Source organism: Ascidiella aspersa, chromosome 3 (genome assembly GCF_963924565.1).
Source record: "Ascidiella aspersa chromosome 3, kaAscAspe10.2, whole genome shotgun sequence".
Taxonomy (NCBI): domain Eukaryota; kingdom Metazoa; phylum Chordata; class Ascidiacea; order Phlebobranchia; family Ascidiidae; genus Ascidiella; species Ascidiella aspersa.
This window is the reverse complement of record NC_139449.1, coordinates 26,025,943-26,092,846: the sequence shown is the minus strand read 5'-3', so window position 1 is coordinate 26,092,846 and position 66,904 is coordinate 26,025,943. Positions and strand designations below refer to the sequence as shown.

Sequence of the window (66,904 nt, the reverse complement as noted above, 5' to 3'; positions counted from 1 at the left end):
TTTCCATGCATAATAATAAAATATTGATTCATTATTTTTAGTTGTGCAACATCATTTTTTTATCTGGTTGTTCGCTTTAGTTTGAAGAGTGGTAAATGTTATTGCGTCTCCGTAACTAAAACAAAGGCCAAAAAACCTAAACGCAAGCTTTATAACAAAAGTGCAAACTAAACAAATGCGGTACACACCCTCGTATTTTGGGAAGTAAAACTCCGCTGGCTCGCTGGCGGTTTCACTGCAATTTCCAGTTGAAGTTGCTCTGTCGTTTCCACGTGAACCGACATCAGCATAGGAAATTGGAGGAGTCGAATACACTGGTCCGAATTGCGACTGATTGTTTGGCCAGTCTGTATGATTTGCTGTCGTCTGTTGGGTTGGCGCAGACTGAAAGTAAGGCTCTTGATGCTTTATGATGTCATAATAGTTTCTGGATTGCGTCTGTTGTGATTGAAAATGGAAGTTAATATCTTGAGGTTTAATTGGTGCAAGGCGAGAGGGGTTGGCCTGGTAAGAACTGCAGCTACTTGCAAATGGCAAGGACGGCGCAAATTCTTCTGGGTTTGCCGGCAGTGTGGATGGGAATTCAGTTTGTCCTTGTTGGCAGAGCGTACTTGCGTTAAATGCTGATCGACCTGTAGCTGAAAGGCACGTCGCACTCGTAATTTGCTGATTACTGCTAGCGGGAAAGCAAAAATCAGTTGATCCAGGTTTGAAATAAGTGATGGTACGCTGGGAATCGCCTTGATATTCCATAGGTCGCCCAATATCGACGATGTTCGTAATATTAGTAACTGGATTTTCGGACAGACTGCTGGAAAGATCTGCGTCAGCGTCAAGGGTACTTTCGTTGGCGTCGTCTGAAACAGACAAGGTCAGTTGTTTTTTATACTAACCAGTTTATTCACAAACTGCATGATTGTATAAACGTTAGATTTGGTATTGGAACAAACATGACTGACAGCATCAAGGTAAAGAAGCTTGTCCTAAAATGAGATTTCTAATTTTGGGAATAATTACTAATTTATTTCTACCTGTAATGGAACAATCGTCTATTGGCTGTGTTTGTTGACTTGATGAATCGCTCGGCTTGTGCTTCGGCACCCAGGTCATTTTGTTTTCTTTCTTCAATCTTCTTCGGGCGTTGGCAAACCAAGTCGATACCTGGCCGTATATAAACTGTTAAATTTCGAAAAACTATCAGTATAAAAATATGACCCAAATGTGAGTCGTAAATCTTGCAGTTGTTGAATTTGGCAATAATATGTTTTTAAACTCACCTGCGTAAGAGTCATTTTAGAGACGACGGCTAGCATCACTTTTTCTCCTTTGGTCGGGTAGGGGTTTTTGCTGTGCTCGTGAAGCCATGTCTTCAGGGTGCTGGTTGATTCTCGGGTGGCGTTTTTGCGGTGGATCGCTGCGTTATGAGCGCTGGTCGAAATGTATCTGTATAGGAAAACAAATCACGCTTATTGTCAATCGGCTTTATGGCTTTTATCCTGTAAAAATGTAATGAGACTTGTGTACAGCTCTATGATCGAAATACCTGTTCCGTGTAATTAAGAGATTTTTTATAATAAAAATTGTGTTTTAGTGAGAAACAATAATTTAAGATAAAGAGTCCTAAACTAATACAAACAATGTGAAACATAGTAGAAAGAGTAGAAAATTCTACCAAAACACGAAATGTTAATATTTAACTCACATGGTATCCTTGTTTTTGTGCTTTCCCAATTGTTAATAAATTTTGTTCAGGTTTATTGCAGAATTTTAATAGATAGATGCATGCGCGCGAAAAACAAATTTTGCCATTGGTTGCTCAGATGCGCCAATAGAGATAACACTGATTATATATCAAAGAATCAGGTAACCATCAAGATCAAGACAATTTAAACAAGCGCTTGTTCGGTGTCCACTCAGACGTCGCGTCACTTCGCTTTTACACACAACGCCTGAAGGGAATCGCCCCACCCACACTCGCATCGATTCAAATTCCTTCACAGACGGGTATCTGGCCGTCGGGAACTCTACTTTTTAATCTGTCGTCCTCCTTACCGCTTGACAAGAGCAAATGGTTCGCGGCGAAGCACGACCATTGGTCAAGGCAACAAACACCAAACTGTGTGACAGTAGCCGCAGTGGCCTGGTGTAAGCCAGAGTGACCGCCGTGCAGACAAACAAATCGGGCATCGCGATTTAAATCAGAGGCATGCCTGAGCCCAAGCCCTGTGCCAACACACCGGCTAAGGTCTGAACCACTTGATGAACTCTTGATAAATATATTGATGTTGCCGGTAGCGCAAACCTGCGTATGTTTATGCTTGATGCTATGCATTTATGCCGAGGACTCGAGAGGGCCAGGAGGTTACGTCATCACTTGGTTAAATGGCCCTGTCCATTCGAGATTTGGGAGCGGTTTCATTTTTTAAGCGGATGACGTCTCAGATTTGCACGAGGCATCTTTGTTTGTTTTGATTTCCTCGATATTCAGGAGCGCCGTACCACAAGGATTAACTCGCAATTGGGATAGTATCCTACGTAAAAGGATAGATTCGCAGACGTCCATTTTGGAGTATATTATAAAAGGGATTGGTTTGATCTTGTCTGAGCAATAGCTCGGCAAAATGGCGATGATTTAATTTGTAAATTACTCGTAAAGCTGTTTAAATAAGTATGATGTGACCACACACCTAATGGTGAATAAGAAAAGCGGTGTGCTGTTTAGGGGAGTAAAATGCACTATTTAATCGTTACAAATAACTCAAAAAGTTTCCAAGATTCGGACTGTTTTTCTTAATTATTGCGGACGTGGTTTCCTTAAATTGACTTTGTTTACTTTTTAAATATTATTTTAACAATTTAAAATCTTTGTTTATAAGTGAGATATTGCTGGGCCGGGTAGAAAAAATGTTACGTGCTTAAATTAACAACACGGATATTCCGTCCAGTTTAAATCTTCAACTATGTCCAATTGTAAAAATAAATGTTAGGAGGTTTTTTAGCATTGTCGATGTGGATTTCAAGATGATACTAATTGTATTTTTTAGCATATTGTTATTGTTTTGGTTATACTTTTGTTATTAGATTCGATGCGATTCGTTTAGATATACAGTGATATTACGAAACTCCAGAAGTGTGTCTTTCCAGTCTTTGCCGTCGACCAAAAAATTTTTGCTTCCCAGCAAGGTTATGTTAAAATATTTTTTAAATAGTGCAAAGTCAAAATCGAGCGATATTTTAGGATAATACTCAGGTTAATTTCTCTTTTAGCGATTTTATCACCCCAGTATTTTAATCGAGATAACAATGTTTTTGTTTTGTTGTAAAGTCGCAAAATTAAAAAAACGCTTGTTTTCGAAAATAACACTTGGACGTGGAAAGAAAATCCCATATTACATTTTCGTAATGTGTTATCTTTTTTTCCAAATTATTAGTATATTTGCCATTATTTCCTTAAGATTATGTTCTATTAAGATATACTGAAAACCACTGGTCATACACACTTCGTGCAATTCTATAGCTCTTTGCAAAAAACGACAGACAAACATGGTTCATCCCTCAATGTTTTAACGTTAAAACCATACGTCGAGTCGTTTACCTGGTGTGGGCTGGGTGAAGCCATTTAAATAAAATTTAAAGTTCGCTGATAAAAGGGTTATATGACACAAGTTTTTGCAGTAAAAAATCCTCACGCCGCGTTTAGGCCTATAATAATGTAATCTAGTTGTACCTGGTGTGCGCCGATGTAAAGCCGTTGTAGGGTTGCTGTTGGCGGGCGGCGGACGAAAAAGTGTTGTCGTACCACATACCGCCCACCTGAAACGTTGGATCCGGAAAAGGACGAGTCTACAATCGTAAAAAAGTGGTAATTTGTGCTGCAATGCAGTTATGCCAACTTTGAATAAACTGTATTCAGTGTGTGTTAATTTCTCCGCGCACGTTACTGTGGACGTTTCAAAAGCGCTTTGTGGACCCCACAGGATCAAGTTACGCCGCGGCCTGTGGCTTCGCGTCGAAAAGTGTGGATAAAACAGGGGCGTTTTAATTTGCCCAGTCAGCTTTCGGCCGCCCGCGATTTCAATTAGTTTCGCTTTTTACCGTAGCACGGGTGTTTATCGTTAAGCGCGCTCGGCGGCGAGATGAAGTCGAGCCTCTTTCGGGACAGGCAAGCAATCTTGTGTGGCGCGGTTTTGCATGCCATCGGTTTGTGTATTGTTTTTGGGGGACATACAGCCCGTCTGCAACGCGGCAGGTCTTTTTGCGCGCCTGTCGGTTAGAAAGACGGATCGCAAGGCAGCTTGGTTGGATTAACTTGCTATCACAACAGGCCACGGCTATAATTATCAGGGATCTAGCGGAGCTCGAGAGGCGTGCGCGGCGCCCTGGCACCTCTAAATAAGTGGCCCGATGGCGGCCCGGGGACTTTTCGCCGTGTTTTGACATGCTAATTGATGGCGCTGCGAGGCAGACTTTATTGCGTAGGTAACGATGACTTAACACCCGTCTAAAAATCGTTTTAAATTGTGGCAATCGAATCGTAGGAGCAAATCATGGTAATGTTGTAAAGTATAATGATTATGGTAAATGCGGCCGGGTGAGTCTCTCAAATTTGGTATATAAATCTTTCACTCAAGAACAAATAAGCAATGTGATAAAAGTTGGCTGTTAAAACCCCCAAAACGTCATTTATACATTAGAATCTGTATGTTCAAATAAGTAAAATTGTCTGAAAAATCATGTCGCTAATTTTGACTACGCTTTTTCAAAACAGGGGTTTTGCCGAATTGAATAACACCAAAATACAAAACACCATAAATAAACTGTTTTGCCCAGTTTTAATCGTAAGCTTTTATGCTTATTTTATTATTCGCAACAAGCAACTCCACTTACCGTGGGCATGTAGGGGGCGACGGCGGAGGCGCTGGGGTTTTGAAAGCCGCGTTGGTATCGATGCGGGATCGCGCACGACGCCACTTGCGGTTGCTGGCCGGACGGCGAGAGAGGGATTCCGCAGGCTGTTGGCTGTGGCGTGAAAGCCCCAGCAAACTGTGGCGACGCTTGCCCGGCTGTCGACCTTCTGCGCTCCACGTAGGCCTCTACGCTCGTCTGCGGCGCGAAGCAGGTGCTCTGTTCGACAATCATTTCCGCTGCTGATGCTGTTTTAACACTGCCTTTCAGTTTTTGCACGGATTCGAATTACAAGGATACCTGAAGAAGACAACAACAACAAAATGTAATTTCGACCACACCCGCAGCTGAATAGGCTATGAGGCTGCGCTAAGCCGATTTATCCTTATATTATATGCTAATCCCGATACCAAAGCGTCGCTTCTGTTCTGCGTCAGACCTGCTTTGCAATAAACTGCCCTGGCCGTTTGCGACGCGACACGAGCGAGTCGCTCTTTTTGGTGACGGAAAAAGCTTGGTTTTCCGCTTTTCCCTTTTTTGCCGAATTCTCTCGCACCGACGGCGAGCTGCCGCGGCACACGTGGCTGCCATTAGCCGGCGCCAGCTTTATGATTTCAGGTAGAGCTTAGCGAGTTAGACGACAACCGTTAACTTATATGCCGCTCTCCTAATTAACTCGAAAGTATTAGACCCACCATCCGCCACACCCGGTTACTGTATCGCGATTCGTGACATTTTTACATTGCTTGTTCCAAGAAACCCTGACCCGGCTGCGTAGAAATTTGCATTAGCGAAAGGGCATTTTTTGTCTGAAAAATACCATCTAACTTGGACCCTATCGTCACCCGACACCAATCAATTACTGGTTGAAAAAAATCGTGAGAATAAAGAGAAAAATAACGCTTTTCAGCGATATCAATTTTTTACGCTGCTTTGCCATTTTTCTTTTATTTGTTGTATGATAGTCTAACCTTATTTTTGACTGTTATGAGTTGCGTATTGGGTCCCGCCATCCATACACCCTAGTTTCAGATATCCTACATTTAAAAAAAAAAGCGAATTCAAACGAGGCTCTGTCGCGATGCAGTGGTTTGACGGTCTGAAAGTCTACGATTAAAGTTCAACCCTGTTAACTAAAAGTGCATACGATTTAACTTCTGTTTTGCGCTTTGCGGAAATGTGTAATATAACACGTAAGTTTGTTTTCCAACAAATATCTGTAGTAGTAAGAAATGTTCCTTTTTCGTTCGCGCTGAGGGAATAAAACCCGAAAAAGAAGCAGGTGTATAGTTATTTTGTGGGGTTTGTTGTTTCTTTTTGCTCTTTTAAACCCGATTTTTGGCATACCCAATCGCAAACAATAAAATGTAAATTGGAAAACGATTATGTATTCGGAAAATGTCGAAAAAAGTCCCGCCCCGTCCAGCTATATGCATCTATTAATGTGTTTTCGAAGGCGCAGATACAAGTGAATTGCGGTTAACGTGAAATGAGTGGGCTCGAGGTGTTCCACGTCCGCTTGCGTGCGCTAATGCCCCAAACCCTTCCTAAATAAAATTAAATTCACCACGTTTCGTCAACAAAAACACACGTCGCCTTTAAGAGGAGCCTAAACTTATTCCCCGGCATGAGTCACCGCTGTGCATTTGCAACGGCGCTTCGTGACAGCCCTTGGCTGCGCAACGCGCATGCCGGTGTGTTGGCATGGTTCCCTGTGTTGACGTAACTCAATGGGCGACAGCGTTCATGGCAAAAAGTCCCCTGTAGTCCTTCTTCCGCCTCCTCTTCGGCTCTGCTCAGGACGATTAGCATCTTTCCTAAAGGATTTGACAGTGGGCTAAATAGAGATAGAGCCCGGTCCGCGGCACGTTCCCGCTTGAATCGAGCCGCTTCGGCTGCGGGTCCTGACCTTTCAGAGAAATCGCGCTTCTCCCAGTCGCGATGCGCCCAAGAGTCGCGACATCGGCGCAAAGGCAACTGCTCCTGGCCTTTTCCCGGTTTTTGAGTCTTGTTGTTGTTGTTTTTGCCCGACAGTGTCACCTTGCGCTCGGCTCCCAACGGTTTTAACTTCATACCAATCAACGCCAACGTGTTGTTTTTTATTGTTAAAAGCTGGACTTTTGCCGTTGGGGAGATTGTGGCGCATTTAGTTGGTCACGAGGAACTTCTAAATTAAATATATTAATTTACCCGACGCAAAGTCCTCTTTTTTCTTTAGGAAATGGTTACTTGCAAATCGTTTTCTATATCGGATTTCATATTACTTTAAACACGAAGACTTATGACATAAAGGATATTGGGTATTTTTTAAAAATGTATTACTTCTGTATTGAATCAAGCACTATAGTTCTCGCGCTTGCATGTATAGATTTGCAAGTGCATAAAGGCCTTGCAAGTGCGTTCGCCAAAACCTCTGTCGTTATTTGTCTTTGCCACCTCGGCCACCACAGGCTCTGTTTACGAGTAAGGCTTTTTCATTGGAACGCGTTGCGAAAACGTGATCGCGTTGTTAAACAAAAAGTCGCACGAGTCCCGACCGCGATCTTCACTGGAACCGCCTTAAATGGGCCTGTTATTGTAAGGCAAAGACGTATATCACGCCGCAAAGGTGTTTCTTGTGACTTTTGTTTATTTTTTAGGGACGCGCTCAGGTGTGTGTTTGGGTAGCTCCATTCTATTTTTCTAAACACAATAAGTATCATTATCGTGATTGCAAACAACTGTATTATAACTGTGTCGTAACAGCAGAACCTCTTTAAGACAACTTAAACAAGTTTTTATGTTTTTTTCCTAAAAAAAAACGATTTACTAGCCGTAAATCCACTTTTCGTAAATTATGAGCTACATAATTTTTTCGTTGTTTACAAAAATATTTTTTTTAACTTAAAACCGAGTATGTAAAAATACATTTTTATAAGAATATAGCCTCAAGCCGAGATCCGATCCGATGTTAACAAACTTCGTGCTTTACTTCAAATCTTTTCAATTTTCTTTTAGTTTTTCTTCTTCTTTTCCTGAATTTAATCAATGACATTACCTGACTTAAGTTACTGTTTCAAATGACTAAACTTATGGAGTCATTTAGTCAAATTTTATTCATTAATAATAAATCTTTTAATTAGAAACATTTTCGTAAAAATTCGGTTATTCAGTTGTTTAGGCCTATACGTAAAAAACTTTGGAATGGGGATTTGGCTATAGCTATGACGTGGACTGGGACCTGATTTGTTATTTATTAAAAATGGCTTGACTTGGCTGATGTTAGTTGACATATAACTTTACTGCGACGTCGTTTTGAAGTAACTTGTGGAATGAACGCCATAAAAACAACGCGGCAAACTTTCTTTCATACTTTTGTGGTTTTCGAGGTTGTTGAACTATATTGCGTATTTATGGATGTTGAACAAATACGGGTTGATGTTTTTATAACTGATCTTGAGTGAGCAGTTATAGCAGGTAAAAACAGTTCTAATCTAGTCTCCTAATCAAAATAAATAGTTTGCTCAAAGTTTTGAGAACATTTTTGGCTCATCACGTCATGTAAACTTTCCTCATTTTAATCTCTCAATTCCACACAATAGCTTATTGATAAATGATTCAGCCAACGCATTCTGAATATAAGAGTCCTTCAGTTTTTTTAAATAAAATTGTCAGAAAGGAAAACGTAATGTTAAAGGCCAAAAGAGCTTGGCCTGTTTAAAAACGCCAATCATCATACAATTTTAGGCGCACTTGAAATCTTCCAAACATAGAATTCTTGAAAGTGTCTCCTCTTGGATGTAAATGCACTTAAAGATGAAAAATGCCGGCTAACCTGCTGTTCTCAAACCTGTCCGTTGTTTCTAATTTCGACTATAGTCCACAAATACAAAATCTGACACACAGTTTACTCCATAAACTTACAAGTAGTTTACTGAGTTTTCTTCGATTTGATGTTTTGTGTGTACTTAAGCGATTAAAAAAAAAATTGTTGTGCCAATAGTTTAATGTCACTAACGGGCGGCATTTCTCAGAAACATTTTACCTGTTTACGAAAGGGCGTTTCTCCTCGGTTTCAGCAGCTTGGTTTTCCCACTAGGTCGCACGCAAACGCGTTCTGTGCGGCCGCCTTAAAGCAGCACGAGCCAGATAAGGTGCAAAATCAAGTTGCGCATCGAAATCATGTTGCACAAGTCAACTGGCAACGAATGCAGATCGACAAGCAGCCGTTGAAATCGTGACTGCCCGACGGCCAATAACTTTTATGCGGCAAAATTGGGCAAGCAAAAGATCTAAAGAGAATGTTTAGGGTTCGCTTGCGGTATCAAGACGAACCGTAAGCAGCGACTATGGCGTGCGACCGACTCTACGGTGGCCCACGTTTGTATAAACTTATTGCCGACGTTCCGTGATTACTGAAGAAGATAAGAGCCCATCTCGGCCGCGCTATTGTTTTGACGAGCTCGACGCTGCAATCCGGCAGAAGTTTGCTGAGCAAAATTGCGGCCAGTTTTGTCAACTCAGCACTATTTTTTGCCATCGATCAAAACGCTTCGTTATTTAGACCGTCGAAATTTCCCGCCTTTGGTGGCGCGGTTTGAACGACGGTTGATACGGCCTGACACCTGACCTAGTATAGCGGCTATTGTTTTTTTTATTGAAAACGAAATTTGTCGGTCAACTGATGGATTCTATTTGTTTATGTGTTTGTCCTAAGCTGCTTTCATCGAACCAGACAAATATTGGAAATTTTGCTTTTAAAAACTTTGAACACGAGTAGATTTCAAATGTTTTTGTGATCAACGCTTGATTCTGTAAAAATAGGATTCAGTATGGAACTTGCCTAAACTGAGTATTTACACAGATTTCCAGCAATCCAAACAACAAATAAATTTTAGTACGGAGTATTTATAAAAATTAGCCTATACGGGGTATTTGTAAAAATTTCCAGAAACACAGACAACAAATCATTTTAGTACCACTCAAGTAATTCCCGTAAATGCAGTCCCAGTCCAAAGTCGTGACTAACCAAGTCTATAAGTTGATCTACAGTAAATAAGTTGAGTGGAACAAAAATAATTTGATCTTACATTAATCAGTGAAAACTTTGAACACGAGTAGATTTCAAATGTTTTAGTGATCAACACTTAATTCTGTAAAAATAGGATTCAGTATGGAACTTGCCTATACGGAGTATTTATAAAAATTTCCAGAAACACAGACAACAAATCATTTTAGTACCACTCAAGTAATTCCCGTAAATGCAGTAAAAGTCCAAAGTCGTGACTAACCAAGTCTATAAGTTAATAACTAAGTCTATAAGTTTGACTATAGTGATCAGTCTACGAAGTCAAGCAAGTTAAACATATATGTTCTCTTCCTAATATTTTGATACCACGAAGTCATTCTATACTGAATTTATACTGAGTGACAGTACACGTGTTTGAAAAACTTATCAAGGATGGGATTATAGTTTACCAATTTTAATAGTTTCAAGTTTTCTTTTTAAAGGACTTGACTTGAAGTTGACTTGCTCTATCTCTGACTTGACTTGGGCAACTGATGACTTTATTTGGGACTTGACTTTTATTCTGGGACTTGACTTTTATTTATTTATTTCAAAAGACTTCACTTGACTGGGACTTACGTCATTTCAAAATAACTTGTTGACAATACTGTTTTTCAGTTCACAAAAAGAAATCTTTTCAACAACAATATGCCTAAATTTAAGCCCAAATCTCTATATTGTTTGTTACGTGTATAGGCCCTTCCAAAACTAGGCCATGAGTTTACAGTTCTATATTGATTTACAAAGGTGATTTCCGTTGACTAACTTTTAAATATTTTTCATTATTGCAAGAGGCTTTGTCGAAAAAAATGGCAAAACATTTTTAAGTATTTTACAAATTCCTTGATCCCGAGCCGTGAGCCATTAAGCTACACTCCTGTTAACAATATTCAGACGTCGCAGCTGAACAGCGCCTCCTTGTGCCCTTTGTGCGTTATTTTAGTCTGTCGCAGAGTGGGTAGACTTGAAACAAAACGCAAACAAGTTTTTTGACAATAAAATTGCCCTTACCTTAAGGTTTTGAGTATAAAAATCGTTATTGTTTTTGAAGTAATATTGTAAAATACCCATTAAAAAATAAGGTTAATCAATAGTGCGACAAAGCGGCGACAAATTGGCTCAATGAAAGTGTAAGGCGTCCACTGCACTAAATACAATTAAACCGTTATGCAAGTCACAATTTGGACGGTAAATTTTCGGTAAAATTCTACCACTACCAAGACATCGCTGTTACTGCCACAGCGTAGAGTTAAAATAAAACTTTTTCCTTCCTTTATGAATCGTGTTCGAATGGCATTGCTATTTATGGGCAACTTAATTTTTTATTACAAACGAGCAACCACATTGGCATCCAGAATGATGCCGAACAAATTAGTCATATACGAACTGTCTCAACGTAATCTTATCCAATATGATCGCAGCTAGGCTGTCAACCCTATCCACCACACGGCTTTCTGTTGCTTCATTGTTGTTATGCAGTCAAACTTTGTTTTTAAAACAGACAATGATCAGCTTGTTACTGGCATTTCGATAAAAATACCAACAGTTTGCGCACTTTTGACGTTATAACCATTTATAATAAATATACTACAAAAAGGAATTCATGGTTTTAGCCTGTGCGCATCACGTATTTGTAGTGACGTGCTTATCAAAAAATAAATATATATGGTTTGGTTTAAAAAAATCATACTTTTCTAAACTTTTGGTTTTGCCCAATATTTTTAAACCTCCTTCTAACATCGCTCGCACAAAAACCCATCACTTAAAATTTCCACATGATGATGCAACAACTGGTTGTCATCAGTGAAGACAAGAACCACGTGTTTTCCAATCAGGGAAGTCGTCCTTAAAACCGACACCCGACAACACGAACCGTTTCCCGTTTTGCTTACGTTACGTAACCGTGTTTATCTTGCGTTAGTGTTTATCGCGAAAGCGACAGATTAACGCCTTGCAAAGAACGTCCGGACGACAGGAGGCTCACGATTTTTCCGCTTGCACCTTAATCGAGGACGGCCGCAGATCGGTAACACGCTGGGGATCCGGCACCCCGCTTTCTCTTGCAAGCGTCGGCGCCGGCACGTTTTCGGCGGCCGGGCATGATTTCGCCTGAAACAAAGATAATCTCGCGCGCAAGTTGAGGTCGACCGGTAGCCAAAGCCCGCGCTGTGTACGCCGGGCAAAGGACAGTCGTGACGGCGCTATCTCGCGATCGACGCCTGCACAAAGGCGACAGCCCGACTGCATTTAGACTGCAAGCACCCGCGTTTACGCGCGAGTTCCGCTCACCCGCTTTATCGCAAACAGACACGGACGTCAGTCGACGCCCGGGCCGGTGCGCGACTAAGCACGAACTTGACTTTCTCGTCGTTTCGCCGAACGTAAATATAAACGTCCCCGCCCCAGGTAAGCGTACACAATGAGACGGGTTTAGACCTCGGCCAGCCGCCGTTGACGCCGCTCGGCCGCAGAGATCGCAGTCGGGCGCGAACTCGTGACAGCAGGACGAGCCCCGAACAACCCGAGCATGACGCAACCCAAACAATAACAAAATCAAAGGCAGCGGCAGAACTTTAATTTTCGTCACTTGTGTCTGTCGTTTTGGTTTTTAATTTAACATTTATTGTATAGCACAAGAATATTTAGCGTTTCGAATTATCACCAAATGTTAAGAATTATGAGAACTAACACAACTATTTTAATTATAAAGAACAAATAATATATGACAAATAACTACTAAATTATCTTTTCACTTTTCTGTTCGTCGGCATTCTTTGTTGATTAGATGTAGAGCTTGTTATGTAGTTCGCGCTTTTTAGAAGGTATTGTTCGCCACTTGGCGATAAATTTTGATGCATCACTTTTATTGTTTATCCAGAAAATCCCGGGCGTGCTCCCATCGTGACGATGTAATCGCTAAATATAAGCTCGCTTAACTATCTGAACTCTTTTTCCCCGCTGCTAGTCTTTGCCGCTAGGTGTCGCCACACAGAACGCCGTGTCATCGTTAACCTGCGTAATCTGACGATATATTAAAATGGTCGCTGCTCTCCCACCCGAGTGAGACCACATCAACGTAGGCTCCCCAGCCAATATAAAATCAGTTAACTCATTTAGACAGGTGTTTCAAGCATATAACTCAACCAAAGCCTCATACAGTGAGATAAAATATACACTAGTGATCGTCCACATAAATAACAATGCATGTGGAAACGGATTCTAAGTATTTTACCTAAAACTATTCCTTGGGGCGGGTTATACAAAAACATTCATAAAGCCAGAATTTAAACAAGGCTCCTTTCAAATCAAACTTAATCTTCGTGCAATTGTGACCGATAGTGCGCTACTGTCATTTATTATAGCTGAAACCAACCGGTGGGTTTTTTCGATTTAGATGTCGATACAATTTCTCATGTGTATTTCTTTTGTTAACAAGTTGCAAAGTTTTTCAAAGAAATTAAATCTGTTTACTGATTTGTGCTCGCTTTGTAATTTAACTATTCGCCAAGACTATAAAGTAATCTGTCATATCGCATTAGTTTATTCCTTAAGATGCACATACCTTAAATACGATTGCATAAAGTTCGGATTAAGGATTACGTTCTGTGGGCTATCGATTAAAATGAATATTACCGCGGAATGAACTTTTCACTCTGACGCGGGAGATTTTCCCCGTTTTCTATAGCTGCCGCCTACGAGTTTGTAATTAGGATGTTATTCACCTCGTGATCGTGATGCCATTGTTAGAAGGTATTTTCCACCGAGTACACGTAGACCTAAACTGTTTCGTCATAAGCAACCATGGCCAGGATATATATGAAATTATACTTAAGACCATGATTTAAGTTAGCTTTTGAAGATATTATAGTGTGCAGCTTGTAAACGTTTTCTGTAAATGCGTTGGCATGCGAGAATTTAGGGATATTGAGTGGCAGCTATTTCGTCATTATACGGTCGAAACAGATCAGATGTTTTTATGTAAAAAAACGCCAATCTGCTGTTTGCCCGGTTGCACAATGAAAGTTACATGTGTCCAACACTTGTTTCTAACCTTTGCGCGATTTAGCGAATGCAGCGGGGTGCTGAGCGGCCGAGTCCGTGTGTTTTACAACGATCCGACAGCGGGTTGAGGCTTGTTAACAGCCGCTCGTCCTTGTCAATTGTTGGAGCGCACAAAAGTCACCTTGCATTGGGCCGATGTTTCTCACGTGTTCGACCCGAGTTTTTGCGCCGACGCCGGAATTTCTCGCCGCCCGTTAACGGCCGCTTGCCGCTAAAGTTGGCGCAGTTCTTGTCGGGACGACTCGCCTTTGTGGCCGAGCTTGTAAGCGTCGGCGAAGAATCGGCGAGAATGTTTTTCCAGTGCTCGATTTCATGTTTTTCGACCTATTGTGCTCTTGTGCGGGATGTGAATGTGTAAGGCCTTTCTGCCGACCCGCTTGTCTTTCGACCCGTTAAAAGGAAGCGCTGGCGGCTGGCTCATTGATGAATCGAATAGCAGTAAACAACGGCTTTCCGAAGCGGCCATTTTCCCAGGTGCATTTAGATTCTTTAACTTCTTTTATGACACAAAATTTAATTACAAGAGGTATGTTGGTATATGCCTTCCGTATTAAAATAATAAAAATTAACTGCATGAATGATCTGTTTAAATTAGTAAGTCATCACATATTAATTTAACTATTTTAGTTTTTTAATAAAGGGTAAAATGAAGGTACACACATTTTTAAATTTAATATTATTCTTAGATCAATATATTATTGGTGGCCGATGTTGCAGTATTTTAGTTTATTATTATTATCGCTACCCCAAAAGCACGTCGTTTATCTGTGAGAAGCAATGTTTTTTAGTATTTTATTTACGTTACCCAATATTCTAAGTTAAAAAAAGCTTATTCCAACCAATATCCAGAAAAAAAAAACCTTTACTTCTTTTAATATCTTCGCTGTATAGTGACTATAAATGACGTAAAAGAAACAAATTGCGAAAAAGTAAAAGTTGTAAAAGAAAAAGTTTTTGGTTTATACATACGTTCAATAATAAAAAATGGGCAAAAAGGCGTTGCCTAACCTAAGCGATAGCGAATGATTACTAACAATGATGCAAACGTTTTTAGGTACCAATATCAACATTCAACAATACCTGTGTTTCAATAGTTTTACTTATTTTTTGTGTTACGATGACTGTTGTGTTGCTGCCAAAAGTATGTGCTGCCAAAAATAACATAATTATAAACTATTTCATCGCATAATGTTAAACGAAGTTATATAAAAAGTAGATCTCAACCAGAAACAAATTTTCTTTCAAATATATGTGTAGCCAAACTAACAGGTTATCGTATTTCCACACCAAATATATCCGTTTCGCTTTGAATAGCCGAGGTGTGTCGCCCAAGCGGCGATTTCCAAGCGAAAAGGCTGGAGAAGTGGCGCTATTCCACCCACACAGGCGACCACCACAAACAGATCGCGTTTAATGGAAGGGCAGCTGAATGCACGGACCCCATTGTCGCGAATTTGCTAAACAGGCGCGTCCGAAAGCTCGCTTTGCATTCGGGACGCAAACTGTATCCAACGTCTGTCGAAAAGGTCGTTTGTTTTTGCCAGCGCCAGGGTTATTTAAAGTGTTTCGCCAACAAGCCGAAACACTTCGCTCGAAAAAAGCCGCTTTCAGATCAGTAGTGAAAAGCAGCGCGCCCGTTGATCGTCGCGAAAAAAGCTCGCGTTGAAGCAATTAAGTCACCCGATCGCCATTGACCAGGGCCGACCACAAAAGCAAAATGGCGGGCCGCGCGACTTTTGTGGCACTCAACAGTGGGGGCATTGTGGGAAGATCAATTAGGGCGGCACCCGTCATTCCCGTTGAAACTCGGTGGTGTGACGGCGCTGGGTAACTTTATCTAACTGATCTGTGTCAAGTCGTGACGATTTTGCCAGGCGTGGTGGATCCGCATAGGGTGTAGCATTGCTATTCTGGTTACAATTATGCTCTGCAAGGCACCTGTTGTTCGTAGCCTACTGAAAACTTGCACAGGTGATTGTCTTGTTGATGTTTTATCCGGGAGTGCTAAACACATTATTAGTTTGTTTTCATTAAAATGAAAAAAATACTGTTGCATTGATATCTATATAAATATAATACACGTTTTCAGTGGCAAGCATCTTTTTAACTTATGATTCACAGTTTAACCAATCCATCTTAAGCATGACAGAAAACAAAGAAGATTTTTGTTACCCAACCTAAAGTGCACAAGTGCATTTTTCTTATAAATTGTACGTTTTTTATTCATGACCCAGCTGTATGACATCGTGGGAAGGCACCAGCTTTAACGTTACATGACTAAACTTGGTTATTGATTTAGGCTTTCTTTACAACATCAGAGTCTCTCTTGAAAAATATTAAGTGCACTACTATACAACGAGGTTAAGGTGATGTTTTCAAATAAATCGATACCATTTTACGAATTCGGTTCGAAAAACACGCAAGAGATTGGCTCAGCATGCAAGTTTCTACAAAAAAAAATTCTTACTCATCGATTTAAAATTGCATACTTTTTGGTTTATAATGTAAATGTGATGTCTGAATACATGCTTTGCTCAAACATATACGTAATACCGATAAAAACCCGACAAAAGGGCAAAGGTTTGAAAGAGTATAATTTAGAACTGAAAACTACATTTTGCATTGCATCTTCGGCGAAGGCCACTTATTTGAGATAAGGCTATGTTTATCTACGAAATTGATATAAATCATTTATCGGCAAAGAGTAAAGTTTGGTTCCCCCCAAAAAAAACACCAGATCAATTTTTTATTAAAACGTTACTATTACCGTTCACTAAACAGATTATTTGCGCTTTGCCCAAGCGTACCGTTTCAGGAATTTTTGCCAGCAGTTTTAGTTTATCCTTCATTTTATGTTATTTTTTTGACTTTTTGTAATTTATTTTGTATGCCTATGATTGTTTGTTTCTTTGTTTCAATTTTGTTGAGTAGTTTGATGAAATATTTCACTTCATAACTTTTAATGCAACAAAATAGGCATTGGTCGCAAGACTTGACTAAACATCGAATCTTTAAAATGGTGGGCAACCTCTGTTGATCTAACTCACTATGGGGTCTAAGATTTCCAGCATTTTTAGGTTACCATACTATTTGCAATTTGTTCGCGTTTTACAAGCTTTGAGCTTTATGAATCCGGAGAAAACTTTAACAGTCTATTTAAAAGTTTAACACAAGAAAGTTTAAGCATAATTGAATAAAGCAAACTCATTTACTGTATATTTGTTACGTTTTACGAAGAAATGTCCTTGATAGCAGCCAAATAGAAAGAGTTATCAAATAAGATATTTTATACCTATAACTGAGTACAATATTTGTTTCGAAAACTACTTTGATAAATACCGAGCAAGGTCATTGTTATCATTAAGAGACAAATTGGATTATTTGATCTTCAGCTTCATAGCTTGAGTTAAACGAATATAACACACCGGGAGACATATGGCATGGCTAAGGTCGTGAGTTCGAACCTCACCGCAGGCTCTTTGTTTAAGTCTTACCTTGCAAAGTCTATGTAGAAATACTTTATTCGGTTTTAGGTTATCCCCTTGAAGGCCCCAACTTTGTGTAGTGTTATCTTTTGACAAAACGACGCGCGAAAAGTTATATCTCGAACATAAGTTGATGCTTTTCAGTAAACTTAAATAAAGTAGAAAAATATAGTTTGCCAATCTTATTTGCTTTGTGTCGTAGTTGCGTAAAATGTTATGTTTGCTGGCATCCTTTAAAGTTTAAACGCTGTGTATTTCTGGCCATCAATGCGAGTGTTTTATTGTGATTGGAATGCTCAATCTCTCTTTTCTAATTTTGTTGGGTAGAAACGAATCCAAAATAGCCACTCAAAAATGTGTTCTGCTCGTTTTGTGTTTTTGTCGCTACCTTTCATTCTTAACACACTCATAGGCTATCAGCTTGCGTTTGCCCTCACGAATGCCTGTTGCTGCTTTCAATTCACTCAAAACAAGTTTCACTCGATTTTTGAATTTATTCTTTCCTGTACAAAGTAAATATAACATGGTCGACGTGATTGTGCAGTCGGTTGGTTGAACAGCCTTCACACTCCCGGAAAACCAAACACCGGAGGACGCCTCACAATATCTGTTTAAAAAAACATTAAATATGTGATAAATAAGTCGCCGAACGGTTGAATATAATTCGCATTCTAGGAAAAAGTTACCAATGTTGGCAAAACGGAGATCATAATAATCTGAATTTTGCTTCGATCCCGGCTCTCTAGTGTACCCACGTGTTTACTTTAAAGTTTATGTAGGAAATTAAGTTGTATCATACATAAAAATATATTTTAACCTTATGCCAATTCAACCACAAGCGGTAAGGCCGTTTCTCATGTTTGACCCTGGAAAAACGTTTTTTAGCTTGTTGAAGACAGGCCTGTACAGTGTACAACTCAGAATATTATGATGACCAAAACAAGAAAAGCAGTTTTGCCGGTCGCATAGTACTAAAGGTGACGCAAAGATTTTAACGTATATTTACAATGCGAATGCGATATAGCTATCCGAGAGTTGGAAACAATAAAACTAGCTTCCGAAGGTCAAGCATCCTAAATATCCTTTCTAAAAAACTCGTTTGAATTATAGGCGCTTAAAAGTTTTATGTTTTTTATGGTAAAAAACTGTTTATTTCTGTCGGCCTAATTGTTTACTTTGTTGCTGTTCCGACATGGAAGCTTTAATCGTGCTGCAAAGAAGGCTTTTATCAGAAAAAAAATAGACTTTTTAGGTCTAATTCAACTGTTAGGTTTAATTTTTACCCATGGAATTTCACGTTTTTATTTTGCGTCATATTAACTGATAACTGTTTGCCTGACTTACCAGATATCCTGCAGAGATATCGGACTTCATAGTTACGACACGTCTGTCTGATGAGTTGAGAGGCGCCCTGGCAGTAAAATCCTTGCTCACGATTCATAATCAGAATGCTGTCGCCGGTGGCAGCAGCTGGTATTCTAGTTCCTACTTCTCTCACTTCAATATTTACTGGATTTCTGCAAAAACACATTTTTTTCGCAAATTGTTTGCAAAACTAAAAATATTTTTATCCTCCATTTTAATGATTTTATAATTAGTGTTTTCGGTGGGATAGCCTACTGTTGGAGACCTTACAGAATGAACAAAAAGCACTTCTCGGCATCAAAATTATGATACAATATTACCTCAACGTGTTTTTTAAATGGTTTCTCCAGTGTTGAAATTAATTATGTCAATGACAATGACTTAATTGCATTTAAGGCACTGTTTTTAAAATGCTTGATTCCAGTCTTTTAGGCATAATGAATTGATTTGGACTTGCTAGTTGTTTCGGGTTTGAAAAATTAGTGACTTTCAAGTGCAATCGTAAATAAATAAAAAATACTAACCGGTATCCTTACGGCATAAATTTGTTAATAAAAGTGTTACAAACCAGACATTTTATTTATTTTTTTTTTCTGGACTTAAGTCCAAGTCAAGTCATTTCTAAAAAATAGCGGTTAGTCACAGCATTGGCATTAGAAACAAGGGTTAAATTAACAAAGAAAAAAAAAAAAATTTGAAACAAGCTCTCTTTCTAAAAAGTTCTGCGGCTAAGTATATGTTACGTGTTCACTAACATATAAAACACCTAAATTAATCAATTTTCATAAGCCAAATCTTACAGTACATTATCATTAAGTTATTTTATGAACAGATAAATAAGGTCTCAGTTTACGCGTTCCAGCCTTCGCTTGCCAAACTTTGGCAGAGATAGATTCGCTACAGTATAGAAATAGGAATTTCGTTTTACGATCCCAGCAAACAGTAATAATACACTTACGGGCAAAATCCAACCGTGCTTCCGACGTAAAAAAGAAACTCCTGGTCGTCGCCGAAAGTTACAGGAGATGGATTACCCTGATTTGACCACCTAGTCCATCTGAATCCTGCTGGAACCGATGGTCTTGTGGGCGTTGGTGGAGTCGGTGGAGTCGGTCGGCATGGTTTCGGTGGATCCACTGGGTCGTCCTTGAGAGGTCCAGATCGAACTAAAAATACCCTTATCAGTTTGCAATGCGTCAAAACGAACCGTGTTTGTGAAACTGTTACGATTTTTTGCTTTTATCATCCAGATCATGAATTTGTAAACTCGACTTAAACGTTAAACATTTGTTTTTTCAAAATCCAGATAGTTAGCTTCGGAAAAACGCAGATCTCGTTTCAAATAGCGCGGTATCGAAATCCAGATCGTGACCAAAATTATTAATAGATTTTGGGTTTTTTACCATAAGTTCATTAACTTACTCTCACGGCAAAGATAGCGGACCCTGTAGTCGCGGCATCTTCGCGACCTCTGATCTTTTCCGCGACAAAGAAATCCGGAGAACACGCCGAATTTCGCAAACACGTTGCCCGTTTCACTTGCTGGTTGCTGCAAGATAATAGATTTGTTGAAAATGCATTTCAACGTAGTGAAAAGTCGAATGGTGTACGACTAACCTATATTTTGCTACGCGAAATAACACTTAGGAAGTATAGCGGCTTTTATATGATTATCATTTTTTCGTTTCAAGTCGATTTATACTCATGAATGTAACGCATTCTAAAAAGTTGTGTTTTGTGATTGTTTATTTAAACGTTGTGTCAAAAGAAGCCCACTATCTTGAAACATTGTGTCCGAAAAATACATTTAAACACCACTTTTAACAACTGTTAATTGATTAAAAAAATGTGTATATACCCCGCGTAGGGTCTGCACTTGTATTGCGATCGGTGAAAGGCATCTGTGCGTTGGTCCGCGAGACTCGTCGTCATCTCTTCCCGGGGTTGACCTGTCTTCCCATTCCGTCCATCTTCCTAAAGTTGCGAGCATGTTATGGGTCTATCTATAGTTATAGCCTACTATAGGATAATTAGGTGATTTGTGGATCTCCCAAATTAGGTGATTCAAACGCCACTCTTTTGTACCATGAAATATGTATTAGTGACTATTATAAAATGAAGCCAACTAAATAGATCAGACGCCATGTTTAACATAAAACACGGTTGGGACTGTCGAAACCCCGGTATATGGCCCCATTAGGTGATTTGGACCACAACGATCGTTTAGATTTTCTCGGGCAGAATAGAGCCTATAATTTCGGCAATACAGCAGAGGATTAAAATATACCTATTTAAAAAGAAACAAGCTTTGTCCCTTAAAATTTCTTAGCGGTAACCTTACGAAATCTATAAAAAAATACTGGTCTCACATCAAAACACCCATTGACACGATTCGCAGTTTGCGTACCTATCTTAACGTCCGCGGGAGGGTAGACAGTCGACTTGAGGGAGCCTGGTGGACACCGGAAGCGCATTTGCTGTCGGCCGTTAACTGTTCGCGTTTCGGACCCTGTCGGCCTCGTACAAACATCGTCGGGTCTATTCAGCTTGAGATGGTCCATCAGTCCGATCGGGTCGAGCTTCTTGTCTTCTTTGCCGATGTTTAGCGGAAAGTATTGGGTCCACTCGAACGAGGGGGAGCCTGCGTAGAGAAGATGTCGCATATCAATTTATTTAATAATATAGGAAACCGTTTTCAATTTTGTGGTCGTTTTCGGCACTTTACTCAATACCAAGCAAAGTAACCTAAAAAACAAATTTTTTGACGTTTTTCCCTTGTACCCTTTCCAATAAGTTTCCCTAAAAGCAGAGTTTTTAACCTCTTTTTCGCGGCGACACAAATACTAAGCTCAAACATAACAGAGAAACGCTGGCGACCAAATTCCCTTCAGTGATTTTCATATTAAGTGAACAAACCTTAAGACAAGTAACATACATGAGTTGCAATTTAATTAATATGAGCCATGCATTCGTATTTCTCCAATAGTTTTCTTGAATTTGAAAGACATTTTGTTTTGCACCGATCTCAGTAATAAAATTTGTAGTCGACTACTTCAGGCGGCAACCAACCAAATCAAACAGCAACCCAATTTTGGGTCGCGACCCTTAGGTTAAGAAGCACTGCCTCAAGGAACGGCTGAATAAGGTCAATGTTGATCTTCAAAGCAATTCAAATATTATCAAAATAAAAAGTAATTTCACTTTACGAAACCTTACCTGTAACAGGCCTTTGAAAGCCATTTTGGTCCCACGCAGAAAGATCAAAATGCCCGTAACTGCTACACGGCTGACGGCTGTTGCCAGGCGTGGTGGTTTGTAAGAACGGGTTTGGTTGTATGCTTCGTGTGGTTTTCATCTGGTCGCAGATAAGGTTCGCCAAGTTAATGCGACGAATGGCTTGAAGTTGTTCTGTAAAAAGCGACAGCTTTAAGAAAAAAGCACAACACTTTATGGCGAAAGGCCCTTGGCAAAGACTTCTTGGGCACACTTGAAAATTAAAGCCAGGCAAAGGGTGGCCTTCAAAAAATCCAAATATGAGTAGGGCTTGCATCAAATAAATAGCAATAAAAAGTTCAACAACTTATTCAACAGAGTCGTTTATGCCCATTTCGCTACTTTTGACACTCAGAGTTGGCCTAAAGAGACCATAACACAAGATCAATGACCGCTTCGGCTAACTGTCATTGTAACGTGCTTTGTCGCCACAGCAATTGGATAAATGTGACGACGACACTAGGGCACAAGAGTAAAATTTTAACTGACCAGGCGTAAAAAAGGTTTGGTCGTCGCCGTTCTCGTACCAGAACCGATCGCCTCTCTTTAGGTCGCGGAACTGGTGTCCGATGATGTAGGCAAAAGTGGGTCCGACCACGCCCCCAGGCACAGAACGCTCCGAAATCGCCCCGATGTAGAGATCCACGTTGTCGACGGCGTTGCTGTAAAGGTTAGGTTTACACTCTCAAATATGCGGCGCCCGGTAAAACGTTGGGACATATATTTGCAGAATTAAGAGTAGCCTACCAGCAGAGCTGCGCATAAACGGTTTAAAATCTTGTTCATATTTTCTATAATTAAACTGAATATATTTAAGTTTCTGGAGTGCTGACATGCAGGCACATGTTTAATATTATAGGCGCTGTCAAGCAGTGTTGTAATGACTTAAGTCACTGTTTTCAAATGACTTGACTTAACTTAAAAGTTGACTTGCTTTTAAAATGACTCTACTTGGGAATTTTATGACTTAGACTGGGACTTCCTATTATAGCAAAAGACTTGACTTGGACTTTTTTGTTTTACAAATAATTGACTGGGACTAATTCGTTGCAAAATGACTTATTTACAAGACTGCTGTCAAGCCTGCGTTAAAATTAAGGGCTTTTAATTTATTCCCTGTCTGCTTTGTGTTTCCACCAGCCTTACTTGTAAAGGTTGCGAAGTCGGTTCCTTCTGTCAATAGGAATTTCGATAAAGTCGTCGAACGTCGTTGCCTTCCTTAAACCGGCCAGTTGTCGCCATTCATTGTACGACGGGATGCCGTGGTCTCTGCCTCTTTGAATATTAATGGAAAGCAAGTCGTGACCAAACGTTCCTGTTAAGAAATAAAATACATGTTTTGCTGATCTCTGTCCTCTCCCCACAATGATACGCGCTTAGTGACCGAATCGTTTTACGCGCATCACGTTGACAAACACGATCGCAAAATAACACATTTTAAGAGTGAAAAATCAACGGGTTGTTACATTGTACATTTTTCGGGTCTCGTGTAGAGTTAGGTGGGTCGTATTGTCGCCTACAATGTTTTTTAAATAAAAAATGAAGGAAAAAAGACTAGCTCGTAGAAGACAGAGGTATAGTTGGGATTTTAAAACATCAATAAAAATTACCCGTCGGTGCAAACAAAAAGTTTTGCATATCTTGCGAGAATGTGGAGTCAAAGGTGAGGGATGATTCGGTGGTGATTCCGCGAATGATCCGATTTGCGCCGTCTCCATTGTGAAACAAAATCGGCTCAGTGTTGAAGAAACTGCATAAGGAAAATATTTTGGTTGATGATTTCCCGCGTTTCAATGGAATACTGTTAGGTATTTGTAGACGAAATAGAAAATCTTTTTTTATGAAGGATGGTTCCCAAAAACTTTGAGCAAAATATACGTCCGCCCGATACCAAATGACTTCTTACTACGGCCATAAAAAGCATTCAATAAATTTAAATCGTATAATGGTAATTATTCCGGATAATTAAGCCTAAATTAGTTTGGGAATGATTAAAGATACCTTCGATTGATAATGCGTTTTATAGTTATCCACATTTTAATGAGAACACGGCAGTGAGTTAACCATTTTTCACTCTAGTGTAGCAAATGTGCCCGAGTTCGTTGTAGCTAAAAAAAGTCAGTTTACCTGTTGCGCAGCGCCAAAGACGGCCCAGTACGATGCCACGATGGAAGGTATGGCACGAAGGTTTCTGAAACGAGTGTGTGACCGAATCTGAAGGCCGCTGTAGAAAATACGTTCGCGAGTGTCGCATCGTACGATGGATCGTATCCCTTCCAGTAACCCTGGAGTTAATCAAACACAGTTGAATGTTTAATACAAGGTATAGACTCGCCCTTATGTAGATTCGGATAAATGGTAGCTGTAAATCGGCTCAGTCACAAGACTAAAATTGGAATACGGTAGACGTCATAATAACACCTACTGTTAAGTAAATACCGGCACTCTATGCCGGCTTAAAATATTTGCACTGACTCATCTGGGTTAGAACAACTTAGTTGCGGATTAGGAACAACGGTTGTAGAGACTCCACTGGAACCAAACCATGTACTACGTTTATTATGTTACCCTGGCCTATACTTAACACGTTGGCCAAAGTGAATTCGTGAAAGTTTACCTGTTGTATCAGTTCAAGCCCAAATCGCTTCATGTAGGTTTGTCCGAGGATTATTGGCAGAAACTCCCTGTAGGTAATTTGTTGATGAAGAGCCGCAACAATCTTTCTGGCTTCCTGTATCACAAAAATTAGTTATTCACTAAAACAGGGCACAGGTTTTATAATAATATATTCTTATGTGAAATTTTCTTTGTACACTGTTCCGTTTTATGAACAAGTTTTTGGTTTTTGATATTCGCATAATTATTATCAGAGTTCACATAAAATGCTTTTGTGGCAAACGGTATCGAAATTGAAATTTTAATTTTTGCTGAAAGACGACAGAATTTAATTTATTGCGCAGTACACTGCAATTATAAACAAATTGTCGTGCAGTAAAGGCAGCAATCAATCCCGTCTTCTTAAATACACAGCAACAAGCCTAACGACCCCTTCGTGCAAAAGTAGGGTAATTATCGTTGCGCGTTTTCCTGCAGATGCAATAATCTATCGTCAGTCGTTTGTTGTCATATTTTAAGGACGTGTGCTTTCCATCCCGTTTCGCGCAAAGAACGTGCCAGCCTAAGTAATTTGGCTGAAAGAGCAAGATTGACCATTTCAAATTGGGACGGCAGTCCTAAAATCGCAGCTCGCGCCATTAGAGGACAAATCAAGCTCGGCAACTACTCACTGTTTCTAAATGGTGCTAATAATGTTATTTTTCACATATCGGTTAACGGGTAATGAGTGTTTTTCGATGACGAAAACAATTTTAACAATGAATTGTTTCCCATCACCTACCATCTCGGCAATTTTCGTAAAATAGCAATGACATGTTTTAGCTGTTCTTTCGGTAAACTCAACATAAGTGACAAATATTACAATAAGGTTGTTACTCGATTTCGGGTTATAGCCGACACACGTGACTAGTCCGCTATCCAACTTGAACTCCTCATACGGACCTAATAAATATAGATAAGGTACTGGGCGTATTTTGTACCCATTTACCTCGATGAGTTTGGTTCTACCCCAGACGGGATTCAATCTGCTGAGTCGCTCCACTAAGTCGTTGTGGAGTCGCAGGAAAAGCGTGTGTAGTGAAGTAAGAGAAGGCACTTCGTTTGCTCTTTCGTCACCTGCAATGACAAAATTAAACTTTACAATAAAATAACCATTCCTTGTTGCTTGCTTTCCATGTGGAAAGAAAACAAATCACAGTATAGCAATTTCTGCGTTTAATTCAGCCCTTATACAAAACACATAATAAATAATGTTAAATGATTTATCACTTTTAAAACCTAATACAAGGGGTGTGCGACTGTGCGTTGGCCAAAGTAAATCAACAGGCAATTAAATTCAAAGATGTTGCGCGGACTCCATGAGATTTATACACGGACCACTAGGGCCACTGAGCCAATTTTGAAAAGCCAGTAAATACAGCTTTACAATATAGAGTCTTTATCTTACCGGCGAAAAAGCAAGGTACGTTTGCAGGCTTGTGAATGGCTCGTGGACAGGCCATGAATTTGGCGGCGTCGTTGTCGTCGATTTGAGAAGTAAGGGGCAATACGGGCGACTCGCGAGGAATGGAAATACCGTGGTCCCGTAAGTTTCCGGTAACCAGTTTTCCAATGGCTGTAAAGGCAGTTCAATAAATACAAAAATGCTTTAACATCGTGAACGTAAGTTATATATAGTTAACACAACTTACACAGAATACAATGATTCAATTTCGCTATCCTTACGTGAATTGGGGTCCTGCAATTGTCTGTAGTGTTTATCATTGTTTCCGTAAACTGTTCCGGCGTCGAGGTAAGAGGTTATATCGTTTCTCTGTTGTCTCACTTTGGTGCTACCTATATTGAATACGAAACATTCGGCACTGTGGTCGTAATGTTTAACAGCTTGATTATGCCGTGAATCACGTACTAAGAAATGTGACTACAAAACTGACAAAACAATTTACCTCGGAACACAATACAAGGGTTTTTAAAGCCAGAACTATTGCGGCTTTAATATTTTCATTGAATTTACCTCTGTTTTCAAACTTAAAAACAAGTGCGTTTTACTGAAATCAGCATTTAATTAAAATTTTACTTACAATGACAATCCGGTACAGGCAATGAGCGTACCAACGGAAGGCATTGTCTTTGTTCACGCTGGAATTGAATGTCTTGTACTCCGAGTGGAATGTTGAAGCAAGCCGGGTCGCGGTTTCCGCAAAAACAATTTACTCCTGTCGAACCTGAAAGACGTTGATAGTTTGATAATCAGATCTGCGTTTTGGTCGCCAAAATGCGTCTGGCCGACTTTTAAACAAACTTATTGCACATGTATGTTGGTTTGTAGGTTGTATTTATCAAGGATAAATAACCAATGAATATATTTTATAGCAGCTTGAAATCAAGGATTGAGCAAACAACTATTAAAAACTGTGTATATATATAGGACTTGTGAATCGCGTATTTGTATACTTCCGTTTACTGATTTTTAATTCTGATGTTTGACACTTGCCGTGTTGTGCTGGTTCCGCCCGTGCACGATTTAAGATAAACAACAACTTATACAAACTCACGTTGAGAGGAAGGCGTGCTTCCCATGTCGTGGTCGATGTACTGGCCCCAGAACGGAAGGAGCTGCGAGAATTTGCTGGAACGCTGGATGGTCGTGTCTTGCATCCCATTTGAAACCTTGCGCGCGGAGGGCAGCGGAATTGCGTTTACGCTGATTCTTGGTTTCCCTGCACGAAATTCGACCGATTAGGTGAGATTAGCTATATAATAAAAATATAGTTCTTGAAAAACATATTTTTACCTCATGCTGTCTGCTAAATTTAACTTACCTCTGCCATCGGCATAGTCAGGAGGCAGCAATCTCTTCAAAGGTTGTTCTGCCGCCCCGCGGCTCCCATCGATCGGGTTGTTGCATGAACCATCGGGACGGTAAATCCTTAAAATTATAAATCGACATGAGAAGGCAGGGAAAACACTTAACGCCGCTTTGACATATTTTATTTGGAATACTATGTAACTACCCTTAAGCTCAAAAGTGCAAGATAACGCTTTTAAACAACTAAAAGCAAATACTAATCGCGATTTTAATCTTCGCGACATTCAGTGATAGGCTATGCGACGCTTATAGGCTACCGCAAAAGGCCTGAGGTATAAATTATTTCTGAATAACCCCTGTGATGTATCTTTATGTGGAAATTTAATTATAGAAGTACGATGTGTTTCATTGGTATTTAATTAAATTTTCCAGCTGAATTGGCCGCGTTTTAATTTAATTTATTTGATTTGAAATTTTGGCGACAATTTATCTATTTCAATATTAAGTTTTTGTTCATAGGAATAGTGAAGTTCACTATTGTAGACGCAACATACGGGATAATGCCCCGGGATACAAGGATTTGAATAGGCTTAGGTATTCATGCTACAGGTCGTCAGAGATGGCATGTCCAAGGACACCTGGGTAAAGAACCGGTGGACGGAGAGGCGGTCAGCAGCACCACAAACAAGATTACATCGCTACATAGACAGCCCTTATGAAGTAACAGGCCTGGACCTTCCACGGCGACAGTGGGTTAATCTTAACCGCCTCCGCACTGGAGTCGGCTGTTTCGGAGCGTCGATGCTGAAGTGGGGCTTGACCGACAATCCAGCTTGCATATGTGGCGCCCAACACCAAACTGTGGACCACATCGTGGAGGAATGTACCACCTACCATCCACCCCATGGGGAACGAGGCCTCAGAGACCTCGACAATGACACTCTGAAATGGCTCTCGTCAACAGAGCTCCGTATTTGACACACGAAAGAAGAAGAAGAAGGTATTCATAATACCCGAGGCCGAAGCTTATTTTATAAATATCCATCCAACGCTAAGGTTGACGTCAATAAAGACAGAGGAACCTAATACACTACGGAACCACTTTAACTTTGTTATTTCAACTCCTCACCTTAGACATGAATTTCAACAGCAAATGCTTAAGTAGGCTAGTTTTATGTAAATTTGACTATTTACAATAAAAATACCAAAGCCATAATATTCGATAAAAACTACATTTCGCAATTTACAGACGTTTCAACAATAACGTATGCCATCAATTGCGAAATGTCGTTTTTATCGAATATTATGGCTTTGATATTTTTATTGAAATTACTGAAAAAAAACGTGTATCGTGTTCCAAAGTTGACTATTTGCGTGTTTAGGGTTTGGCGCCTATATGTTTTCTATAACCCATACAGAGCCTATATAGTACATGACAAGACGGAAGACGTGCAGCCTAAAAACCAACACCTGTAAAAACAGCACGAAAATATTTGCAATTCAAACTCTAATAAGATTTAATTGCGATTTAAACTAAATTGATTGTAAAGAATGAAATGTAATTCTAGTTCAAATTATAGTTTATACCTATTTTTTTCAAGAATTCAGTAATCTAATTTGAGAAAACTAAAATGATCTAAATCTAATTTTAATCTAGTTTTGAAAAACTAAAATGCTCTCTTTTATTTCTAATCTAATTTTACAAAGCTAAAATAAATCTAGTTGTCCAAGTTTGTATGGTGCATGACACGGCGGAAGACATGCTGGACATCGCCTTAATCTTACTTCGTTCCTTCGATGGGGCACGAGGGTTTGTGTGGGCAAGGTGCGAAATCCACATCTTTGGTGTTGATCACGAAACCGGCCACCGCGGGCGTGGGCCGTGGTCCGGCGCCAGGGCGTGGGCTGGACCCGGGTGGTGTTGTGGGGAAATTAAACCCGGCACCTTGCCTTTCTTCGACCGTCGTTGCGTTGTCCGCCGGCGCACGAAAGTTAAATACGAACCTGTCGAACGGATCTGCGCGACAATTACAACGGGCGCTTTGGTAAACGAGTTCTTTTGGCAATATTTGTAGGTTTTTAGTCATAGGGGTAAATATACGGTAAGCGTTTCATAAAGGCGGGTGAGTTCGCAATGCTTTCATCTACTGATCAACCAAAGCAAACCACTTAAAGATTTAAGAAATTAAACATGTTCTAAAGTAGTTTATCTGAAAACGATTTTATTTGATAAAAATGTCACAATTAAAGTCAGAATAGAAGATATCCATTTCGTTTTTAATCTCTATTCTAAATGTATATAGTATCAACAAAACTCACCGAAGGCGACACCCTGTGGGACGTTGGAATTTAAAACAAGAAAAATAAGTAGCAATGGTTTTGGGGTCAGCATCGTAGCCTACGCCTTATATGTTTGATTATAACTGCAATAGAGTAATTGTTAATAAGAACGACGTGGTGTAAGATTCTTTTTATAGGGCCTACCGCAAAAACACAAGAAACTTTTAAAATATTCTAATGACACTGTATTTAATTTAACTGCAACTCTAAAACCTAAAGCAGCCCTGGACTACTACCATTCTAGTAATAAGACTAACTACAGTCGACCCAAATCGCATCGACTCAACGTCAGTTTGCAACACACACACTTCGCTCTTTACAAATTTAAATCTTTCTGTTGATTACAAACGCAAAGAATTGCTTTCTATCTGTGTATTCTGCACAAGTGACTTGCCATACCGAGCGCAAATCGTTTATAACGAGCGTTCGCGGCGCAAAAAAATCTGGCGAGCTGCAGATTTCTATAATTAGCCTAAACCAAAACAAGAGGCATTCGCGGAACGTGGATCGCTTTGCGTCTAAATTTAAATACATGTTGTTCCTTTTGTCACTGCGCTCTTTCGAAACCCAGATCAGACCGGGCGCGTAATTATCGGTCCCAGAGCGGGGAAACTACCCCGGCCAGCAGCCAATAGCTGATGACGTGACATGTTTTGGAGACCCGGCGAACGCTTAAGAGTTGCGGGTTTTTTCGGGCCTCTCTGCTCATTTGCGCGGCGATCTATTTGCGGTTAAGTATAGACTTCCCGCACGGGCGGGTGAAATAATTGCCCCGGTTTATGAGCATTTCGCCAAATTTCCTCGACGCATATATTATTATTTGTTAAATCATTTTTTTGAATAAAATGCGGCAGTAAAACAAAATTCCGGCTGCGCCATTTTAAAGACAGAGCTCACAATGCAGCACCAATGCCCATCCAGGTAAAATAAATCTTTGTTCCCACAGCCTACGACGCTGATGCTTTGTTTTGGCGTGTTTAACTACACATATATAGAGAGGTGATTTATTATGTACTGTTAAGTAGATGGCTGAGATAAGGTCCAACGGTCATATACTAAAAGTCTATATTGTCTTTAGAAAACCGTTTGACTTTGAGATCACGTCAAATATTTGTGAGGCCATATGGTTAACTTATACCACACACAAGGCAGACCAATTAGATTTGCACTTGAATTAATGTCCTCAACTTAATGTCAAACCCGGTTTAATTGCTGCTTAAATAGGATGGTGTAGAGAAAGCCGATGTAACGCGCCATTCGGCCACAAGAGACGCTAACGGCAAACAAAGAAAACTTTCCTTAAGGGATTTAGGGCAAAAATCTCCATATTTATTAAAAAGCGTCCGTCACTTAGTCGTTTTCTCCTATGTTATTTTTAAAAGTTGATTTTAGTGGACATCGCAACTATGTAGTTAATCGATTTTGTTCTACCACTTAAATCGAGGTTATTACAAAATACGCGGAATGTGTTCATCCTGGCCGGCGGCGAGAATTTTAGCCCGACCAAAGCAAATCGTTTTGATGTTATTAAACTAGTATTATACGCAGGCGGTACAGGCGTCTCCAGCTCCAGGAAATCGACTTTAAGGTGACGGACTCGCACTTTTCTTCTACAAAACGTCTCGGGAAAGTTGTTGGCTTTCGGCCAAGGGCTAATCATCTGGTTGACGTCATTTGGTTGACGAGCCCTAAAGTGTTATGATGCTCTTTCACAATTTGCGTAGTGCACTCTTCTGGTGTGCGTAAAACTTACTTGCGCTCGTCATTTGTCCAAATCAATTTGGGCACAGGCTATTAATACACAGCGAACATTTACCGCGTGCGAGGTGGTGGGACGGTTCGTTAAATGCCAAGACAAACACAAACCTAAATTTGCTTCGCTTGCTGTTATTAAAGCCGCAGGAGCCTTGGTCTGTGAACTTGAATACACGCGCAACTTACAGAGTCGATAACGCACACCAATGTCTTCCTATCTGGGGGTTAATTCACAAATATTTATAGGCCTATACCTGTATGTGATTCCTTTAGGCTAGTGTATAGATTTAGATCCGTCTTGCCTTTTAAACTTAAAATCTTATTGGGCCTACCACGCTATGTAATGGTATGCAACTCATACTTTGATTTCATCTTAGTGTAAATCAAATCCTTTTAATGTGTGTTTTTTAATTGAATATCCTTGTCTTCCAACAGCGCGAAAGCTTGCAATCACTTCGAAATTTAGATGAGACCCTGTGCAACAGTATCACACGAAGTGTAAGTTATAGTGTACTGGAGTCACACATGTTTTATCTAAATACCAACAATATAAATAAAGCAAGTTAAAATTTTAAGGTGTTCCGCTTACTTAGTTTACAACTACAACAAACAATTACTTCAGTACATATTGCTAAACGTTTTACGAAACAACTCCCTGGCCTCATTGTTAATCTTTGTCGACTTTGTCTACCTTTAATGGCGGAGTTTATTCCACCGTGTTCCGATCGCGAATGCCGTTCACCGCATGATGTAAACAAATCGCAACATGCCGTTGGGCATCGGCTCTAGATTTTCATAATTTATTATTTTGTAATATAGTCGACTTTTATACTGTGAATTCTATTTCCACTAGAAATTTGAGGTTTGAATAGCCGAATAACAATTCCTCAATATCTCTTCTAAATACCCCAAGGGTATTAAAGAAAAGGTTAAGAATCCCTGTCAAGAATTGTGGAATGTCTTATTTTGTAAATAAACAAATATGATTTATTTCTAAAATAGGACTAATTTAAAGTACATTACCAGCCGTACATTTTTGCTGTTTGGTTTGGATTAGCCTTTACCGACGAGAAATGCCATGATCCAAATATTGTGATAACGACTAAAATTGGATTGAGGATTTTCACCTCGTCCTAGTAAACGATACCGTGTTTTACGTTCACTAGCCCCGAAAGTAGACGATTAAATATACATCGGCACAACAACACTTTAATTTTCTGCGTTCCTGGCCTTACGGAAAGGGCTGTCGTAGACTGTGACGTATTCTACGTCGAAGGACGAGCCGTTCAATTAAAACGTAATCAGCGACATGCCGGAACGTGTTGTTTCTTGTAAATTGGATGTTGGGCGACGGCGGCCATCGTCTGGCCTGCGCTCCCAGCAATTTGGGATAATTGCTGATTGTGGGAGGCCCGCCACCAAAACCGATCGGACCCTTAACTAGCCGAAATGAGCGGCTGCGTCAACTAGTAAATATCCTGGTCGCATAAACAACGCGCATTGTTGAGCGGCGATTACGGCGAAAACGTGACGCGTTCGATTTAATTTGTCGGATATATATTGGCGCGGGGGCAGGTGGACACCACCATTCGCCACTTGGCATCAAGTTTGGAAAAGTTAAGGCTATACAGGCAAAGATTTCACGACAAAATGAAGACATTTCTTGTTCTAAGTCTCTGCTGCGCACTGCTGCATTGCTGCTTCGCCACAGGTAAAACACAAAGTGTGCATACACTAGCGCTGGATTACACGGAAATATGTTATTAGACGTAGTAGGAATATCAAAGCCCATACAGAAGTAGGTATTATTTTGAACGTTTCGAATAACTATTTATTCATTTTCAACATACCATGTTATTAGAGCTTTTCTAAACCATTGTAACCTGGATGTACGATGGCGTGGTAACAGTTTTGCCATATAACGTACATGGTGTTGAAAGCTCACATAGGTCACGTACAACAAGTTTTACCGCCCTAAGTTGGATTTTGCTCTACGTTTACCGCTTTTGGAGTAGACAATTGAATGTTGAAAGGTTGCTAAATATGCAAAGCAGTTTTTCTGCAAACAAAGGTTCCCTTCACCATTTGATCAGCGTTTATTTTTTCTTGTTTACAGAATTTCGACTGACCAATATCGATTCGTTCTTTTCCCGTTTTTCCCGCCGACCGTCGTTGAAGCAGCGCCCCACGAGGCCACCTAGTGACGACATTCCGACAGCGGCAACTGACACGAGCGCTTGCTTCGGCAACCCGGAATGTCCTCCGGTGCACGAACACAAGTAAGTGAATGATAATCCTGGCAATTCACTGTTTGGAGGTTTTTATGACAAATGAAAAAATAACGTTTACTTTGCTTGGCACTATCCTTTAATCTGATATTAGCGATTAAACTCTTAATAGTGTCTATTTTTTTCTGTTTGATTTTACTGCTTATTTACGGAAAGGAGCACGTCAAACTCCTCCAGCAAAGTAACGCCATGTATCATTACAATATGAACTTGTAATACAAGGTTAACCAGAGTTCTGATTTGTACAGATATAGCGTGCCAAGTCGAACTCAGGCGTTATTAGTTTAAAAGCATATGTTTATCAATTTGTTTGTGCAGCGTGTTGCATTTTGAGTGCCCAGAAATACGATGTCTTCATGTCCCCAATCTAAAGATTGCATTTAATATGACAATGTGATTTTTGGGTGGCATTCTTTACCTAACGTGCTTTCTTTGAAACGCAGATTCGTATCGTTCGACGGAACTTGCAACAACCGCGTCGACAAGAACAGAGGCAGGGCGTCCAGGTCGTACAAGAGACTGTTGCCAGCCGCTTACGCCGACAAAACAGGTTCGTTTTGTTTTTTTGAATTTATGCATTTCCGAGTGCAGATTTGCCGTTAAATCGATAGCAGATAATATTAATGCAAGTGAACCCGCTGGAGTTGATCCACAAGTCGCCGAAATGCTATCGTGTAAAACACCCGGGGCGACAATTAGGCGGCCACTAAGCCACATCGTGCCTAATCGAAGCTTAAGCACCTAAACTGTGTTTGCCCACACTATCCTCACAGTGCAGACCTACACAATTTTCGACGGCATCAGTTCCCCCATTAAAATATACATCGCAGCCCACGCACTCCATGTCAGAAGCCAAATTGACGCGTTTGTTTAACACAGGAACGCCACGCGCCCGATCTAATGGCCGGTCCCTGCCCTCTGCTCGCCTCATATCCAGGACAATGGCGGACTCGGTGTCGAAACGCTCGACCTCGGCCACTCACCTTCTTCCACTATGGGGCCAGTACATCGCGCACGACATCGCCAGCACTCCGGTGCTCAACATAGGTGAGCGGCCTTGCCCTATATGGTGGCAGTTTTTTTTATTTGTTGGCTGTATGAAAAGCGTAAAAAATATGCAATGACACACGGTAGTGGTTACCAACCTTGTATTGGTCGCGTAACACCGTTAGTAGCTTTTTACCATGGCTGCATGCCATGCCCAGGTTAAAGAAAGCTTTTTGATAAAATTGACTTGTACTTTTGCCAACAAATAAAAGCAGCTAAACTGCTAAAGTATTCTAAAAAACATTTTTTTTATCGTCAAGGCCTATTTCAAGCAAACTTTTTTACTGCTACAGAATGCGAAGTAACATATAAGTGCTTTTGGGGTGGTGCACGATTTTATCCTTACTTTTAATACATACATATAATAACGTGTAACGCAAAACGATAATATCCAGGCGCAGACGGGCAGCCGGTAATGTGTGATTGCGACGATCCTTCGCCCGAGTGCATCAACATCGAGATCCCGGTCAGCGACGAGCAGCGGCAAAACGAGGGCAAGAAGTGCTTCCAGGTGAAGCGCGCCGTAGCGGTGGCCGACACCAACACCGACAACTGTGAGTACAAACCGACAAATAAGGTAATCAGGTGGAACTATTTAAAGACAAATTGTATTGCAACCTTGACAAGCTTTCTCACCACCGCGCTTCGTCAGTTCAAAGTAGAAAATCATTATATAGTGCCACCTGATTAACCTAGTTAGAATGAGAGAAACACGGCCATTTACAATCCGACAAATAAGAAGGATGACAGTGGAATAATAACGGGTGGGTAACAGGAGTTTTGGAAGTGACTAATGGCAAAAACGTATGTGATTGTTATTTTCCCCAAGTTTTTATTGTTATGTCCACCTCCAGCTTATTTATGTTTTTTTTTCAGTTAAAACTGACGTAGGCTACTAACATTAATAATAATCTAAAATTCCCTGCTTTGTTAATCCAATCTTGTTGCTGCAAAACTGACGCTAACTAAGTGATTTGAGAACAGAAGTCTGTCAAATTCATATAAATTACTGGCCAAAATTTTGGTAATGGTTTCAAAAAAACATTCAGGGCAAAGATAAAAACAATTGTTAATCAAATGTTGGTAGCAATTATGACCTATAAAGATGTCAATATTAATCCCGAAATTTCGCTTCCAAAAACTGCAAGTCGAATTTTACAAATGTGCTGACCTGTTGTTTGCATGGTTGTTGTGATATGGCTGAAGGCGAGGACATTATAGACCACTTTGTTTTGCATTTTCTTTCGTTACATAACACAAACCGGGTTCATATTAATTCTAGAGCGCTTTTAAAGTAGTATACCTGAAATGTTGGCATTTAAACCGTAATTTTTTAACCTCAGGCGATACGACCGTGAGGCAGCAGCTGAACCAGATCACCGGTTATATAGACGTCGGAACCGTTTACGGCAAGTCGGAAGAACACTTGAGGGCGCTTCTGGACCCTGAGTCAGGTATCTACCACACTACTTATATTATTACACACTTTATTTTCCTTTGTACATTTCACACAACATGGAAATTAGAATTTTCTTCACCGGGCAACATATCAATAGATAAAACTTTTCTTCTGATGTAAATGAAGTTATTATTCAACCTTACGGCAGCAGATACCAGCTGACCTCATTTGGGTAAACAATTAAAACGATTTCGTTAGCCAGTTTTAGTACTGTAAAAATAGTGGAATAATTGTCCATGGTGTTATGATGACCTTTGTTGATACGAAATGATTAAATGAACCGTATTTTGTAGTAGTGCGGTTTCAGGTTTAACGTTTTACAATTATAGCCAATCAATTTCGTGTCGAAATTTAACCGCATGTTCGGCCAGAGCCGACTGGGATGTCTTTTTGTGACGGTCATTGCGCTTACGTTTTAGTTTTCTCGTATGAAAGGAAAAGTTAGTTTCCCCTATGAAGGTCACAAAGCAAACCTTCCGGGAAATTCATAAACTGCTGCTCGATGATTCTTCGATTAGATGAGATATTTCGGCTTTCATGATTGATTATAAAGATTGGGGGCGTTACATCTAAACGTGGGCCTAGAATTTGTGTATTGTTTTATTAGAACGTCCATTCCGATTGCAATACGCCGTTTGGGTCTATCTGAAGTTTATTCCCATCAACCGTTTTGTTGTTTTATTGTGCAGAAATCGGCGAACTGAAAGTTCAAAAGTTGAGGTACCACGGCAAGGTCCCGCATCTTCCCCTGCAAAGCGAGGTCAACAACACGATCGCCAGAGAAACGTCGTGTCCGATCGCAATCCACAAACCCAAGGACGTGCCCTGCTTTGTTGCTGGTGAGCATGTAGTTAATTGCTAGTATAGAGTTAATAGACATTTTCCGTTGTCATTTAAAAACGGTAAACGATTACAAGTTTCCAAATCTGTTCAGCCGAAATCGAATATTTAACCTCAGTTTTTTTTCAATTTATTTTACAAATAAAATCTATAATTTTATTAGAACTTTTTTTTTATTTTTACACAAAGACCGTCTTACGAAACGGTATACACTTTGCCTTGCCAATCTAAAATAACACTCTTGACATCAGCATGGGGATATTGAACACTTTTATCAGCAGGTTATGTCATCAGAAAGTTTGGTATTTGGTTACGTTTTTTTGCTCTCGAACGCTTAAGAACATGTTGGAAAAGTATTGCTGCTTCAGATTGATAACGAGTTTGGTTTTCAACAGGCGATACTCGAGTGAATGAGAACAGCGCCCTGGCCACTCAGCACACCATTTGGATGATCAAGCACAACCAGATTGCCAGGCACCTCCATGAGATAAATCCCGAGTGGGGAGGCGGCCTCATATTCAAGGTTGGTTGACACTTAGGAATCTCGAAACCTGCTACTTTACAGTAGACAAAACACTTTTCCATCCTACTTAAGAGTCAATGCTGGCCCTTAACAATATATATACGTTTGGTCGAATCCCGAGGTTCTCAAATTGCGAGACCTTGGTGCGTCGTTTCAACATAAAAAACCGTCGCAACGATAGTATCTAAACCCAATGACAGTAATAAAATACTGGGAAATATTGCTCTTCAGATATGTGCATTCAAAATCATCGTTACTAAAGCTACAATAATTTAATTGATTTTGTGATATAAATATACAAATAAACAAACAAAAAAAATTGTTTCACGCTCCATGTGCCGAAGTGGCAGAACGAAACGTTTGAGAATCACTGGTCTGACTCGGTTTATTTTAGGTTGATAAATTTGTTTATCCATTTAATTAAATTTTGTGTTTTGTTACAGACAGCGCGATCAATCGTGACGGCTTTGCAGCAGATCGTGACGTACGATCACTTTTTGCCAGTCGTCCTCGGGCCGAAGGTTATGGAACGCTTCCAGTTAAACCTTGTCAAAAAGGTGGGTACACATCAACCGATATTGTTACGCATTGCTCTCTTCAACGATTAACCGAGGTTAAGAGCCATACAAAGATATAGTCGTAAAGTGTCCGAAAATTAATATTTTTGTTTTGAACGACATGTGTGTCTTTGAATATGTTTGTTGCTGCCAGGCATTGTTTCAATGGTACAATTGTGTGTCTTTGTCAAACCGCAAAACAAAATTTTACGAGAATTTGTATTTTTTCTTTTAAACTCTAACGTCTTTGAACAAAGTTATTGTCAGATTACCCAAAATCTCGTTACAGAAGACAGGTGTAGGTACCTATAATAGTAGTTTTAAAACATAAATACTCAAAGGCAGTTTACTTTACGCAGGGCCTGTGGTACGGTTACGACGCGACTTACGACGGAACGACGGCCAACGTTTTCGCGACTGCCGCTTTCCGCTTCGGCCACAGCATGATCACGCACCGGCTTACTAGGCCCAAGCCGAGCTGGAATGAAGAACAAGGAAGGCCTATGACACTTCGCGAAAGGTATTTTTTTGCATTTTACGTGTTTAAGAAAAATTCGGCGGCGAATACCCAACTTTGTTGGACATGTTTGCGCGTTTTGAGTTATCGCGATCATTGAAATGTCGTTTTCGGTTGAGCCGTGGATCTAACGCAATCTTTATAACAGGGGTGTGGCAACTTACGGCCCGCAGGACAAATTCGGCCCGCCAACGCAAATAATCCGGCCAGCGACCTATTTTACAAACTGGACACGAGGCCATTCTTTATATTTTTTGGCTGATTCAACTACGAAAAAGCAAATATTTTTTTGCGCTTTGCGTTAATCTTGATCCTCCATTGAGTGTAAATCGCAAAATATCCTAGTTTTATCCCTGATTAACTGACGTTGCGGTTAGAATAAGATGCGTAAAGTCCCTATAGAAAATGCTGCCCACACCTGCTCCACAAAATACAAAACTACGACGAAACCTCGGTTATCGTTAATGGAGTAGGCCTATAGTTAAATTCATTTAATTTACAAACCATACATACAAGGTCTATACACGCAAAACTTTTCTATCAATACCTTCGGTCAAAGTTGTGTATAGGTTATTCATATTGATTTGTCATGAGGCATAATTCATGATTGAATGTGTTATTTTTAGTTTAAATTGGCATATGCTTAGTTTAATTGGCATATGCCAATTAAAACCAGACTCGTACATAGAAAAAAATAATCACTTGTGGTCTACCGATTCGGTGATATTGTTATAACAAGAGTTGTTTTCCGTGATTGGTAACTAAATATATCTATATTTGCGCCACATTGACCATCATATTAACATACTATAATCGTTGTTTAATTTAATTTAAAAAACAACACTCTTTTCAGAAACCTGGCGCAATTCCATTACAAAAATTATCGTGTTTCTTTATAGTTTCTTCAACACCGAACCGTTCCTGAACGAGACTGGTGGTGGAATGAACGCGATCGCCCGTGGATTCACCAAGGATCCGGCCATGCACGTCGATTCAACCTTTGTTGAAGACTTGGGAAACTTTCTCTTCGCTGAGCCTGGTATTAAATATACAGCGCCATTGTTTTCCCAATATAGTAGTATAGTAGGAATGGTAAACTTTCCCTTGTATCAAACTTCAGAGTTAGTTTTCGCCGATGGCAATTTTCATAAAGAATTTAAATCGAATGTTAGGCATGTGACATTCAGGCAAAATTTGCATAAGGAAGCCACATTGCCATGGATTGAAAACGTAGCGCACGGAATAAGAGAGATATTAGCTGCAGTCGACATTTAACCATCAATTATCCCGAAGGGCAATATGGCTTGGACCTGATGGCGATCAACATACAGCGAGGTCGCGACCACGGCATTCCGTCCTACAACGAATGGAGAGAATTCTGCGGACTGAAAAAGGCGCGAAGCTTCAGCGACTTGGATGAGATCGAACCAGAATACCGGGAAAAGCTTCGCAGACTTTACGGGTATGAATTTTTCACTTTTTTGTCCGGAACAACGTCATAAAAACGTGTACTGCATGCTTAAGGCAAGCTAGCAGACTCAGTTAATCGGTAAGAAAAATATTACACTCAATACTAAACATGAGCAGTTTACTGATTTAGTGAAATCACTCATAATACAAATCAAACTAATTCTTTATAATTTTGGCGTTTATATGTTGTGGATTGAAAAAAACTTATTGTACATGTTTTTCTACAAACGATTGGTTTAATGTAAATGACAATAACATGATGGCTATGTTTTTTTATGGAGGGAAATAAAAAAGTGTTAAAGCTAGCAGTGTGTTGCGTATTGCAACATGAGATGGTGCTACAATCGTGCCATAACATTACTTCACGCATGGCCTTCATAATTTGGGTTTAAGGAATTATGCGTATAGACAAACCCTTAGTGTTTGAATAGGCGGAGATCGTAAAACTCATAATAAAAGTACTTTTCGGTTTTATGCAGAACAATCTAAAATAGCCCAAAGATGTTGACAAGTCTGATCTACAAAGTTAACCCCCTCTGCTTTTTCGCAGCAACGTCGACGACATTGACCTGTTTATCGCCGCGATATCGGAGACGGCGGTAGAAGGAGGCGTGATCGGCCCCACCTTCGCCTGCATCATCGGATACCAGTTCAGGGACATCAGGAAGGGCGATCGATTCTGGCACGAGAACGGCGGTGTTTTCCAGTATTTTACCGAAGGTACTTTATAGAACACTGGTAAATATAGTGGTACAATAAACTGGGAAATTCCCTGTGCCCTAAATTATTTAATAAATGAATTGACTTTCTTTGAGGGCATGACTTGGGAGTCAACATTTTTGCTTTTTGCCTAGTTAGCTTCGAGGAGCAATTTAAGTTGCAATTACGCTAAAAAGTTAGTAAAATAGAGTTTTTGACCTGTGTTTTTAAATGTCCTTCGTCGACGGCTCGAGGCTGGCCTTGGCGGCGACCCTGTGAAAAATAACCGGAAATTTGAGTTGTAATTTATTGGTTTAGTGTAGCCTACCTAGAGTTCGTGACTTGACTGGACTTTATCAAGTAATTTTGTAAAAAGGTTTGTAAGCGACTCAAGTCATTTTAAACCCGCGGCTTTTCAAATTGATTTGCTCATTTGCCTGTCCTGTCTAAACTCCGCGCTCTGTCGACGCGATTTATCATTCATGTTTACAAAACCCACTTGTCACGACTATAGCGACTGACTGACCCATATTTCACTTCGTGTTCGAAACAGACCAGCTGGCCAGCATCCGGGCGACCAGTTATTCGAGAATCCTGTGCGACATTGCGCCGGACATGCTGAGCGTGCAAGCCAATCCGATGCAGATCGTTTCGAGCGACAATCCCCGGAAGTCCTGCTCCGACTTTCCCACGCTCGACTTGGAGGCTTGGCGCGACGGCGCTCCCGTGCGCTACCATGCGGACGGCAGGGAGAACGAGGAGAAAGGTATAAAGGGATGACGTTTTTTACTTGTTCGACAAATAGCGAAATCTCCCGGTTTGAGTATTTAAAGCATAAAGTTGAGTTTTCAACTATTTTAATAAAGCCAAAACAATAAGAACTTTAAAAGTTTTCTTGGCTATATGTTGTAAAGTTACTATTCGCCGTCGTCATTTCGATTCACATCGATACATAACGCTAATCTTTTTGTACCACAGAACTATTTATTCACATTTTATAAGAACATCCTTTTTTAACTATGCTGATTACAACGGTTATAAGGAGTTTATTCAGGGGCAGTAAGTTTCAATCCTGCAGAATGATTTTTTTTAAATCAACCGTTTCATTTTTTTCAATTGATATCTGATGACTGTTTAAATTTATTAGCGTCCTTGTTATTTATAAGTACAATTAAATAGTAGTTTAACTAGGAGTAAAATTATTATGACAAATTGATGATTGGGTTTAATTCACCGAGTATAAACCAATATTATTCCGCTCGCAGATTCTCAGTGGACTGCCTGGTTTCCAACTTCCACCAGGGGCGCTGTTAAGCTGACTGCCGCGGAAACGCTGAATCATCTGCTGCGTCACCGTCCGGACGAGGTGTGCAACCAGGTGCTTGACACCGAGGAACGATTGGTAAACGACAGGGTGCAAGTTCGCTACCAGTGCCCACCTGGTCTTATAAGGATCTCCGATTTCCCGCGCATCGAATCTGAAGAAGGTTGGTGAACTGAGGAATATTTGCACGTAAAAAAACAAACAAAAACGTTATTTATCCGTTGTGTAAAATGGCCCCAAAATTATACCGCCACGTTGCCCTAGGGGCATAAAATGTAAACAGGGGGGCGAAGAACTCATAAAGAAGACCACACTGGCAGCATTTTTATTTATTTTGCCTTTTTGCACTGTATATAGGCTAACGCAGATATTTTTAACCCCTTTGAAATGTATATAACGCAGACAAGATAAATGCAATGATACTTTATTTTTTTGTTTTATATCCTTTGTATAATAGCACTTAACATAATATGCAATTTGTTAGAACATTTTTCGAAACGTACTTTTCCAATGTGTAAGTCATATTTTACTTTATTTTATTTAACGCGGACCAAACCTATAAGGGTATCCATTATCAACGCCATGAGTCTGTAAATAAACGTTGGGCAACTATTATTCGTAGTTTTCTGGACTCGGTGGTCCGACAAATCGACGCCATCCCGCAGTAGAAAGGACGACGACGAACTGAGGGTTTCGGCAACTGAAACTTGTTTTAAACCAATTGCAATTCAAGCCCAAACCGTCCAAGGAGTAAGTCATATCGTTTGAAACAAGAACACTGCTATTGTGCTTGCATCAAACATACCAGGCGTTTCAAATTTACAAATAGTATTACCTTCCTTACATTTGATTATTGTTTTTCTATAGGTTCCAGCAAGAGAAACTGGCGACGTGTTTGCCGAGTTCAGCGCCCAAATGGGACTGCTGTGTCGCGGCGCCCATCAGACTGCTGGAAATTGCCAAGACTACCGCGTCCGATACTTGTGCAGAAAAGGAGAAGGTATTGATTTCGGTTATCATTATATATTTACAATCGCTATAGTCCTTGAGTTATCCGGCCCGCGATAGTACTTAAGTTCGATTTTCGGTTATCATTCTATATTTACACTCCATTTAATATGTGTAACCTTTGAGCATACATAATTTGAACAATTTAACAATAAGGTGTTTTCGCATATCCAGTTTGTTACACTAAACGTTTTCGATAGATACCCCAGTAGCTGTAGTCACCACCCCTCCAACCACGACCGAGGCCCCCCAACAGGGCTCCACCTGGTCAGCTTGGATAAGCACGGACACAGCTGACGTCACCGGCGACATGGAATATCTGTACAGGGCACGAAGGTGGAACAGGGGTATTTGCAGGTAAATAATGCTACATTAGCATGCTATAAATACTTAGCTTACTATCACCCGGCCAACGTCAGCAATCCCAAGTGGTCCATAACAGCTAAATACGTAGTATGTTGAGTTTTCGTTATCCTTAACAATAGCTATCTATAGCTGTATGTATGCTAAAAAGTTGACTTAAGCTTAGCTTGCGATGAAAACTAAATTATTTAAATGATAGCTGCACACAGTATTTTTATCAGACGTTTAATGAAATTTTATTCCATTTGAAAATTTCCGGCTCCGTTTAGGCTTTCTCGGCCGTTTTACACGTAAAACAGTTGCTAATAAAATGATTGTCAAACTGTTAATAGTAAAATTACTTGACTTGCTGCGACAATGTCGTGCACTACTGCACTAATACTTAAACGACTTTATCGCAAATGACACGGCTGTTAATCAGGTCGTTTCAAAACGACTTGTACAACACTGGTCACTGGTATTAACCTCCGAATTTGTGTTGCAGCCGCCCCATCGGCATCGAGGCCCGAACAGTTCGCGGTCATGTGCCGGCATCGCAAACCGGCGAAATCACCAAGTCAAGTCCCCGCACCGGATTCCGCTGCACCAACCACGAACAGTCCGACAAGATATGCGAGGACTACGAAGTGCGCTACCTGTGCCCGGCAGCCGCAATTCCTTCTTACGGTAAGAATAAAGGCCTGATCGCTGCTTGGTCGTAATTAAAAAGGGAATCGAATGTCGCGAGCCTTCTAGCCCTTTTTAGTTTATGCTATAGCTTGGTTGTTCCTAGGATTGACGCTGTAATGTATATAATTATAGCTAACCATTAACGTTTTTATATTTCAGTGACTAAGCAAAAGACGGAAATGTGTCAAAAGTACAATCTATGTTGCAGCAGGGGATAACTATGTCGATAGTGGATGAAACAAAATAGGTGTATTATTACAGAATTACCTTATAAACTTGAATCGATCAATATCTTGCGTATTTATTATATCGCCAATTTGTCACCCGCTTATTGCTGGCTATAATGTCGTCGGTTGTTATTAGAATAACTCTTACCTCATAGATTCTTTCACGCGTTGTTCTTTAACGCAGGACTTCGTATAAATCATGTTTTACCACGTCATGACATGTCCGATTGCCTGTCGATATTTAAATATGACGCTGATTTTCTTGTAGCCTGCCTAAACGTGATGAGTTCCTTTTCCGGTGCGAAATCGAATTGGAAGTTGTAACTGTTCTAGAGTTTTTGACTTGAAAAAAAGGTTATTAGGCTACTTCGAATGTTAGAAAATTGTAATCCACATTTGACTTTCTCGAGTAAACGTATTTATATTAGGCATATGAACTTTTGTTGTTTAATAAATATAATTATTAGGGTACGAGTAAGTGTATGCTCAATACGACGCAAATCATTTATCGCTGTCTTTGTTGTATGAAATACCTCGACCGATCTTTCTGGAATAAAATGCCGAAGTCGACAAGCAATGGCGTTCAAATAGCTTTACCAGACCGTGAACTTACAGTAGTATATGCCGAGTCATTTCTGTAAATCACGAATTGCTGCTGCATGGTGTGCTAAAATCGGATAAGCGTGTTCAAACCAAAAAATACAATTGGAATAGTGTTGTCTTATTGTTTTTGTTTTATATTGCACTCTTTAACGGATTAGCTTTAGGTAGGTTTAACCTTTAGGTTATGCCAACCAACACGTGGTCCATAATTTACCAACAGCTTCATATTAGCTAACAGTCATTACGAGTCATGCTGAGACTAGGCGATAAAACAAAACGAGTGAAAACAGTATTTTAACACTATCATTTCATACACATTTTTATCTAAATGTTTAAAAAGCTTATTGTTTAGCTTTGGCTGCGGCAAGGCAACCATGGCGTTTTCTATTGAATGTTTACATTCTGGCCTGTTTAACCAATCAATCATATAATTTCACCAATACCTGAATGCAAAATAAATGTGGAAAAGTAAACTTGCAAATGGTTTAAATAAAGGCATAATCTGTGAAATACAAGTGGCTGTTTTAAGGTTTTGACAAAATAAACTTCTGGTCAATAATGAAAATCGAATTTGTTAGTGCGTCCAAAAAACATTAGGTTAACTTGTTGCACCAAATTTTCAAAAGGGCATCTTTTTGTTTAACATAGACACAAGTATATACATTATCTATTTGGTTTTGGGCCCATGTTGGGCCTGTCAAAATAGATTTGGATGCACTGATCATCAACAAATTGGCTTTAAACCTTGAGCAGTATAGTCATTTGACTTTGAATAGTGTTAAACAAGTTAATTGGTCATTTTCTTAGCAGTTTACCATGTTATTAGTAAATCTAATGTTGCTAACCAGCCTGACTGCATTCTATATTTTGTGGCCGCCAAAGATTTATGCCAAGATTTTTTTCGGTTAAAATCCTACGCCAAAATAGGACAATATAATAATTATACGCGAAACACAACAATTAGTTTTTGTAAATTCACTTGTTATTCCACGCCAAATGACGTCACTGGCATAATTTTGGCTAGCATTCCACACCAAAGATCTCCGGCGGCAAGTCAGTGGAATGCAATCACGCTACCAGTAATATACAGAGTTCAAATTGGGCAAGTTTCAATTGACAATGCCAAGTTCAAGTCAAATTATTGCTACTATAAAAAATTGTTGAACCTTTTCATTTCAAACTGTCTTTTTTATGTGTGCAATATTAAGAAATAAAGCAAGAGAGAAAAGTTAAAGGTATTTTTAAAAAAACGCATGTGCAATGTTTAAACAAAGTATGAAACTTGATGCACCAAACACCAAAGTCAATTTACGAAATTAAAATATTACAACACTGACTAATTTGCTTTTTGATACAAAACATTTGCCAAGATAACCATCCAGTTTTGTTGGCACCCTTAACATTTTTGCTGTGTTTAAATATTAGGTGTTGTAATTTATAGAGTGACCAACCTACAAGTTTAAAGCTTTGTAATACATTGGTGTGAAGATTATAAAAGAAGATTATAAGTTATTCAATCAAGGCAGGATTTGTGACCATATCAAACATATTCTTATATATCAGTTTGACACCTTCCACTTAGGGCATATTAAACAATATTATATCAAATACCTGAGTGAAGAAATTTTTTTCTCATAGGATACCAAAATGCACCTTTGTCCATAAATAGAAATAATCTCAAGTTATATATATTCTCATTGTTTGCATGTTATTGTTACTATTTTATTCAAATTTATTTGTTTCTAATTTTAGAAAAGACAAAACTTTTTTAACATGTGTGATTCTGAACAAGATTTTTTTAAAGAATGTCAGAGAGGAAATGTATCTAAGATCACAAAATTAATTGAAGGTGGAATTGATATCAACGTTACTGGAAACCTTAAAGATGGAAAAGTAACTTGGAGCATAATTTAAATTATGTACAACATTGGTAATTTGCACAACATTAAGTCACTTTATCAACCTTAAATTTGCAGGAAATGTCAGCTTTGTGTGTTGCCGCTTATGAAGGACATTTAGAAGTGGTTAAACTTTTGCTGAAGTCTGCCAATATAAACTATCGCTGCAAGGTTTGTTATATCAAATAAATGAACAAATTTAAATAACTTTGTAGTGTATATACTGTATGTTTTTATATTTGAGAGTAAACACTTTTCTAATATATGATTGAGCGGCAAGATTGTGTTGCATGACTGTTATATATAGGTTTTTGTGTTTAACATGTTAATATTTAAAAAAGTATTAACAGATCGCATGATCACATTTGAAAGGCTTAAGAATCAAAAACAAATAATTACATAAACCTATTGTTTAAATTTTAGCAAGGTGAGAGTGCTTTATTTTTGGCTGCTCAGCAAGGCCATGCCAAAATTGTCCAATGTATTTTGGAAGCAGGGGCAAGCTTGGTTTATACAGCCAAACCTGGGGTAAGAAAAAGCTTTTTGCCACTGTCACTTGTTGTTTTAAATCACTAACATCCCCATCATATAAAAGTACAAATGTTTTATGAAAATTTCATTGAACAATCAGCCTATTCTTATATTTTTTTCTAATTACCTATATTTTTCAATTTTAAAAAGATTTCGTAACATAAATACACATAGTACTCATTTTAACACAGCTACACTGTTTTTAAAATGTTTTCTTATTAATGTTTTTTTCTACTTTGATTTCCTACATGATAATTAGTTGTCGTCAAACGGCCTTGTTATTTATTAATTTTAACATCAGGAAATAAACTTGCAGGACAAAGTTCTGTTCAAGAACTGGGAGGTTTTTTCACAAGCATTGCACCATGCTTATCCCCACAATATTGATCACCCTAAGAATCAAGCATACAAATCTGTAGTTCAAGTGCTGGCTGATTATAATGCTGAGAGCTCAAGTCCAAGTGTGATCTATGAAGCTGTACGTAAATCTCATACTGACCTCCATTGAAAACTGTTTTTTTTAAAGCTTTACAAATATACCACATATTTTAAGTATGTTTTAATGGTAAACATAAGGAAAACACCTAACCATAAATGTTTAATTTAATAAAAAAACTGTGTTCTGTTTTTGTTTTATATCTCATCTTATAGCTCTTCTGTGAGCTGACTGTGTTTGCCAACCCTATGGCTGTATACACTGTTGGAGTATATGCTACTCATTGCCCAGAGCATATAGCTGTTGTTTTCTGTGAAGAGAACTTTCTCAATGCCCTATGCCGGGCATACAGCATTGCCCGTAGCAAGGACTTCATCAGGACTGCACAAACATTACTGGATTTAAGCAAACTCCGACAGAAGGATGTAAGACAATATAAAGTCATATGAAATATATTTTTAAGAATGGAATAGTAGTTGATTTAAAAACTGAATTTTAAATTACTGTTGACCATAAAATATTCCTAATGGTCCCCTGATTTATTTAGCCCTCTAGAGCCTTAGCATACTATAAATACAATTGTTGTTTAAAATGTTTAATTGAGTGTCATAAAATAAGTCTTTAGTGGTCGAATGTTCACCCTTCGTATTTAATTTTGCCAAGGCGATTAGGCCGAAGCTTTGTTTTGGCTATCGATTGAAAACAAGAGTAATTGTGCTGTCATAAGCATGACTGATTTAAGCAAATGTTAGTAGCACAGTTGCCAGATTGGCGATTATTTTTTATCTTTTCGGTAAATTTTCAGTTTATATTGTTCCTTTTTACTGGTCAACGTTTTGTTTTATAAATACTACTGGGCGACGCCCCAGACAATCTTTTATGACTTCCAGTTTAGGGAACCACTGTGCTAACCTAAGGCATTATGGCAAAATATAACGTTTTGGTTAATTATTGTTTTAAAACACAGCATCTTGTATGTTAAACTCAGACGGCCCATGGCCTGGTAAAGTTTTTCAACTGGGCTGAGCTCTTGCGCCAGTTAGCAGAAGAGCAGCAACAGAAGCATGGAGGTTTGCAAAAAAAGGCCCTGACTGAGGTTCTGCAGTCTGCTGTTGGTTTGATGAGGATTCTCCAAATCCTAATTGGAAACTTTAATGTTCGGTAAGCTCATGTCTTAATTTTTAACTTAATTTGTAAGGTATTTTATATATGTAAGGATGTTATATTCTTCTTTCTTGTTATCATCTTGCAACAGAACCAGTTTTGTCTTCCATTTTCTGCTAAATGATTGAATCACAGAATATTGCGAGAACACCATTAGTAAATATCGCAATACCATTATACCTTTTAGGTCAGATCTTATGGAACAGTTCAGGCCAATGACCATTGATGATATGGGGAAAATCGGTCGTCTGTTGAAGAGTTTATTAGAATATGAAATCCCCTGTGAAGGTAGGGCTTTCAAACTTAATTTTTTTATTTTTGAGAAATCTTAACCATTTTGTATTGCTCTGGTGGTCATTTTTCTTTTGACAAAATGCTTATAGTTTGTTTGCCTGTTTTTTTTAGACACTGGAAGCCACATGAAGGCCACAGATTCAGAACACAAAAATAATACTTGGAAAATAATCTTCTTTCTGCTGAAGCATCAGTTAAGATCTGGACAAGATGCATGTGTCGCAAGGTAACAGAAAAATACCTATCAAGCTATCATTATGCTGACTTATGTGTTCAATTGCTAAATACTGTACTAAATTGTTATTTGTTGATTTAAGAAACATTAAAATTTGACTCAGACTAAAGTTATTTTGCAAATGACTTGAATGGGTTGGTTTCTTTGCCTAGTTTTCAAGCCTGAAATAATTGAAGTAAACATCTAATTAGGTATTTTTTTATTGCCAAATTTTGTAATGTCTCGAGTTGTGGTACTGGTAACAGGTGTGACATTTGTTTTGTTTTTTACAGATTTCTGCTACGCAGTGTGTCGTCAGATTATGAAAAGAAAGTTCTTTTAATGTAAGAAACAATAGATTTTTGTTTTACATTAACCATTTCTGCAATAAACATTTTTCATTTAGGTCTTTGTATTTAAGCTAAACATTTACAAGTAAACATTAAGTAAATAAATCCTATCCCCACTAATCTCGTATCTCACTTTAATGACTTGTTGCAATTGACACACCATTGATTTTTTAATCTGTGTTTTGTAAAGGAGCTTAGATGATAATCTGTCACTTGCACATATGCTGCTGGATTTCGGTGTTCCTTTCAGTGGTGAATGTTTGGTCCGATCCATACAATGTGGACATTTGGATTTAATCAACAGGTCAGGGTGGTTTATTCTGTAGTGGCTTCCAAGGCTTATAGTAAATTATTTCCTAATATTTTGTTTTAAATTTCCAGATTTAAAGCCAACCGTGAGCTTTTGTTTTGCAAAGAAGTTGAAGAAATCATGCGACAACCATTGTTGGTAAAAAACTCGTCAAACAGAAACATGAGACGTTGTTTGAAGGTTTGTTTTTGAACTTTGTGTTCATATTGGATGTATGCCCAAGTGTATTCCATTTTTTTAAACCTCAAAGAAAACTTATTACTAAAAGTTCATGCGCAATCTGTTTTTTTTTTTTAAATTAAGCTAAATTAAATAATAAAATCTATCAAACAGGAACCGTTGGGTTATTACAATGTTAAACGTTAGTGATAGTGCGACTTTTACAAGGTTTTAATTGTCAGAATTAAAAGCTGAAAAATGACATATTTAGCCCAAGATTTTCAACCCCACACAGTGGAAATCGGTATGCACTCAAAAACATTTCCAAACCTGATGTTAAAACATAGAATGTTTGTTTGTTTGTTTGCAGATTGTAAGAGGACAAAGGTCAGCAATGGAAGAAGAAAGACGCAAGTTTGAGAACGAGCTTCTTAACGATGCCGAACTGGCCACGGCAAAACCAAAGCACAAAAGGAAATCAAGGGGAAAAAGGAACAAGTCCGTTAGTGCTATCGTCAGCGATGAACATTGTACTGATACCTTGGAAGAAGACCTGGTTAAAAACATTCAAGATGAAGCACATGAAGAGGAACCAGTCTTAGACCCAAAAACTTCTGTTTGCCATGCACCTGTTGATTCACACCTTGCCAACGGCCACGACGATCACTCTGCATCATTAAAAAGTCAAGGGTCGAAAGGAAAAAAGAACAAGAAAAAGCATGCCAACAGAAAACACTCTCCTTCGCAGCACACCAAGAAGGTGCCTGAAGAAAAAGAAACCACCCCACAGCAAGTGAGAATTCAATGTTAAACAAGTTTTCTGAATGATAAGAGAAAAATATATGCTTCAACCTTTTTTTGGTTTGGTGAACCCTTAAAGTTGTTGTGACGAACTCGTGCACCCTGTTTACTTAAAAGGTAAACTGTGGTAAAATGTGATATAAAAAATCACTATGCATTTTAATATCATCATGCCAATTAAACCAAATGGAGCTGACAACGTTTTACAGATGAGAGTTTGATTATGGCTGCAGGCTGCTTGCGAGTACTACTGCATGTCATAAAACAGCATTCAAACAATTTTTTTTTATCCTGTATGTCAAATAATAATAGTTATTAAAAGTTTGTGATGCACCTATACCTTTTCGTACTGTTGCACGCCATGCATATTTTGATGCACCCTAGGGTGCACCGTGCACACCGTTGAAGAGCACTGTGCTAGTAAATAATGGTTGTTAGCCTGCTTTATTAGTTCTGTGATTTTCAGGAAATGTGTGCCGAGGAATTGAAACGCATCACCCTTCAGAACCGCTGGAATGATGTCGCTGTGGTAACAGCGCGTCGCCGACGGCAGAGCTCTTCTTCATCGGACTGCAGCATCGGTTCGGGATCACGCAAGAGTGTTCACTTCTCGCACCAACTCGTATCATACGAGAACACCAACAAGAGGGATTCTCAACCTCTGAAGCACAACGGCAACAAGCGTCCAACCATGAGTAACTTGAAACGAACTTGTCTCAGTCCCGATGAGCCTTTGCTCTCAGAGACATACAGGACTAACCCGTTAAATGGTGGAGAAATGATTAATTGCAACTCCACCACCAATGGCTTTGGTGACTTGGATAGTGACATACCTTGGATACCCGTTTCACCTCGCTGGGCTCCCCGCTTTGAAGATTTGTCCGAAATGGATACAAAGGACCTGAAAGGTTTGACGTGGCTGGACTCTTCAAATAAGGAACACACAGTTTACATTTGTGACAATCAGAAGCACCTTCTTATCGGCACAGGGTTGGTTTAAAAATTTTAACCTTGATTTTTTTTCTTTTCATATTTTGTCTTTCATATTTTTCTTTTCTTTTCATTTGGCTAGAATTATAATTATTACTTTGTAAAACAGTCTTGGTGAACTTGAATGTAATTCGTCACAATCTGAAATTTAGCCTATTTATGTCAGTCAGCACACATACCATACTTCGTTCTTCACAGCTCTCTATTTAAGGTAGTATTGTTAAAATGCTTTATCTTTACCCAGGCCAGACTTCAGCAGTGTTTTTCTGAGCATAACCGATGAGGGTCAGGAAGTTGCAGTAAAACGTATCAACCCAAAACGAGCTCCATTACTTGCACAAAAAGATCTCACCGACCGGCTGGTGGATATTCCTGAATGTACTGGCCTCACCAATTACCTTGCTGCTATCAAGGATAAAACTCAGTGCTTTCTGGTAAAACTTTGTACATTGGTTGTTAAGTTTGTTTCTATAATAGCTTTAACATAATTTCATGTTTAAAAATCCCGAAGCCAATTTTCTGATAATCACATTAAGTTGTCTAAAATGTAAATTGTAACTATACTAAAAAGTGGGTTATCAATTTGCTTTATTTTAACAATTATCCCCTTTTTTAACACTTTTTATTTCCTAATTATTAGAGCAAGAAGTCAACATGGGTTCAATCACTCTTGTCATTTACAGTGTTGTTCTTTGTTGATAAACATGAATCTCCAGTGTTTTGTTGTTAGGTACAAACCGTTGGGGAGTTTAACTTGGAGCAAATATTTCGAAGAAAAATGGCAACACTAACTTCAGCACCAGAAGTGCTTTGTCATCAACTGGCCGTGGGTTTGTGTCACTTGCACAAAAACAACGTTTTGCACATGGCAATCAAGGTTTGTGCTTTAATAGTTAACAAAAAACTAGCAAATGGTAATAGACTTGCTTTTGTAAGTGTGACTTTCATGGATTTTAAGCATTTAGTGAGTGTATTATTTAGTGCATTTTCTAAATTTGACTTCATAAGTTCCTATTTCTCTAGTCTTGTAAAAATTAATGTTTGCCCAACTTTACATGATTGCCGTTATCAGACAACACAAACCTTACATGGTATAAATTTCCAGCCCAACAATGTGCTGCTCTGCTCCGATGGTCAACTACGTCTGGCTGATTATGGCATTCACTGTCGACAAACATCGTCGAATCAAAAACACACTCTTGGCCCAACTTCTGCTTCAGTTTGTTGGATGGCCCATGAAGTTTTATCAAGCGATTCTGATGAGAAACAGACTTTCTCTGAAACAACTGATGTGGCGGTAATGATTTTTAATGTGATATCTATTGGAACTGGTGTGATTACATTTTAATATGCTTGTTTTTTTATTTGTTATTTATGTGGGACTTGTTTATTGAGTATTACATAAAAAGCGTTTTCTGATTTTATCCTATGCTTAATTGTGTTTTAAACCTTATTGTGTATATAACCTCGCACTGCTAATAATATCTTTTGAAATTGATTCTTAAACAAATTTATCTCTTCGGTAAAACAACTTTGTAAACCAAGTTTTATTTTGTAGTCACTTGGAATGGTGTTCTATTACATTCTGACTGAAGGCAATCACCCTTTCGGAGATCCTAACACAGTGCCAGGAGTATGCATCAGTAACATCAACCGTGGAGCGTAAGTTAACACTATATTAGGCAATTAACTAAAACGATTTTTTTTTAATATCATATAGAATTTTTTTACTGTAAGGATGTGTATTCTCGGTAAGTAGCATTTTCCATTTAACGGTAGTATTTTATTTTTATACATAGTAGTCATTCTATGTTTAAAACTGCTCCCAACATTCTTCTATTCAAAAACCTTAAAGAATGTCGCTAACTTTTTTGCAGATACAATTTGAAATCTATAACTGACCCATTTGCCCATCATCTAATTCGAAACATGATCGTAAAGGAATCGGAGAAGCGAATAACTATGGAGGATGTAAGTTATCAAACTTATTGTTACCACTCTAACCCTTGAAAACAAAATATACATTGGTGTTCATACCATAATATCATTTTTTACATGTTTTTGTCAGCCTCTTTACTTTGATGCTACCCCTATTTGATTACTCCATCAAACTGCTACGAAAGCATATTGAAATTACTTCAAATTAGTATATAACACTAAACTTGTATATATGATAGCCCTTTTCTCGTTGCATTATTGTTTACTTTCGCCGTCGCTCCTTAAAAATGTTTGAATTAAGAAGGCTTAACTTATCTCAGGTTGTTGCACATCCATTTTTCTGGAGCAGTGAAAAGAAAGAGAAGTTTGTTATGGCCCTGACGGAAACGGCTCTGTCCAGCAGCACAGTTAACGGATCGACGATCATGCACCAACTAAAGCCTGTTGAACTGGTATTATCAAAGTTTTAATCTTCATTTTGTATATTTTGTTTAAATTTATTAACAGGGGGCTCTTCTTCTTGACAATGATAGTTTTTTTGCGTTTTGCTTTGGTTTTTGTCCGTAGGATCTTGGCATATTGTTTACTTCAGTTTTGTAACGATTTAGGCGTAAGTTTTCCCCATAATTATCAGATTCAACAACAGAAGATCACAATATAATTACAGTCCTGTCAACATTTTGTCTCGCAGTTTATTTTTGGCAAACGTGAAGAAAATGCCCTCAAGCGGTGATTTGTAAGTTGTAACTGTGTATGAGTTCGCTGTTATGTGATTTGGCTAATGTCCCGAGCCTATAATTTAGAGTAGACCATTACAAAGTATATCCATTTCGAGTATATCCATTAATGTGTATGATGCAGTAACTACATAAGTTTTAACATAGGATCAATTGTCGGTACAACATTGCGCTATTATCTTTATGTACTTATACATTCATAACGGCAAGATCATAAACCAATTACAATTAAATAAGTTATAACATAGCAAGGACCTTTTGTGCAATTTTTGTTCGGTACCTTTCTAATATACTGTTTCTAAACAACGTTTCGCTTATTCCTTTATCGAATGTTTTGATTACACAGGCAATTATGTCGAGTTATGCGAACCAGGAAAAGCTGACGAACATCGCGGACATTTACAGGGTCAGTGTCCGAGGTCTGCTCACTTTGCTCTACGACTGCGCACACAACGATGACCTCTAGTGAGTATCCTGCGTTGTTAAGTGATTTCAGCGTATAAGTGTGCTGTTTATCGCGGTACGCCTGTGACTAGCCATTCGTGACAATGTTTAACTTGTGATTCACTCATTTTTAAACTCGTGATTCACTTACTTTCACCAAACATATTTACCTCGCCCCCCACTTTCAGCCATCATTTCAAACTATCCCCACTTTCAGCCATCATTTCAAACTATCTATCGTTCTTACTTTTACGGGCAAAAATAAGCTGTTGCGGCAAAATAGTTCACACAAAGAAAAAATGCAATTTAATCCTAATTAAAAACCTGTACTTTAACACCAACAGGTGTTTTGGGAAGCAGGAATTGGACCAAAGGTATTTTATATCGCATATAAATTAATAGCTATATAGAGTAACATATGTTCGAACAAACTTGTATTCGCCCCCAAACAAAATTGAAATAGACCAGCAAAAATGCACCGCCTACCAGTTATGAACAGACACAATATCATAATAAACTTCCAAGGCAAACAAATCGAGGGTGTTGATAGTTAGGCAGCATAAAATAAGAAATTATCACTTGTTGCAATAGGTATCAATAATATTTTTGAGCAGTTAAAACAATTACGATTTCGGACGGTGATTCTCAACATTTCCTCTTTGCTTTTATGACTTGAATGCAGGCTCCAATGGTTTATAGCAGTTTATGGCTACGGCTTTTCACTTTTGGGAGGACCTTATGACTGTTTGGTTAAATCGAGTAAACCATACAAGTTTTCTCATTCGCCATTAACAGAAAAAGGCATCTTCAATATGTGTTATGTAAATCCCAAAACGCAAAAACAATTTTTAACTATAGGGAAGCACGCTCCCCAAACTCTCGGTGAAACAACCAAACCAAACATATTAAAAGTTGACTTTTGCTTTTTAGTGCGCAGTGCACATTGGACGCGGATAGGGAAGAACACCCGAGTGTCTCCAGCTACTTCACCGCCAGCTTTCCCGGTCTTCTGCTGCACACCTACAAGCTCTTCACGCTCGAGTGCCTGGAGAAGGTCGCGGTCGACTGCGCACTCGAATCGCCGCCTTCGTCGCCCGACGACAAAACATCGCCAGAATTTCTGGACACTGGTGAGCCAAAATTGTGAAGTGTATTTTAGCAGTGATTCGCTATTGTTTTTCATCTTAAAAGGCTAGTTAATTAACAAATCTGGTAAATTACCAATCAAGGACAATTCAGCTTTTTTAGTGCTATGGTAATTTTAGCTCAATAGCCTTGAAAACAGAACGCCTTTAAATACAGAACGAATTTTTTTTGTACTGCTTTTTAAATTACATTAATGACATCATTTGGTATCTACTTCTGCGCGTAATATGGGGTATCAGTATCGGAATAAAATGCGAAGGACGTCGTTATTTTAATGTAGCTTCTGAGACACATTTTTTGCGTGTTTGTCTGCTTTCTAAAAAAAGTTTTTTGGTTTTGCTTTCTGACTTGTGTAGTTGTGTACCTATGACTTTTGGGGGGTCATCTTTTTGTTTAACCAAACATAAGGTGAAAAAACCAACGAAACAATGTAAATGAACAAGACAACATCGTCTATGACGAAACGCCATTTTAGTCCAAGACTTGAAGGAACGCACAGTACGCTTTTTGGTCCTGCTTATTACTAAAAAAACAAGACGCGCATAAAACAAACGCGAATTCATGCAAGACGGATGTTACATTGAAATCACACTTTAAAAAGCGCAATGCGAACCTTATGATCCATTACTCCAATTGTTTTTTTGTTTTTTTAAGAATTTTAAAACCTACATCAAAAAGAGTCCACCCTATTTTTTGGCATACGTGTTATCCAAGCCTTGGCGTGTTTGCTTGCTATATATTTCGAGTAATTTAATATTTATGAGGTTCTCAAGTATCGGTAACTCAAATTTTGCATCTATACAGTAGCAGTTTATTGCATTTAACTTCAAAAGCTGTGTATTGAAAGCTGAGGTATGACACGGCATAGATGCAAGCTTTAAGACAAGTAACATTTTTTGTTGAAATTTCTTAAACCTGTGCAAGAACATTAGACATACACATGGTACTTTCCGTAAATAATGCAGACACATAATCGTTTGCGCTTTGTTTCTTCAGGCACTGATAACAGCTTGGCCCCATCCATCGCATCCGACGCAACGGAAGACCAAGACGCAATAACCGAGGAAGACCTACAAGTGCATACAGACTCGTGCGAAATTCCTCAAACTCCTGTTTGTGATGTCGGCGACATCGCCAAGCAGAGCCGCGCTTCGCCGCAGACCAACGTGCTTCCAAACTTGCTGATGCCCGATTCGACTCAGCCGAAGGATAAGAAGAATCCTTCCCTGTGTCTTGCTCCTCCTCCTACTCTTCAGCATTGTTCCGATCCTCCTGATGAGAGCCTCGAGCGCTCCTGTCTCCTCTCACCGGAGGCGAGCGACTGCATGATTTTGAACGAGGACAGCGACTGGGCGCAACAGAGTTCTTCCAGCGTAAGTATTGAATTGCGATCGCTAGTTTTAAGAAAGTATAAACATTTTCCCGTTTCGACGTCCTACACAAGACAGACGCCTTCATGACGATAATGGCATATCTTTCAATTGCAAGACAGATATCTATTGTAAACTGCTGTATGAGCAATACTAGGTTATACGTTATGCCTGGCAGCCATAGCTTATTTCATTTTTCTCCTTTCTTTATTAAATTTAACGCATTGGCTAGTATTTACGCGATTTTAAAGTTAATTTAACAATATTTTTTTCTAAACTCAACTGCTGTATTTTCTTTCATATAATATTACCTACTGTTTATCGTTTACTTTATGTCGTTGCCAGTGTATTATAAACAAAATTATTAAAGCAACAAAATGAGTAAAATTAAGAATAATTTTCTTCAGCAAGATTCATTGGTACTTACAAAAATTCAAGTTACATTTAACAAGAAACTGTTAAAGCATAAACTTTAACTTTTCGTCATTTAGTCAAGCGTCGATTCTAAATCTACTTAAACAAACTGTTATATCGATCAATTCACTGTCAAATATCGTAACCTAGGATCAAGAGCAAGACGTCCACCCCGGCGGCGAGGCAGATTGCCTGAGGAAAACGGTGCTGGTTTCCAAAGCCCATTCCAGTCACAACAACGTCGACATCTACCCTGAGGTTGGGTCCCCAGACGACTGGATAGAAATCGGCTCTCCGCTCGAAGAACAAGCCAAGACGAAGCCGGTTGCCATGGGGAAGTCAGAATCGGCCAATAGCAGCCCGTCGAGCGGTTGCTCAGTGGACGAGTGCTTCGAATTCGGGTCCTTCGGTAAATCGGACGCGGAAAGCCCCACCGACGTGCAGACAACCAAAAATCGCATCGCAAACGGAGATTGCGGCTTTCACGAAAAACACTTTAATGGTCACGAACTCGCCACCACCTGCACTGATATTGATGAGCTCGATTAAACTTTTCCGGTATTATTACATGCAAGACTCGAGAGAAAACAAGCGATTTCGAAACCTGAAACAGCAATCGATTTTGAACCTCAAGCCGTTTTCCCGGTCATTGCGTTTGATTTGATTTTGCAATAACAGGTTGACGTTATTGACGTTGTTCAAAATGCGTACCAAGCTTTCGTGTATCACTGTAACAATTGTATGCATCTAGAGTTTGTTCCGCAGCGTTATGTGTGCCAAAAACATCTTCTCACTTAAATAATTTTGGTGGTACGACGTCAATTGAAATTAACGCTATCTTCTCTGTTAATATACAATTTTCAATTTTTTGTAAGGAAGGCTATGTTTATTGTGTGATGCGAAGTAATAAGTTTACAAATAACTAAATGTTTATAATGACTTATTTGTCTCGTGTTTTGGTTCAACTTTGAATGTCGTAAACCGATAAGCTTCCATATTGCGTTTTTGTTCTTAAGTTTACGAAATATTTCCGTTTAAGTTCACATTGGTGCTTTCTGTGTTATTCCTAAATCAGTTTCCCCTCTATCTTTTTACCTAATTATACAGAAATCGTTTGATGGAAAACCTAATTATACAGAAATCGTTTGATGAAAGCGGTTGACGCTTTATGTACATTTTGTAATTGTTGCTAAATATGTAAAAATATACGGTCGGTAAGCGTCCATTTCTTAAAAAGCTAAACAATCAATTAGCTCCATAGAAAATCAGTTGCCTGTTGCGTGCAATTATTATAAATCCTGTTCGAATTTGTACTGAAATTTTGTCTCAGGCTTTTTCTCCAAAGCCGTATTTTGAGGTGTATTAACGCTTAACAATCCTTTTTGGTGTGCGGTAGTTTTACTTGTGTTTGTGTAACTCTGCTTTGTTTAATAACAAAAGCACAATTCCATTTGTATTTTATCACATAGCGTTAAAACAGTTATTTCGAATTGTCATACTGTTCCTAAGATATGTTTGGGTTTATATTCCTTCTCGAAACACTCGAACAATTACTGCATCCGCAGTGCTGTTTATTAAAACTACTAAATTTAATTACACTTCTCAACCCCGATGCTGCTCTTGTCAGTATACAGATGAATGTTTGTGACAGTTCAATTTTTGTTTCAGTTTTGTAATGAAATATAACACATTCGCCTTACAACGTTGTGATACACCGCGTGTTAAATCAAAATTCCCAGGTAGTTAGTCTTTAAAATGTTTGGTAAAAGTAGTTTAGATATAGACTAGATTGCAGAAACTAATGTGTTTAAAACCTGTTCTCTTACAGAGTTTATTAGCATTGCTGTGCTGTTAAGTGCAAGGAAGAGTGATGCCTTACCTTGCACGGTCGATAACCGCAGATGGAAGTGTTGACGAGCGCCATTTGCAGCGACGGTTTCATCATTTATCTTGTCACATAGGATATTTATCGTGAATTTCCGCCCGTTGCACTGGAATATTCTATAGTGCTTACCACTTGCGAGGAAACGCAGCACCTTACACTCCAGCAGAACTGTAACAGGTTACTTTTAACTTGGGGTACGTAGTAGCTGTCGGTCCCGCGCTTTTGTGTGTACAGTAGGCTTGAGGCGTGACCGTAATATTTGCTTTTCAGTGAGTGCTGCACGAACCTTACTATATCGGCAGCCCTAGGCACGATTTCGTTAGAGGCATTAATCAGCATTATGTCAGTCAAAATTATACCACCGACTGCCAGCATGTCGAATAACGATGACGAGCCGGAAATCGCACAGGAATTGCAGCAAATCAACTGTAACTTTACTACATTACTTGGTGTGAAAAAGATGGAGCGAGTAAATCGTCCTTTGAGTCCAGTAGCCACGCGTAGGTGGGATATAGTAAGTACTGACTTTTTGTTTGTTTTTCTGTTCAAAAATAAAAACAAATCAAATGCAGTTTAACCTAAGGCATTTTTGACTTGTTATTTCATTCAACCAAAGAAATAATAAGCACGAGGAGTAAACATGCATTATTTATAACTGATAATTTCGTTTTAGTTTATTGCTTTACATAGTGAATAAAAAATGCAATAGCCACTACAAGTTGGCTTTAATTTGTTTTGTGTTGCAAAGGACAGTTTACCTGGGTTTATTTGACTTTTATTATGTACACTAACTAGCAAACAGTTTAGTTATACATTACCAAAACAAATGTCTGCTTATCTTCTTTGTACTTTTTCTTAATGTTGTATATATAGCTGTTTTTATCTAATATATATATAGGTTTGAAATAATTTATGTTGTAACAGGGTACTTTTTTTTTAAAGTAATGATTCATTTGAAGCTGGGTTATGGAATACAACTACAAATACATTTTTGATCGGAACAAAAACCAAATGTTTTAATGTTCGGTGGCCAGTCTGAAAAGTATGGCAGATCTAAGTACGAGATTGAAACAGCACATTAACTGTCCAACAAGGTTAATAATTAACCTTTTTAATTATTGGCAAAATTGTATGAAGAACCTTACCTATAGAGCAAAAATTGGAATCCTAAAGAATTAAAAAATCTCTCAGCACCCTTGAGAGTTAAAAATGGCATCCTACAGTGCCGCACCACCCTGGTTTAAGAATCACTGCGCAAGTATAATGGGAAATCAGGGCACATTTAGTGAATGGTAATATACCAAGTGCAAAACGGGTATAATGGGTCATTCAGAAATATACAACAAAACTTTCAACATTTTTTTATAATTTAAATTCAATTGTTTTTCAGCCAAAGCCGGCAACTGCAATTATAATTGCAATATCTTCAAGAGCACTTTTTGATCTAGCCGAAGAGAGAAAAATATACCAAGAACAAGGCCTTGCACCATATATTGATTACATAATTAACAGGGAAAATGAACCATTCAAGCCTGGGAGTGCCTTTCCATTTGTGCAGGTAATTTTTTGGAATCCTGTTTAGCAATAAAGTGATTCTTGCAACAATATTGATATAAACTTCCTTTAGAAAATTGCCATTTTTAACCATGTACCCAAATCCTTTAAACATAAATCTGTAATGTAGTAGCTTATGTTGTCTTAATAAATACCTAATTTACTTTTGCTAATTTTTGAAAGAACCTTATTGTTGTTAAGAATAATACACTATATGAAACTAATTAATGCACAAAACGCATCCATTGCTAACACTATAAACATTTTATAGGCTTTAGCCTGCATTAACCTTAAACTTCTTGAGCTGGATCCAAAAGAGAAGCACCTGTTTGACGTCGTTCTAATGAGCAACCAATCTGCACAGATCGGAGTGTCTTTGATAAATTCTATCAACTATCATAGTAAGAATTAAGAATGACATGTTTTTGGTAGATATCCCTGTAACTTTACGATCTATTTTTTTTTTATTGCAGAACTGACAATAGAACGGGTTTGTCTCACTGCTGGCAAAAGCGTGATTGGATATCTGTCTGCATATGATACTGATCTCTATCTATCAGCAGACGAATGCAGTGTCATTGAGGCCTTAAACCAAGGTACTTTAAAAAACTCCAGTTTCTGCACAGAAAAGTACAGACATTGGGCACCACTCAGTAGAAAATCAGTCACTTTGCAGAATTTCGTAAAAAAAATAAAACCCAATTTAAAAAACAATTACTGTATAAAAATATATATATTTTTTTTTAGTATAATGTTTAGTGTTTCCCAAAATCAATATTTGTTTTCGGTTTGTTGTCCAAATCCATATTATATTACAATAAATAGAGCCACAGATTGGTGGTATGACATAATAAACATTAAACAAGGCAGAATTGCGTCTTTTTTAGTTACCACGTTACACAATTCCTGTTGTTTTGCTGGGAATTGACAGTGATTAACAGCTTGAGTGGCTAATCTATTGCCATTGATTACCTTTAATGTCTAATATAGTAACCATACCCGGCCTTAACAAATACGTTTTCCCTTGGCATTTCATACATATGCGTTTAAGGCTACTTGAGGGAGGAGGTTAATAAAAGGCCAGGTCAGATCGCAATCTTTCAACCTCCGGCCTTTAGTAATTACACTGTCTATAACGGTTGCAAAGGTCCTGCACTCCTGCGTATAACGGTTACGCAAAGGTCCTGCGTATAACAGTTACGTAAAGGTACAGCACTACACAGTGCGATAAAACGGAAACGGTCACTACGCGTATCTCAAACCCAGTGTATTGTCATGCTGTGATATGTCACTAATTAAGCTTTGCTATATCTTTTTTAAATTTTTCTTTTGTGTTACATTGAACATTCATCAAACCATTGGCACGTATGCAACTTTAAATTAACTCTCTAAAATCAATAATGTGTCTGACTATGTGGTGCACGACGACACCCAAACTTGTATACAACAGTCATGAACCAAGTTTCAAACCGATTGTTGTTCAAAGATTTTTATTTCGTCTTAAGGCTGATTATAAATATATAATTATATGTCTTTCATTTACATTTCATGTACCAATAGGCGTTAATGAATTCGGAATGCATTTTGTAATTAAATAGGATTGATGTATAGTTCACTTTTCACCAGTCTCAATTAGGCCTTACATCTGGATAGGCGTTTATAAAGTCGGAATCAATTTTGCAATTAAATTACATGAATATGTTCATATTTCACCACTTTTAATGAAACCTATACTACCGTTCTGGCCTAATACGTTTTACGTTTTGCGCATCTAAACTTTGTAAAGATACGGCGTTGCAGATCTTCAAATGTTTTTAACCGGTACATTATAGCTTACCCTTTGTATGATAGAATTTTCATCAACTAAATAGAATCACGTGTACTACGATGGTTTAAAAGTTGCTAAAAATAGACACCAAGCAAATTTGGTCCAATTAATCTGAAGCGTAGCTTTAAAGTTTCGCTTTTTGGAAAATTCTGAAACTTGTTGTTTGACAATATGCATTCGCAAAAACCTGGCACTATAAATTAATATTTGTACAAATACAATTTGATATTGTTAAAAACGTTAACGAAATAATTTTACTCACCTATTAACTAATCAAGTTTTTGTTTCTGTTTGCCGCATTTAGATTTTATAAAGATACGTATTGTGATGCAAATAAAATACAAAATCGTATAGTTTATAAAGTAGTTGTGATTCTAAATACAAATTTGTTTGCAGTAAGCTTTGTCTGAATTTGCTTTTTCTGAATAACAGGGATTGCTTCTGCCAGAATGTTCGGGTCGGCCGGCGGCGACGATTATTCTCAGTCATGCACGGAACTAAGAATTGCGTTCGATGGTGACGCCGTATTGTTTTCTGACGAATCCGAAGTAATCGCCAAGGAATATGGACTTGAAAAGTTTTTTGAAAATGAAGCTAATAAGGTATTTTAAAATAACTTTTCAGCGTAATTTATGTCAAACATTTACCACATGATCTACGAATTTATTCAGGCAATATGCGGAGTAAGGCGACGTGACTTAACTTTTTTATCAAATTCAACGTTTTTTGTCGCACATGTTGGTCTGTGTAATTGCGGAACTACATACAAAGTAACGTGGAACTTTTAGCGTTGTTTTAGGCATAGAATGATATCAATTGTCGGACTCGCACATATGTCGTCCACGCCCATGACAATTAATGTCACCTAACGTGTTTTTTTATTTTCAAAATGCTTTTCTGTATTTAAAGTGATCCATTTTTAACTTCGCTCGCAAACATCAAGTATTTTATCTGGCATATACCAAAATTGTATCTGATATATATTTAACAAGTAATTTATTTTTGTACAAAATCTATATATTTTTAGTTCATGAATTCTATTTATTCTCACTTCTCAGTTGGCACTTAGTTGGACAACTGTTCATTATATCTTACTAAAGAATACGACACGCTGGTGCTTTCTTAGTTTAAATTTAGGCTATTTATCATGATTTTTATTACTTTTACAGGCAAACTTACCTTTAGACATCGGTCCGCTGCACAAGTTTGCGATGCTGTTGGGAAACATCAAGAAAAAGTTTCATGAGAAAGGATTAATAGAGGATTGTCCGATTCGAACATACCTCGTTACGGCGCGCAGTGCAGCTAGCTCAGGCCTCCGCGCACTGCGTGTAAGTAAAGTTATTCACGTTTTACCAAGAAGTTTTGATTTTTATTACAATTTGACTTGATTTTGTCTTACAATATTGTTTTAATTATTTTAAGAATTCTAAAAATAGGTTAATGTATTTTCTTAGTGGCCATTGTCAAAAAATATTGTCAAAATTGTTTCTGGAGCTAAACATTCTTCCTTTATTGCTTTTTGAAACAGTTTATTTGTTGATTTACCGAACATCCAAGCTTAGTTCGCACTTCGAACCTTAGCAGTTTGTACGAACTTGGGTGGTCGGTGCGAACTTAATGATTCTACATATACAGTGCAATGCGTATTATTACGTAATTCAAGACATAAATCAACAAAACCGAAAATGCTAAAAATAATTAAGTCTAATGTAACGAACCTAGATTTTGTGACGATTTTTTGCGAACTTAACTCGGATGTTACCATATTAAATAAAGTGTTAAACGAAACGTAGCTAATTGCTTAAATATATTAATTGCATTAAAATAATTTGTGTGAATGTTAAATGAAAGCACTTTGATCAGTAAGTTTGTTTTTCAGTACTTCATTAACTTGTTTGTTATAGACACTGCGGGTGTGGGGCTTGGACATTGACGAAGCTCTTTTTCTTGCTGGAGCACCCAAAGGACCCATTTTGCAGAAAATCAAACCACATCTATTTTTCGATGATCAAACTAGAAATGTACAAAGTGGTTTAGAACACGGTGTTCAGTCTGCACATGTGCCTTATGGCATTGCACAAAAGTCTTCTTCCAGCTCCGGAACTGGTTAGCTGTTTTTACTCTTTTTATCAGCTCTCTTAAAAACATCCTTAAAATACGCATTTGTTTTAAATGAACAAATTTTATTTATAAAACAAAGGATGTACTTATTACCTGATATATGAAAACGTGTATCACATTCTCTTTAATATGTATTCGTATCAATCGCTGCATTCATTGGTTTAGGAAAATTTTTGCTGCTTTTTATTTGTTATCAGGCTACGTTGCATTACCTTCGCGAGGGCACTTTTAATGCTGTATATTTTCTGTTTTTTTATGCTTTTAACTTTTTGTTTAAACTTCTTGGATTGATTAAAACTGCTTTAATCTGATGTAATTGTTTATTTGCAGTACCTGTTTTTGTTTAACATTGTGTAGTTGCTATATTCATGTAACTAATTTGTACTGTACATTTGTATCGTATTCCCACTGTTGGTATTATGGTAACCAATAAACTTTTAGCTTATATTGTATGCGCGAAGATTCCACGCCCAATTAGAGATTCCACGCCCGATTAGAGTTTAAAATAATTTTGTGGCATTTGCCACCCGATCCGTCCAAAATTAGTGCAGTTCTAAGCAAAAAATGCTACGACAATTAGTGCATCCAAAGAATCAAAAAGTCTTGAGGTTTTGGACAATGCACTAATTTGACCTAACACACCCTCACTTAAACTCCAACCAGCACCTTAACTCAAATATTGTGCGTTGATTTAATAATTATATATGCGCTTTAGGTCCCAATACACCAATTCGTGACGTAATAATCTATATACCCTGGACGAGAAATTATGCCCCGTATTTGGGCTTTTTTCCAAGCGTTTAAATATTTATTACATAACCGCACATTATTTGGGTTAGGCTTAGCGTTTGGGTTAGGGTGGGTCAAGTGCTATTAATTCTCACACTTTTGTGAACGTTCAGCGAATATTTTCAACTCATTTGCGCCGGGAGATTACCTAAAAGTCCGACTTTTCTGTCATTGGATGCCCTAATTGTCGTACACCTTTTTGCTTAGCAATGCACTAATTTCTGACGGATCGGGTGCATTTGTAATATAATATATGTATATATATTTTGTTACGACT

General features: G+C 38.6%; 4 protein-coding genes across 4 annotated transcripts; 3 read left to right on the top strand and 1 right to left on the bottom strand.

Annotated features, from left to right (window-relative positions):
* Positions 1 to 17,978: 17,978 nt before the first annotated feature.
* LOC146161165 (myeloperoxidase-like) lies at positions 17,979 to 29,954 on the bottom strand. The gene is made up of 20 exons (XM_083384770.1): positions 29,882 to 29,954; positions 29,348 to 29,579; positions 27,576 to 27,682; positions 27,309 to 27,473; positions 26,835 to 26,978; positions 26,479 to 26,589; positions 26,201 to 26,368; positions 25,742 to 25,869; positions 24,755 to 24,868; positions 24,265 to 24,422; positions 23,748 to 23,887; positions 23,284 to 23,452; positions 22,627 to 22,799; positions 22,081 to 22,272; positions 21,272 to 21,505; positions 20,723 to 20,838; positions 20,287 to 20,413; positions 19,823 to 20,030; positions 18,844 to 19,016; positions 17,979 to 18,106 (listed from the first exon to the last, which is right to left on the bottom strand). The coding sequence occupies exons 1-20, from the start codon at positions 29,952 to 29,954 to the stop codon at positions 18,063 to 18,065; spliced, it is 2,976 nt and encodes a 991-aa protein (XP_083240896.1). The 3' UTR covers positions 17,979 to 18,062.
* Positions 29,955 to 33,307: 3,353 nt separating this feature from the next.
* LOC146161164 (lactoperoxidase-like) lies at positions 33,308 to 44,983 on the top strand. The gene is made up of 20 exons (XM_083385096.1): positions 33,308 to 33,368; positions 33,774 to 33,936; positions 34,389 to 34,495; positions 34,825 to 34,992; positions 35,388 to 35,546; positions 36,336 to 36,446; positions 37,141 to 37,290; positions 37,687 to 37,814; positions 38,258 to 38,371; positions 38,731 to 38,891; positions 39,788 to 39,927; positions 40,182 to 40,350; positions 40,909 to 41,078; positions 41,611 to 41,823; positions 42,323 to 42,544; positions 43,004 to 43,131; positions 43,249 to 43,381; positions 43,590 to 43,746; positions 44,237 to 44,418; positions 44,581 to 44,983. The coding sequence occupies exons 1-20, from the start codon at positions 33,308 to 33,310 to the stop codon at positions 44,637 to 44,639; spliced, it is 2,895 nt and encodes a 964-aa protein (XP_083241222.1). The 3' UTR covers positions 44,640 to 44,983.
* Positions 44,984 to 47,009: 2,026 nt separating this feature from the next.
* LOC146161163 (uncharacterized) lies at positions 47,010 to 60,138 on the top strand. Its single transcript, XM_083383992.1, has 23 exons — positions 47,010 to 47,144; positions 47,228 to 47,320; positions 47,573 to 47,677; positions 47,997 to 48,158; positions 48,332 to 48,541; positions 49,105 to 49,277; positions 49,468 to 49,568; positions 49,686 to 49,800; positions 50,082 to 50,132; positions 50,329 to 50,442; positions 50,520 to 50,628; positions 50,978 to 51,400; positions 51,875 to 52,398; positions 52,643 to 52,832; positions 53,129 to 53,275; positions 53,504 to 53,695; positions 53,957 to 54,060; positions 54,276 to 54,369; positions 54,657 to 54,788; positions 55,420 to 55,538; positions 56,448 to 56,647; positions 57,660 to 58,036; positions 58,598 to 60,138. Exons 1-23 carry the CDS (start codon positions 47,025 to 47,027, stop codon positions 58,994 to 58,996), a joined length of 4,254 nt encoding a protein of 1,417 aa, XP_083240118.1. The 5' UTR covers positions 47,010 to 47,024; the 3' UTR covers positions 58,997 to 60,138.
* A 458-nt stretch (positions 60,139 to 60,596) lies between these two features.
* LOC146161162 (cytosolic 5'-nucleotidase 1A-like) lies at positions 60,597 to 66,272 on the top strand. The gene is made up of 7 exons (XM_083383929.1): positions 60,597 to 60,846; positions 61,723 to 61,890; positions 62,158 to 62,287; positions 62,360 to 62,482; positions 64,147 to 64,316; positions 64,884 to 65,045; positions 65,622 to 66,272. Exons 1-7 carry the CDS (start codon positions 60,673 to 60,675, stop codon positions 65,826 to 65,828), a joined length of 1,134 nt encoding a protein of 377 aa, XP_083240055.1. The 5' UTR covers positions 60,597 to 60,672; the 3' UTR covers positions 65,829 to 66,272.
* The last annotated feature ends 632 nt before the right edge of the window (positions 66,273 to 66,904 follow it).

Excerpts from the sequence above, each read along its gene's own strand:
- LOC146161165 (XM_083384770.1), bottom strand. The coding sequence starts at position 29,954 with ATGCTGACCCCAAAACCATTGCTACTTATTTTTCTTGTTTTAAATTCC. Across the intron at positions 22,273-22,626 it reads CCAAACCTTTTTTACGCCTG|AACAACTTCAAGCCATTCGT; the intron begins GTCAGTTAAAAT and ends CGCTTTTTACAG. Across the intron at positions 20,839-21,271 it reads TCCCGCGGACGTTAAGATAG|GAAGATGGACGGAATGGGAA; the intron begins GTACGCAAACTG and ends TCGCAACTTTAG.
- LOC146161164 (XM_083385096.1), top strand. The coding sequence starts at position 33,308 with ATGAAGACATTTCTTGTTCTAAGTCTCTGCTGCGCACTGCTGCATTGC. Across the intron at positions 37,291-37,686 it reads CGTGCCCTGCTTTGTTGCTG|GCGATACTCGAGTGAATGAG; the intron begins GTGAGCATGTAG and ends GGTTTTCAACAG. Across the intron at positions 43,382-43,589 it reads CTTGTGCAGAAAAGGAGAAG|ATACCCCAGTAGCTGTAGTC; the intron begins GTATTGATTTCG and ends CGTTTTCGATAG.
- LOC146161163 (XM_083383992.1), top strand. The coding sequence starts at position 47,025 with ATGTGTGATTCTGAACAAGATTTTTTTAAAGAATGTCAGAGAGGAAAT. Across the intron at positions 49,278-49,467 it reads ATTGGAAACTTTAATGTTCG|GTCAGATCTTATGGAACAGT; the intron begins GTAAGCTCATGT and ends TATACCTTTTAG. Across the intron at positions 58,037-58,597 it reads CGCAACAGAGTTCTTCCAGC|GATCAAGAGCAAGACGTCCA; the intron begins GTAAGTATTGAA and ends ATCGTAACCTAG.
- LOC146161162 (XM_083383929.1), top strand. The coding sequence starts at position 60,673 with ATGTCAGTCAAAATTATACCACCGACTGCCAGCATGTCGAATAACGAT. Across the intron at positions 62,483-64,146 it reads CATTGAGGCCTTAAACCAAG|GGATTGCTTCTGCCAGAATG; the intron begins GTACTTTAAAAA and ends TCTGAATAACAG. Across the intron at positions 65,046-65,621 it reads CAGGCCTCCGCGCACTGCGT|ACACTGCGGGTGTGGGGCTT; the intron begins GTAAGTAAAGTT and ends TGTTTGTTATAG.